The following is a 62,687-nucleotide window of genomic DNA, read 5'->3' on the forward strand; positions in this document are numbered from 1 at the left end:
AGCTAATTGGTCCAAGGTAGAAATATACTTGATAACCATGTCCCTATTCAAAACTTTCTCTCGGACAAAATGGTAATCCATTTCAATTTGTTTAGTTTTGGCATGAAAAATAGGATTAGAAGCTAAAGCAAGAGCTAAGACATTGTCACACCATAAAATGGGAGGATGATACAAATAAACCCTTAAGTCCTTGAGAAGCATTTTCAACCAATACAATTCAGCAGTGGTAAGAGCAAGGGATCTGTACTCAGCCTCAGTGGAGGATCTAAACACAATAAACTGCTTCTTGGCAGACCAAGTGATAGGAGAATTTCCTAAGAAAACAACCATACCTGTAATAGACCTCATATCAATAGGATCCCCAGCCCAATCAACATCACAATAAGCTGAAAGAGTGAGGGAACCATGCTTAGAATATATGCCCTTGTGAAGAGTACCCCTTAAGTATCTTAAAATCCTCTTAGCAACAACAAGATGAAGTTAAGAAGGCTTACTCATGAACTGACAGGCTTGCTGGACTGCATAAGATAAATCTGGCCTAGTGAAGGTCAAGTATTGTAAGGCACCAACAAGGCTTCTATAGGCAGTGGGATCAGAAAGAAGAGGACTGACAGAAAGGGCATGAGAATGAGAAGAAGCACATGGATTAGAACAAGGCTTACAATCCAACGTATGAAACTTAGATAATAAGTCCTTGGCATATTTGGACTGATGCATAAAAATACCACCACCAATATAGTCAATCTGCAGACCCAAGAAATAACTCAAAGGACACACCAAGCTTTTTAATAATCTTAGTAGCATCATGACTACCAGTAATGATAATGTCATCTACTTACAAAAGTAAGTAAACAACATGCCTGGAATGAATAAGAATAAACAAATTGCTGTCTACACAAGAAGCATGGAATCCTAGATGGAAAAGCTGAGTGGTAAAACTGTCAAACCATGCTCTAGGAGCCTATTTTAGACCATAAATGGCCTTGAGCAATAGACAGACATGATAATTCTTAGAGTGATCTTGATACCCAGGTGGCTGACTCATGTAGACCTCTTCTTGCAACACTCCATGAAGGAAGGCATTAGAAACATCTAATTGCCTTAGGGACCAACCAAACTGAATAGCTAAAGCAAGAATGATCCTCACAATAGTAGGCTTGACCACTGGACTAAAGGTCTCAGCATAGTCCAGACCATATTGCTGCAAGTAACCCTTGGCAACAAATCTTGCTTTAAACCTAGCAATACTGCCATAACTATTCCTCTTAACCTTGTACACCCATTTACATCCCACAACATTTTAATTAGGTGGCAAAGGAACTAGAGACCAAGTATGTTGCTGTTGCAAACTAGTAAATTCAGAATCCATTGCTTCAACCTAATGAGGATACTTAGATGCAATAGAATAGGAATGAGGCTCAGTACAACTATAATCAGTCTAAACAGCAAACACTTTAGGCTTGAAAATACCATTTTTGTACCTGGTAAGCATAGGATGTGCTTTTGTGGTCAAAGGAAGAGGATCTGGAGCTAAACTAGGAAGACTAGACACAACATTAGAATCAGACTCAATAGAACTAGCAGAAAGTCAGGTTGAATAAGATAATGACTCACAAAACTAGAAGTAGCATCAGATAAGGCAGAATCAGAAGTAGTATTAGAACTAGAATGAGAAATACCTAGGGAAGAAATTGGAAGTAAAGAAGAAAACCAGACATCATAGGAAGATGAAGAAGCAGAAATATTGGGAGAAGACTTAGCAGCAGAAACAGGAAAACAAGGAAAATAGATTCATTAAAAACACAATAACAGGAAATATAAATTCTTCCAATAAGAACATCTAAACAAATATAACCTTTGGACTGAGGAGGATAACCAAGAAATATGCATTTTCTAGACTTAGGATCAAACTTATGGGAAGCATAAGGTCTCAACAAAGGATAACAAGCACAACCAAAGGTTCTCAAAGCATGAAGTGGTGGTTTGTGACCATATAACTTTTCCCAAGGTGAGACAAAGTTCAAAACAGAAGAAGGAACTCTATTGAGAGGGTAAATAGTAGCATTAAAGGCATAAGACCAATAAGAAGAGGAGAGATTGGAATGATGAAGCATGGATAATCCACTTTCCACAATCTGCCTATGCTTCCTCTCAGCAACACCATTCTATTGAGGGGAATAAAGGCAAGAAAGTTGATGTAAAATACCATGCTCCAAGCAAAAGGATTTAAAATTGGAATTAACAAACTCACCACCACCATCAAACCTTAAGGTTTTGATTTTAGCATTAAATTAAGTCTGAACCAGTGACAATCAACCAATTTTGGTTCTGATTAGCACCTGAAGTTGCAGCCATTGATCTTGCAACCATGGAAGCAAGCTTAGCTAGACCATGTCTACCTTGGTAAGCAAAGTTCATGCGATGGTAACAATCCAAAGTAGAATGGCCATTCTTGCCACAGATTTGACATGCAACTTTCTGTCCTTGGGAAGAAGAGGACTTGGTCTGTGGAAAAGGAAGGAATTGATGATCTAGCACTTGATTATTGCTATTATGAAACTGACCACCACCAAAAAACTGATTACCACCTTTGCCATTGCCATGACCTTTGTTATTCCCATTCTTGCCTCTTCTTTTTGTGAAACCTTGATTGAATTGATTAGTTGCCATAGCAAAAGATGTAGAATCCCTGAGATCTGAAGTGTTTGACCTCTTCTTGATTGACCTTTCTTCATCATTCAAGAGTGTATTCAACTCTTCAAGTGTAAGGATGTCATTCCTAGTTCTGATTGCAGAATAGAATGCATCATACACTGAAGGGAGGGCTTCAAGAGCTAGATGGATTAGCTCTTCTTCATCAACACAAACTGCTACAGCCCCAAATTTATCTCTAATTTCTTTAATTCTTTGGAAGAAAGAATCCATTGATTTTGAGCCCTTCTTAATGCTCATTAGCTCATTAGCTCATTTCTTAAACTGAGTACATGAGATCGTGACACTGAAGCAAACCTTTTCTCAAGCATCTTCCAAACTCCTCGTCCAGATTTTTTGGCCTACAGTAAGAGCCAAGATTGATGGAGAGAGGGTTGAATTAAGGAAAGTAAACAAGGCATGTTCATGACTCTTCCATTGAAAATACTCTGGATTAGCTTCAGTTGTAAAATTCCCTGAGCTATTCTTAAGAAATGGATCTAGAGCATGATCATCATCACTGATGAAATTGATCATTGAATATGCTACCAAGATCACTTCAATCTGATGTCTCCACACCATATAATTGTTGCAGTCAAGCTTCACAGTAGCCATACTTGCCATATTTGACAAGAGTAGCAAAGATGGATTAATACCATAAGTGATTGAAGAACTCATGGTTGATCCTTTTGTTGTAGAGGATGAAGAACTTGCAGAAGACGCCATTAATGGCTCTGATACCATGAAAGAAAACTATGGGCTTGGAGAGAATGTTCTAGAAGAAGAAGTAAGAAAACTAAATCTTCTGTATATTCAATAGATTACATGAAATACATCTTATATACTAACCAATCATATCTGATTAGATGCCAAAATTACTATTCTAATAGAATTATCTAGTGTCCAATAGAACAGAGACACGTGGACATCAATGTAACTATTAGGACATATGTGATTTGATGTTAGGAACATATGTCAATATTTTATGTAATTGGCTAATCCTTTGACAAAACGCACTTTACTTGTAATTAGGTAGATCTAGAATGTGTTTAATACTTCAAAGAATAAGAGTTTAAGTCTAATATTGAAGCCATGCAAATCTGTCCAAGAAACAAGTGAAAAAGAGCTGTTCATTAAAGCTGGACAGATTCCTGACAGATAGCTATTTATCGAGGTCTCGATAGATAGTATTTATCAAGAATTACGAAAATCAATTTTTTAGATCTGATTTTTGGCCTATGATTATGTATTTGTGTAGGGTTTCTTTTCTCACAACCCTAGACATATACAAGACTTATTTTAAAGGCTGTCACATAAGAGAATATAAGGAGAACACATGCAAAAAGTCACCAGTGCCTTATTCTCTCTAAAAAAAGCTACTGCGTCTTTGTGCCTTAGGGTTTTGTGACCAAGTGCTTCTTGATCTTCATTGTTGATGAAGTGAAGAACTTTGCAGCTAACTTTTTCTTCAAGTTGGTGAATTAGTCATGTACCAGGAGCCATGCATCATTGGTTAGTCACGTACTGGGATTCGTGTAAAAAGGGTGGTGTTCATATATTGAAGAGTTTAGAGGTTCTGAAGCGGTAGAAGGTTTCTGCTGTAAGTTTATCTACGAGAATTTTAGAGTCTAGAGATAAAGGTTTTGTACTAAATCTAAAACTTCTCTTTACTATAGTGGATTGCTTTTCGGGAAGGTTTCTCCCCAGGTTTTTTACTATGAAACTAGTTTGTTTCATTGGTTTTCTTGGGTTATCATATCTTGTCTTATTTATTTTTCCGCTATGCATGATATTGACATGATAATGATGTTTTTTTTTTTTTTTTTTTTTTTGTTTTAACAAGATTTATTTATAATAAATCTAATTAACAACTTAGGTTTAAAACTTGTTAATTCTATCAACCGAGATCTAAATTTCTTAACAAGTGGTATCAGAGTGGGTATACTCTGATTGGATTAATTTCTTGAGTGTAATCCTTGACCCCCGTTGTCATGGATCGTGGACAATCTCTTTCTCCATTATTTGATGGAACTAAATATGCGTACTGGAAAGTTCATATGAAAGTTTTTTTGCAGGCTCTAGGTGAACAGGTATGGCAAGTTGTTGCAGTTGGTTGGATTAAGCTAAAAGAAGCGCCGGTGAATTGGGATGAAGCAACAATCATAGCAGAAAATTTCAACAGTAGGGCCTTGAATGCTTTGTTTTTATGGGGTGACCAATGAGAAATTCAAGAAAATATCATCCATGGAAGTTGTCAAGGAAGCATGGACCATTCTTGAGACCACCTATGAAGGTACCAAGGCAGTAAAGACTGTGATACTTCAAAGACTCACTAGTAGTTTTGAAAAAATAAGGATGGAAGAGGATGAGACCTTTGATAAGTTCTATGCTAAACTCAAGGATATTGTGAATTTTGTCTTCAACCTTGGAGAATCTATAGCAGAATCCAAAATTGTTAGGAAAATCCTTAGGTCCTTACCTGAAAGATTCCATGCCAAGATCACTACCATTGAAGAAGTGAAGGACATTGATCAAATTCCTTTGACTGAGCTTGTAGGGAATCTTCAAACCTATGAGATGGGATTAGGTTTAACGGGAAAAGGTGGAAAGAGTAGAAACTTGGCTTTTAAGGGTATAGAGGAAGAGATTGAGGACTCTAAAGATGAAGATGAAAATGAGGATGAGGATGAGGATCTAACTTTCATAACTGATGAGATTATCAAGCTTCTTCAATTTAGGAAGAAGGATAAGGGTAAACTTCCTAGGAAATATAAATCCTCAAAGAAGGGCAAGAATAAGAAACCCCTTACCTAGTGCCATGAGTGCAAAGGTTTTGATCATATGAGGATAGAGTGCCAAAACTACCTTATGAAGGAAAAAACCAAGAAGTCGAAAGATAAAGGGTTGGTTGCTACCTGGAGTGATACTGAGAATGACTCTTTTGATGAGTATATGGGTGAATGTGGTCATTTTATGGCTTTTGCCGCCACAACCGATAAGGTGATTGTGGAGAGTGCTAGTGACAGTGAGAATTCTTCTGATGATGAAGTACCTAAGAAGATGACCCTTCAGGAAGTGTATGATAAGCTATGCATTGAATTTATAAAATTTGAAAAGAGTTCTCATCTTTGTAGAAAAGAGCTTAATGAGGTAAAAACTGAAAAAATTGATATGTTAGTCAAACTAAATGAGACTACAAGGTTAGTTAGGACACTTGTTGTGGAGAACACCTCATTAGAAGAGAATGTCAAGAATCTTGAGGTTGAGCTTAGTCAAGCTAGAACTCAAATAGAGAGGATGTCTAGTACAAAGCTTGATGAGGTATTAAGTGTTTAAAAGCCTAGTTTTGATAAGACTAGCTTAGGATATGCTGTTTCCTCCGGCCCCTCCTCTTCCACGGCTTCAGGATCAAAGACTGTCTTTGTACCCCAATCTGAGAAAGGTGATAAAGGTATGAAATCTAAAACTGATTTGGCTAATTCTAAATCCTTTGTTAGACCTCATGTTTGTCACCATTGTGGTGTTTCTGGACATATTCATCCTAATTGCTTTAAATTGTATCCTCATAAATAATTGTCTAAACGGTCACAGGTTTTTTCTCAAGGACCTACACCTTTGTTTGGAGAGTTATTAAAAGTTTTGAGCTTTTTAACTCAATTTCAGGAGAATTCTAATTCTTTTATGTCCTTTAGTAGACATACTAGGACACGTGTCTTTTTATCTTCAAGGCCAAAGACTCGTGCTGTGTGGGTGAGAAAGGAGCCTAAAACTTAATTGTCTTTTCTGTTTGTCCTCTACTTTAATTCTTTCTATTTAAAGTAGGACTCTCTTTGCTTGATTTCTTATTTGCTTTTGGAATCATGCTTTCATGTTGTTTGTCTGTTTTTGTTTGGTTGTTTAGTTTTTATTTGTTTTTTTTTTTTTTTTTCAAAATAAAAAAGGGAAAAAACTAGAAAAATACAAAAACAGTGTCTATTTGTGTATATTGGTACTTGTGTACCTTGGATGGCCAATGAAATAAAGTTTTCTAAACTTTGTATCTTTTGTAACTTAGATGAGCATCTCTATGTACAACTAAGCAAGTGAGTTTTGTGACTCATGTTTGTAATGAGTAAGATTAAGTGATCTCTTGTACTTAACACTCATATCACTCTTTTTGACAAGAATGACTAGAAAATCCTAAGAGAAAGACATAAATAATCATCTCACTACTGTTCTCTGCCAATCATGAAATGACATCTGTATGTTTTGGCATAACAAAAGTGCAATGTCAAAAGCTTAACATTATTGGGTTTCTTTTCTCTCTCCTATATGCCCCTGTATGATATGCTTATTAAAAGAAAAATATGCAAAGAAAATAAAAGCAAAAAAAATAAATATGCTTTATATAAGATTACAAGCGTGTATTCTAGGAGATGTGGGAATTATAGGATGTACCTTGAAGGTGATAGTCCATATCAAACAATTATGATTGTGTGTGAGTTAAAGTGATTTTCTCATATCTCAAATTGTCATAACATGTAGACACTTATGCAATCTTATGATATTTTTCACACACAACACACAATATTCTTTACTACTTTTGATACATGTGTAGGTACAATGTGATTTAACTATCACAAGGAATACTTGTGTTAATGTATGCTCACTAAACTGTCTTGACTTATTTTTGAAATATAAAATTGGTTAGACTTGTTTAGTATGTGTGTGTGTGTGTGTGTGTTTTGGATCTAAATGCTTGACATTTTTCTTGATGAAAGATGTTTTTGAAAGCTTAATATATTGTTTGGATCTTTGGTTGAGTAGCTTGCTTGATTGCATTCTTTTTTGTGTGTTTTTCCTCTCTTTGAAAAACTGTTTTTTTAAGCTCAACAATTTCTTGACAGATTCTCAATCCATCGAGAAACTTTCTATCTGCTCAATAAATGCTTGATAGCTATTCGATCCATCGAGATTGGCTTCTACTTGATAGTTGCTCGACAGCTTCTCGATCTGTCGAGATCCTCTTGCATGCATTGTTTTTCACATGTTTTGCATCATTCTATTATCTTGTCATCCATAACATCTTGTTTCATTACATTCATGCATTTATATGGATTCCTTGTGCCCTCTTGATCATCCTTGATCATCTTTATGTTTCTTGGGTGAAGCTTTATAGTTTCTTGTACCATTTTTCAATCATGACAAAAATGGGGAGAAATTGTGGAGAATATGTGGTTTCTTTTTAAGATTCTATATGATTAGGGGGAGAAATACATGCCCTTGTAAGGGGGAGTGTTTACCTCCTTGTTTTTGTACACTAGTTTTGTGACCATTTTTACATACATTGTGCTTATCTTTGATATATATATATATATGATGTATGTCTTCTTCACCTACCTCTACATGTGTTGTTTCTTTTCTATCTTTATACACATGCTTCTTTATTGTATGCAATCTGTTATTTCTGTTTCACACTAAGATGCCGTGATGAGTTTTATTTAAAGTGTTTCAGAAATACAGGTTGTTAAAGTCTTCTTACCATAAACTCTCTTCTTGCAAAGTTTTTCAAGAGTTTGTGTTAGAATAGATTTTATTGTATTCAACAAGTGAGCATGAGTTGAGTGATTTATGACTTCTCTCATATGTTTATTTGTTTGTTGTGGTTTTGTCACGGATTGCCAAAGGAGAAGATTGTTAGGACATAAGTGATTTGATGTTAGGAACATATGTTAATATTTTATGTAATTGGCTAATCTTTTGACAAAACGTACTTTACTTATAATTGGGTAGATCTAGGATGTGTTTAATACTTTAAAGAATAAGAATTCAAGTCTAGTATTGAAACCATGCAAATCTATCCCAGAAACAAGTGAAGAAGGATTGTTTATTAAAGTTGGACAAATTCCTGACAGATAGCTATCTATCCAGGTATCGATAGTTGCTCGACAGATAGTATCTATCGAGAATTATGAAAATTAGTTTTTCAGATTTGATTTTTGACCCATACTTATGTATTTGTGTAAGGTTTCTTTTCTTACAACCCTAGACATATATAAGACTTATTTTAAAGGCCGTCACATAAGAGAATATAAGGAGAACACGTGCAAAAAGTGACCGGTGCCTTATTCTCTCTAAAAGAAGTTACTGCATCTTTGTGCCTTAGGGTTTTGTAACCAGGTGCTTCTTGATTTTCATTGTTGATGAAGTGAAGAACTTTGTAGCCAACTTCTTCTTCAAGTTGGTGAATTAGTGTACTGGGAGCCGTGCATCATTGGTTAGTCACGTACTGGGATCCGTGCAAAAAAGGTAGCGTTTATATATTGAAGAGTTCAGAGGTTCTGAAGCAGTGGAAAGTTTCTGCTGTAAGTTCATCTACGGGAATTGTAGAGTCTAGGGACAAATGTTTTGTACTAGATTTAAAACTTCTCTTTACTATAGTGGATTACTTTTTGGGAATGTTTCCTCCAGGTTTTTTACTGTGAAACTAGTTTGTTTTATTGGTTTTCCTAGGTCACCATATTTTGTTTTATTTACTTTTTCACTGTGCCTGATATTGACATGATATTGATGTTTTTTTTTTTTTTTTTTTTTTAAATAAGATTTATTTATAATAAATCTAATTAACAACTTGGGTTTAAAACTTGTTCATTCTATCAACTGGGGTCCAACAGTAACTAACTACACTCCAGGTCTTATCTTAAACTACACACAGGTATACAATATGATGAATAAACTACAAGTTGTTAAGCTATAATACAACACTGAGCTCTATAAACTGATGCTTTATTGACTGTACTTGAAGCAACACCACTGGAAACAGCACCACCATCCTTTACATTTACATCATGCCAGTTCCCATAAAAATGAGCATTGGAGCTAACCTTTATTCTCTAAAGTATGGATCTTACCCTTTTTACTTTTATTTTATATTTTTAGAGAAGGGTGCAACATTTTAACTTTAGAAAAAGTTACCCATCAAATATATGGTTCTTAATTGATATATTCTAATTTAATCACAGTTTACAGATGATCCTAAAAATTAAATGGTCTATAAATAAATATGCAAAATACTAGTCAATATTTTCAATTTGAACCTTTATACAGCAAAAAAAATGAAGGAAAAAAAAAACACCTTGCGTGATGATGAGTGCATTAATTATATCACTGACATGTAAAACTAGATATCACTGACACAATATTAATTATATTATTAATTAAAGGATGGTTAAGTAGATTCCCTGAAGAACATATATACGTTTTATGTGCGAGATGATGAGTATTCCTCAATCTACAAAATTATATTAACGTCGTTTTCTGAAGATTCTGTTGGACCTACCATCAATGTGCTGTCAATTTATTAGTATGTGCTGCATATTTGGTTGCTTAACAAAACAACAAGATAGCAACAATAAATAAAGCAATCTGATAATAATAATAATAATAATAATACAGACAGTCCATGCAATTAGTTTTAATTGATTAATTGTTTATTTCGGTTTTGGGGCCTCCTAAACCACCGGTGTTGTTGTGGAGTATTTGTAACGTATTAGAGCACTAGTATTGAGATATAAACATCCTTCAGTTGTTATTTTACAACTTAAAATAGCAAAAATTCACTTCATCCAAGTTTGTATACTTAAAAAAATTTGCAACATATAAATAGTAAGGTTATATATATATATATATATATTTATATATACAACCTTACTATTCATAGGTTGTAAAAAAAAAAAAAAAAAAAAATCTAGTGGTTGTGTATGAGGAGAAAAAGATAGTGGGAGGAAAGAGAAAAAGAAGAATACTTTTTATTATTTTATTAGGTAGTTTATATTATTTTATTGGGTTGTATGTAAAAATAAAAATTGGAATGTAGGGTGAGTTGTAAAATGAGTTGATAAAATAGATAAAATAGTGTTTGAGGATGCAAAACAGGTTTTTTTTTTTTTTTTTTTTTGCATCCCCAAATGCTAGTGCTCTAAATAGAGAGGTTGGGGTGTTTGGTACATGCACTTAAAAACATGTGTTTTTGTTGTTTGAAAACATGTGTGGAAATACGTGTAGGTGAAAAAGTATGTGAAAATATGTATAATGTTGTTTAAAAACTGAAAATTGTTGTTTGAAATGGTGTACCAAACACCCCCTAAATTGCATACCTTTAGTGTGATGGTCTCTTCACTTAGTATTCTTAAAAAAAAAAAAAAAGGTGATATATTGTAATTTAATCACAGTTTGTAGATGATCCAAGAAATTAAATGGTCTATAAATAAATAAGCAGAATACTAGTAAATATTTTCAATTTGAACCTTAATACAGCAAAAAAAAAAGAAGAAAAAAAAAAAACGCCTTAAGTAATGATGAGTGAATTCATTATATTATTGACATATATAATTAGGGGGTGTTTGGTAGAATAGTTTGAAAAAAGTTGTTTGTAGTTTTTTGAAATACGTGTGGGTGAAAAAGTATGTGAAAATGTGTGTAATGTTGTTTAAAATGTAAAAATGTGAGTTTGAAATGGGGTAACGGACAAGAAAAAATATACCATGTTTTGGTAATACCAACTTAATATCGGTTTTGGTATTTTTTACCTAATAAATGAGTGACATCTGTTTCAAAAAACTACATAAGACTACTCTAATAAATGATTAATTTACCTTCCTGATAATATAAAAGATTGTGATTAATTTATTGAAATAGTCTGATATAGTTTTTTGAAACAGATATCATCTATTTATTAGGTAAAAAATACTAAAATAAATATTGAATTGATATTTGCTAGATATCACTGACACTTTTCTAAAAAAAAGATATCACTGACACAATTAATTATATAGCCTATTGATTGTAAGTCCAACAGAATCTTCAGAAAACGACGTTAATATAATTTTATAGACTGAGGAATACTCATCATCTCGCACATAAAATGCAGTATATATGTTCTCCAGGGAATCTACTTATATATATATAGCCTATTGATGGTAAGTCCAACAGAATCTTCAGGAAAACGACGTTAATATAATTTTGTAGACTGAGGAATACTCATCATCTCGCACATATATAAAACGCAGTATATGTTCTCCAGGGAATCTACTTATATATAAAGCTAGATATCACTGACATAATTAATTATATTATTAATTGTGTTAGTGATATATAACTAGATATCACTGACATAATTAATTATATTATTAATTAAAAGATGGTTAAGTAGATTCCCTGGAGAACATATATACTGTGTTTTATGTGCGAGATGCTGAGTATTCCTCAGTCTACAAAATTATATTAACGTCGTTTTCCTGAAGATTTTGTTGGACTTACCATCAATAGGCTATATATATAAGTAGATTCCCTAGAGAACATATATATTGCGTTTTATGTGCGAAATGATGAGTATTCCTCAGTCTACAAAATTATATTAATCGAATCATTATTTGAGACCCAGGATTCTATTTGATCATCAATTCAATCACTGTTCAAGTTTTAAATTGTGAAAACGGACTTGTGGGAGAGCAATACAAGTGTTGTGCTCATTTTCCTGAAAATTTTGTTGGACTTACCGTCAATAGGCTATATATATATATATATATATATATATATATATATTTTGGGAACCCAGGCTATATATTTATTTAATAGTATGTGCTGCATATTTGGTTGCTTGACAAAACAATTAAACAACAAGATAGCAACAATAAATAAAGCAATCTGATAAAATAATAATAATACAGACAGTCCATGTAGTTAGTTTTAATTAATTAATTGTTTATTTCCAGTTTTGGGACCTCCTAATCCACCCGTGTTGTGGAGATTTTGTAACATATTAATAGAGAAGTTAAATTGCAACTTACATCCTAAAGTTTGGGGCATTTAAATTTTATATTTTGAAGTTTTAGAATTTAGATTTTATTTTTTGAAGTTTTATTTCGTTTGAATTAGCAGGTCTTCTATCTATATTTTCCGTTAAGTACTACATAAGCTTGTCACACGTGTTTAGTTCATCCAATAAAATGATGTCACACCATTTTTATTATGCCTTGTCATTTTTAATTTTTTTAGATTACAAATTAAAATGATGTGGCATCATTTAATTTTATTAGACAAACTAAATACGCATGACAAGTTTATGTGGCACATAACAGAAAATATGGATGGAGAAGTTGTTGATGCAAACCGAATAGAACTTTAGGGTATAAAATTTAAATTTTGAAATTTCAAGATGTAAAATTCAAATACCCCAAAGTTTGGGGGCGTAATTTGCAATTTAGATTAATAGGAAAATAAAATAACTTAGTCAAATTACTGCATGAGAGCTTTTTTTTACAAAATTGGGACTCCCTGCAATTCAGACGCTTCTGGAAAAATTAGTAATACAAAAAAAAAAAAAAAAAAAGTTTTTGGACCTAGTTTATTTGTCTACAAACAGTTTGGATCCTAGAGAAAATTCTAATGGCTATTTATGGTTGTTCTAGTTAATTTTGAGGCTTAGAATCCATTAATGTTGATTTTTATGTTTAGTATATATCTCAGAACAAAAGGGTTAAGCATAATTAACTTAGTTCTAGTTTTTTTCTATCAGGGCCAAATCCTTTGTTGATTTTTATGTTTAGTATAGCTAAAGCAATGGTTAAGCTATATTATACCTTATACTGTGTATCTCATATCTTTTTACACTTGAGCTACAGTAAGGTGTTGAGTTCCTTTGCCGTTAATTTAGATGTAGATTGAGTGTGCCCCACTTTTTAATTCATGGTTTTTTATTAACAGATATAGCAGTAGTGTGTATTTCCAATTGTTTGTTATTACTACTATTTTGTGTAAGCTACCATACAATTTATAGGGCTCTAAAGTATGGCTATCATGTGTCATCAATATTATCTGCCAATTTGGTATTCCCAAGCGTTAATAAAATGGCTATTTTTGTCTATGTTCAATAATTTATGCTTGAATATTGGATGACATCTCTTTGCAATGGCCTCATTGTTAATTGTTATGCAAAAGGACATTATTTTCTACAAGAGGAAAATGTCATGTTGCCTACTTGGCTTTATGTTCCTGCCCATCTCTATTTGACTATATGGAATTATTGCCAAATATATGGATATATCCTGCGATCTGTTAGAATTATTGCCAATTGTATTTTGACTATATGGAATACCTTGAGTACCATTGCTACACTAGTTATCACAAAAGGTCGAAGTATATATATGTTCAAAATGTCTAGAAATTTTAGAAAACAATTATGAAAGAGAAGATTTAGCTTGGGGAACACACAATCAACATGTTGAATAAGAGAAATCTATGATTCAAATCTTGCATACACAAAAAATTAGTTAGTGTTTTGATCTAATAATAAAAAACAATCATCATAGAGTGAATGTCATTTATTTAAATTTTATTGTGTATATTAAAAAGAAAATGAAAGAAAGATGAGAGATGCTAGTGAGGGATAGATGAGTTAAGTTGGGATGAATTGGTTGATCAAAAGGAACATGGTAGCTAAACCATTAATCCGAACCCCCCCCCCCCCCCCCTTCCATATATTTCAAATGACAAGCAATAATTAATGGCTAAAATTAACAAAAATCTCAATTTATGTATACACAAAATTGGTATTATTTATATAATATCTAAAAAATTGAAGCGTAGTATTTATTATTATTACACTTATGTTGAGCTACATCAATGTAGCATTTTTGTCCATTTAGGTCCAATTTGGGTCCTTCTCAAAAAAAAAAAAAGAAAAAAAAGTCCAATTCTGTTCACTTCGGTCCATTTGGTCTATTTTGATCCACTTAGGTTCATTCAATCTATTTGGTCTATTTGGTCCATTTCGGTCTAATTCGGTCCATTTTGGTCCACTCAATCTACTTTAGTACATCTGGTCCATCTAGGTGAAACTTTTGGAGGAGAGGTTTATGTAGAAAGAGAAGATACTTCATAGCCTACATTGAAAATTATGTCACATTTTGAATGTAATGTTGGTAGGTTTTTTTTTAAAAAAAAAAAAAAACGTTTTTCTTATGTTATTAAAGTTTTGTATCTTTTTTTTTTTTTTTTTTTCTTCAGATATAAGTGATGGATTTATTTATATATGCTTCATCTTTAGGTCATTCAAGACATATAGAAAATGAACCATTTGTAAGGTCTACTAGAAATAAATTTTAGCCATACATTATATTATCTACAACATATCACGTCTTATTTAATAATTGAATATAAAATACATTATGTTTCTTTGAAAAAAACTTTCAAAATTTAAAAATAATAAATATATAAATAGCTTCATTTAGAAAATCAATTATATTGTACAAACTATATTTTGTTAGAAAATAATCACATCATTTAATTTTAAAAAGGGTTTGAGATTAACACTTGTAAGGGCACAAACAGACCTACGGCCCAAGAATGACCAAACAGTGGTCCAATGAACCCACCACAATAAATTTGTTAGAGAATGGGTAGGGTATTGACTACTTAATGAGCTATAGTTAATCACAATGAGAAGAAATAACAAATAAGTGACTAGGATCACACAATTATGAAGAAAAAAGGGATCCTCAGTTCAACCCCAGGAAGATCTTTTATATATGAGTCTTGCTTTCGCTTTTTCACAAGTATTTTTCTTCTTCTTTCAAAAAGTCTCTCTCTCTCTCTCTCTCTCTCTCTCTCTCTCTCTCTCTCTCTCTCTCTCTCTCTCTCTCTCTCTCTCTCTCTCTCTCTCCATAAGGATCTTCATTTTTCCTTTTATATTTACACATAGATTATCTTAATCCTACACTTTGAGGGTTGAGATTGCTTTCCCAAGACTTCAATCTCATCCAGAACATACGAGTAAGTTTTTGCCTTGCAATTTGAGTTGTGCTACCACTATTCATGGTCATTTCCTCATTAATTCGGCCAGAGAAGTAGTTGTCTTGCATTTAATATAGAGGAGATAGCTTCCACACCCTTCTCCTTTCACTCTCCTTGTAACCCATGCCAAATCTACTTTCTTCCCTCTGTGATGTTTTAACTTTATGAGCCTCCTATGGTTACTGCTCGTCCCCAAGGTCAACAAGTGTTCGTCTTGTGGTTGTCCAGTGTTCATCCCTGAGGTCCGAGGTGCATCATCGAAAATCATCTTAGTAATCCACTTAAATGAGATTGGGGATCCTCGTCCACACAACACTCATAAGTTTCATTTACTATTTTCATTTTTCACTTAACAAACAAATAAATTTTTCGGTGCATTGTGCACGTTTGCGTCTAGTTCTTATAACTGCTAAATAAATTAGTATTTCCATAACTAACTTGCAACTATGTCACATTACTAAGAACCTCTTTGATCATGTTTATTCTTTGTATAAAGTAGTTATACGGCCCTTAATTTTGTTATTTCTGAAAAATATTTTTCCACTTTTGGTTCACTTTGGATATAATTAACACACAATTTTTAAACAATTACACTTCCAATTGATAATTTTGGATATTATTGGACTAAACTCACCAATTTTTCATAATTAATTAATATCAATGATACTTAAGATGTCAACCACATTACTGCCATGCCTTTTGGCGGGTTGGTACCTCTCAGGCACTTAAGAACATGTTTGGTGCACTATAATGTTTATTGCATAAAAATACGAATAAGTATTATAGAGAATACAATATGCCATAAAAAAAATAATTATTACTATTCATATGATTGGTAACAACATTTAAAATGAACCAAAATCTATATTCTATAGTTTGATATATATATATATATATATATATATATATATATATATATACACATATATAGCACCATAAGATTGTGGAATGAAAGCGTTTTTATAGCCATCTCAAAAAAAAAAAAAAAAAAAAATGTTAACCACATTCAAAACATGACTTATTCAAGTTACATATATTGATACTTTTGTGTTAGATTGGAGTTGTGGTATGCCTTTGTATTAGAACCCTTTCCCTCTCCCTTATGTGTGTGTTTGTTTCTAAAAAAAAAAAAAAAAAAAAAAAAAACTTATTCAAGATACATATATATTGATACTTTTGTTTAACATTCACGCTTAGATATTTTTACTTTCAATAAAAAATAATATATGAAAAATCTTAACCATACTGTCATGCATTGTACAAACTCATAACAATCCCAAATTAAACAACACAATAGGGCTCCTCAGTTTGTGGTATCCATTTTTTTTCTTTTTTCCAACCATACAAGTTCACCAAATGAAAGTTTTCGATCCCCACTCCCTTTACACATTAAAGTGATATTGTAGGATTGCTTTTCCATTGGTGCTGTCACTATGGCCTCATAAATTGCACCCCTTCCCCAACATTTGTTACAGTTCTCTGAAATTGCACATTTACAGGTATTGACCTTGAAACAGTATTTAGATAAAATCTAATAGATGAAGGGATAATTTAGATCCAAAGATCGATGGGTCTATAAGGGTTTCATGGACTTGGACTGCATGAATGGCTGATGTACGGCACCAAGATCTCAGGCCCATACAGGCCCCGGGCCCAGTCCCAATCGTCCAGCGCGAGGATCCCAGGCCCATACAGGCCCTGGGCCTAGTCCCATACCGGCTTTGGGCGCAGGCCCAGTAGAAAGGTCCAGTCATCCTGCGCCCTCCCTGGTGCTTCCATAAATACACAGACAAGTGTTGGGCATTAAGTTCCAAGAGATGATCGGTCAAACGTTCCCGGACAAGTATATGAATCTTTCCGGAGAAAATGTGGTGTGCACGGGAAACAGAGTTGCCGAGCATAATCGATCCAGCTGAAATCAAGTTCCAAGATCATAAATGCAGCACCGCCCTCTCACTTAAACATCCACTTAAATCAAATAATATTGGACCTTCAAAAGCACAAACGGTGGCTGTAATCATAATCTTCCCACTAACCTTGGCTATAAATAGAAGAAAGTTGGGAGAAGAAGGGGTTCAGAAAATTTGAGGGAAAAGAGTGAAGGAGTGAACATCAATTGGGCGTTGTTTTGAGTCTCTCTGCCGAGAATGACCCATAGTAGGAAATCTTCAAACCCACTACAAATAGATTGTGAGCCCAAAGTAATCCAAGGCCCATAGGTCTTATACTTGGTTAGGGGTTCAGAAAATTTGAGGGAAAAGAGTGAAGGAGTGAACATCAATTGGGCGTTGTTTTGAGTCTCTCTGCCGAGAACGACCCATAGTAGGAAATCTTCAAACCCACTACAAATAGATTGTGAGCCCAAAGTAATCCAAGGCCCATAGGTCTTATACTTGGTTAGGAGTTCAGAAAATTTGAGGGAAAAGAGTGAAGGAGTGAACATCAATTGGGCGTTATTTTGAGTCTCTCTGCCGAGAACGACCCATAGTAGGAAATCTTCAAATCCACTACAAATAGATTGTGAGCCCAAAATAATCCAAGGCCCATAGGTCTTATACTTGGTTCTTAACCACACCTTTAACTTACAGCTGATATGATTTTCAGGACAAATAGGCCTTTGACATTATAGATTGTGCAGTTGCCTGTGAAGAAAAAAAAATTCCGTATTATACTAGTTATGCAGATTGTTTGTTTCATTGTTACATAAAGCATGTCAGGATGCATTAAAATTCTCTTTATACACAGAATCCTAGGGCTACATCCAATTTTATATATATAGTTCCATCTCTCTATCCATGAAATTGGATGTAGCCCTAGGATTCTGTGTATAAATTGCATTTTAGTGCATTTTGACACGCTTTATGTAACAATGATCCAAACAATCTGCATAACTAATATAATACGGAATTTCTTTCTTCATAGGCAACTGCGCAATCTATAATGTCAAAAGCCGATTCGTCCTTAAAATCACATCTGCCATTCATGCAATCCATGAAACCCTTATAAACACAATTTACATGCTTTGAAAGTTCCGATCTATGTCGAAATTCTGCAGACTTTTCAATATTTTTTTGTGAGGCAATTATAAGAAGTGGAATTAAAATCTTGTTCACTTTGGCAATTGGCATGATCCAATTTCCACTTTGTTGGAGCTGCAGTAGTATTCATGCCATCATCTTTGAAGCTTGGACTTTCTGACCATATGCCAGAATCTATAACACCAGTGAAAACATCATTTTCATAATTTGTAGTTGGCCATAGACCAGTGGGAGCATGAAGCTAAGGAGAGGAATTCAGGGATATGAGTGTGGTAAGCAAGTGAAATAGTGTCATCACAATATGGCTAGCTAAGACAAAGCCTTCAGACTTTTTCAAAATCTAGCTCCAATTCATTTTGAGGTAGTATAGCAAAAAAACCATGAAAAAAAAAACATTATTATAAGTATATAAAAGCAAAGGTGCGGATTGATTGTCATCTAGAGATACAAAGCTTGCAAACTTTGAAGGATGAAGGAATCAATAATGGAGGAGTACCAATGGTGATGGCTACCAAGTACCTTGGGCATATGGGTGTTGTCCATGTGAACAATATATATGGACCTCTCCACAAAGATTGAGTTATTAGCAGAGAAAATTAATGCACCACATAGAAGAATGAAAAAATTGGAAGAGGACAACAATTTATAAACTGGATTGTTTCTTCTATCGCATTAATTTGCTTTGGCATGAAAGATGCTATATGAATTATATATAAGATTGTGAACAGTATGCCAAGAATATATATATTTATATATATTAATTTCATAATGTCAAGATTTTTTTTTTTAGAGAGTTTCAACTTATGGCGTCTACTCCTAATGATAACTCTTTATCATCAGACCAAAACACCAATCAGTTTTTGGTGTGGGTAGGGATTGAATCTTAGATCTCTTATTCAACCTACCAATTGAACTAATTGGAACCCACATAGTATCAAGAATCTTGAAACGGGAATTTCCCAAACCTTATTAAAAAAATAAATTCAGCCTTTAACGTCTACCAAGTAGAACCAAATCGCTAGCAACTAAAACATGTAGTCATTCTCTAAAATTAAAAAAAAAAAAAAAATTGGTTTACCTCTTCTCTAATTAAAAAGTGCATAAAAGATAATTATTAAACATACAATTGAAAATGTTGGAGGATAAAATACTGTGATTGCATATAAACTTATAGCCAAAGGTTAAGCTACTCGACTAATTTAAAAGTTTAAAAGGATACTTTGATTATTTTATTTATTTATTTATTTTTTTGAGAACTGGATACTTTGAAAGTTTTAGCTTAAACATTCCTTTATCGTTGTGCATCTTACAATGTAGAGTTTTAAATAATACAATAAATTTATCTCTGTTTTTTTTTTTTTTTTTTTAGAGAGGGAGAGTTTCAACTTATGTCGTTTGCTTCTAATGATAATTCTTTATTATCAGATCAAGATATTAATAATTTTTTGGATACTAATAATTTTTTGATGTAGGTAGGAATTCAACCCCAGATCTCTTATATAACTATCAGAGACTTTACTAATTGAGCTAATTGGAACCCATGATCTCTGGTTTATTTATTAATTGGTAAATCATACATTGTAGGACCTCAGGTTGGAAATAAAATTTTGAAAATAAATTCAATGAAACTTTGAAAAATACTCAGCTGCCAAAAAAAAAAGAAAAAGGTTTGAGTAAAATCGGCCCTTTAACAATTGAAACAGCTAAATTTAGCACCTGAAAATGAAACTTTCCAGTTTTGGGATGGGGTGGGGGATTGTTACAAGTCATTACATTTAGAGTTCTTCTAAGGTCACAAAAATATTTTTACATCAATTTCACAACACTCACTTTTAGGCTTCATTTTCCAATCTAAAAAAAGAAGAAATTGTTTTTAAAGTTACATTATTTCCCCCCTAGCTAGACACAACTGTATTTTTATAAATTTTTAATAGAATAATTTTAGGACCATGACCTTTACCGCACCATTTTTTATATTTATTGAATATGGTGGATTATGATTGATTGTCTATCATTTTTACAATGACCCATTACTTTTACACCCCCACTCACAACCTACCATATCATAGTTGTGGCATAAAAGAGTGTGAATCTACAATTAAAAAAAAAAAAAAGAATACAAATAGGTTGATTTTTTATTTTTTAAATACGTATCCAAGCATATATACTTTAGGTTAGACATTCCTCTTAAACTCTTTCATGCATATAAAGAAATATATATATATATATATATATATATAGTTGGGTTCATGCAAGGTACACTTAGTGAAACTTTAAGAAATTAATGTTTACTCAATATATAGTTTTTAATTAGATGCGAATTTTGATAAATCTATCGTAAGATTATACTATTTTCGTATGTTCATGCGCAATTAAGGAAATTCAATTATGAAAAAAAGAAAAGAAGAAAAAAAAGAAAAAAGAAACTATGGAATTCCAACCAAACATCATTATTTGAGAAAATCAATTTAAACAAAGAAATGTTGGAAAAGGATTGCCGTGGAAATCAAATATACGAGGCCTAGTGTAGGGAAGGCCATGTTACAAAACATACTAACATAGCCTCAAAGTATTAAAAATGCCATGTTTTGAGATTGGATCAACCTTATTTTTATTTTTATTTTTAAATATGGTAGAATTTAAACTTATGTTCATATTCAAAAAAAAAAAAAAAAAAAGCAATAATAAACCTATGATGTCTACTTTATGATAATTGTTCTTATTATCATATGACTAAAACACCAATTAGTTTTTAGTGTAAGCAAGATTTGAATCTCAAATCTTTTATTCAGTTACCAAAAAAAAAAAAAAAAACTATGCCAGTTGATGGGTTCTTATTCCTACTAGAACCCACTGGGCCAACCATATGTTGAGGTCTTAATTTTTGTTCTCTGCCATATGGTGGGTTCTTATTCCTATTCTTCAACCAAATGACAACTCAAGAACTATACTACAAGGTTTGGTATTGGGCTAAACCTATTCAAAGTCCAAGAGCCTAAACAATTTCGTTAATACTTGACCACACAGGTTGAGATTTTTTACCCAAATTCTTTGCCTGCAACAAGCCTCTTATGGAACCCAACAGCCCAACTGTATTACTTGACGGATTGAACCTTTGCAATCCATGAATTTTAATTTACGATCTGGGTTTTATGAAAAACCCAGACTTTGTTCATGATATGAGGCTTGCGACCCAAATTTTCTACTACTTCACAGATTGGGCTTATGGCTTCTGAACACTTTCCTCTCATGAATTGGGTCTGTAACCGATCTTTGTTTTTGCTTTACGAGGTGGGCTTCACAATTCATGAACTTTTGCTACATAAAATGGGCCAATTAGGTAACAGCCTACGAGAGCCCAACACCATTACAAGGTCAACTGTTTAATGAGCATGAACAATACCTTTGTAACGTTCTTGGATGACATGATTTGAGCATTTGAATTTGGGTAATTAAAATCCAAATAACATGTTTGGGATGTTTAAAAAAGTCAAGGATTTGAATTTGACAAATTCACCAAAAAATTTAAACCTTTAAAATCCTTAAATTTGAAATAACTCCTAAAATCTATATATTTAAAATCAAAGTATTTCAAATCTATTAATTAAAAATTTAAATCCAAGTTTCCAAACATGACCTTGATCTAACCCATTTACTCTAAAGTAGCAAGTTCCATATTAGTTCTTTATTAGGTCAATTAATATTGGGTTTATAAAATGATTATGAAGATTCTCAAATGTAATTTTTTTTTTTTTGAGAATCAAAAATATTTCTCAAATGTAATTTAACTGGTCCTTTTTTTTAACTACTCTTCTATGTTTCACTTTACAAAGTATAAAGTATACAAATTTTCTCATGAATACAAGTTTTTTTAAAATTTTTTTTTTTTTATAAAAATAATTGATTGAATAAGATCTGGTTTATGAGTAAAGCAAAGACTGAAGTTTAAAAGGTATTCAAGTTAGAATTATGCTAATATCATCTTTTGAAGTGATCCCAAGACAGGTCTAAATTCAATCCGAGGTAAGTTGATCTAGCATAAGAATAAAGACTTCTGAAAATTTTAATGTGCATAATTAACCTTATATTTTTCATAATTTTTTTTTTTATAATTATTTTTGGAGAAGAGAGAGGGCAGTAGTGAAAATGGCGACTTTATTGTACTTATGTTTACGGGTAAATTGCATTTTAGTATGTTGTATGTTCAATTTTGATAATTTCATTTTAAAACGTTTTATTTGGTTACTGAAAATTGAAAAATGGATTAATTTGGTCCCCCTGTTTACCTAACTAACGTGATGCTAAAGCACCCAATTGAGGGATGAAATCGATCCAATCACAATTTAAGGGACAAGAATCTAACCAACCTATATTGAAAGGACCAAAATTGAAGCAATCACATATTTATAAGGGAAAAAATTACACTTGCTACAAATTTTAAGGTTGAAATTATTTTCTTTTTGAAATTTTAAGAACCAAATCCAAACTTTTATATTCGAAGGACCAAAATCAATTAATGGACTAAACAAACATACAATTTATTCTATTTTTATTACACTTTTTATCTCCTCCCATCTTTATTATCCAAAAAGGGCCATGAACACCAAAAGCTAGTTGGCAAATCAGGCCATAGTCAGGGTTCTACGAATTGATGTTCTAACAAATTCAGCTGTACAAATTGGGAGACAATGACCGATAAAAACACTACTGCTTTAAGGTCATGCATATAGCGTATTACGTTTCATATAGAGTTTGGCTTACGTGTCCGTTTGAAAAAGATTATTTTTGTTAACTTATTTTACTATTCAGTTTATTTTTGCTACTATTTATAGGTCTCACTGCACTTTTTGATACTATTCAGGGACGGATTTACGTTGGGGCAAAGGGGGGCCATTGCCCCCCCCCCCCCCACACCCACCCCCAATATTAAAAAAAAAAAACTAGTATAAAAAAAATTAAGATTTGCCCTTATATATATATATTTGTCTCTCCTCCTCTAAAATATTTAGATATTGACCTACAAGAAAATAAATAAATAAATAAAATTCATGCCCTTTTAACTACAAAAACAAAATAAAAAAATAAATATGAACTAAATAAAAATCGCGCACAAAATAAGAAACACTTATTTTGTATGTTATACTTTGTAGATGTGTTTTATAATATGAAATGTTTAAGAAATACTTATTTTGTATGTAGTATTTTGTTGAATATGAAATAGATATTAGTTTTTATTTTCATAATTTTTTTTTTGGTTTTAAGCTTTGCCCCCCCCAGGTATGAATCCTGGTTCCGTCCCTGATACTATTCATAGGTCTCATTGTACTATTTTAACTAATTTTTATCTTTATCTATAATACTTTCAGTAAAAAATTTTTAGTTTCAGTAAAATAAGTAGATCTCAAACCGACCTATACTTCCAGCACTTTTTTAACTTGAATTTTCTTATGTTTTAATGAGAAACTGCCACATTACTCACTAACTAAATAAAATGTGGAGATTAAAACCCACTAACACTTATCATTATATATTTAAAATAAAAAGAAACTTCCAGTTAAAAAAGTACTAGAGGTAAGCTAAATCCTTTCATACAATAAGTGTGCATTATAAATAGACTTTTGAGGAGTCCAACCTTATGAAATACTACTTGTAGTTTGGCTTAGAGTCTATTTGGTTGGAGTTGTGGAAAAGTGGGAAGATAGAAGATGATTGGAGGATGAAAAAGTAGAAGAATAGAAAAGATTTTAATTTCTCTTTTTTTTTTTTTTTTTTTTGGTTGGAAGTAGAAAAGTAGATGGATAGAAAAAATGAGTTTGTATATAGAAATTTACTCACATGCCCTTGTTAAAAAATAATGCCCAATTAAAACAAAAAAGTGACAAACAAGCAAAAAAAAAAAAAAAAATAGCAATCACCAAAATTTATTAAAAAATAAAAATCATTTCAAGAAAAAAAAAATCACGTCTAATTAAACAAGAAAAAAAAAAGAACAAAAACAAAACAAATCACTGTCACCCCACGCCCTAGGAAATCAAAAAAAAAAAAAAGAAAAAGAAAAAGGAAGAAACAAATATCCCAAGGAAAGCAAAAAAAGAAAAAAAAGGAAAAAAAAAGCCAACGTTTGCCAAAAAAAGAAAAAAAAGAGATTCAACGTTTGTCCAAAAAAAGAAAAAGAAAAGAAAACCAAGAGCCAACGTTGCCCAAAAAAGAGAGGGCAAAGTGTCCCAGGAAAGCAAAAGAAAAAAAATTAAAAAAAGAAAAAAAAGAGCTAATGTTGCCTAAGAAAGCAACTGGCGCATTTTTGTCCATATAACAAATGATACTTGCTTTTCCAATTTTCTTTACATTTTGCTGAGCCGGGGATAAAATACTCGGGCCTCATCACATTTTTTTTTTCTTCTCCTCTCAACCAAACACCTTTTAAAAAAAAAATTCTCTTCATTTTCTCTCTAAAATTTTCCATTCATCCTATTTTACCTCTAAACAAACACACCCTTAGATTTCCACAATACATAAATCTTTTCTTCTTCATATTGTAGTTTGTAGATGATACGCAGCAAAATAACTAAGCTTGAGAGAACAAATGTTTAATTTATGCTCCCAAACCACATGTAATTGGCTTTTTGTGGTGTAAAATGTGAGAAGAATGTTTAGGGAGACAATAAAATTTTGTAACATTCTCATAATTTTCTTATTTTCAATGGTGATAAGTTCCTATAAAATTGTATTTAATTTCATTTTGACTAACAGTGAGTTGACCCCTCACTTATTTTGAAAATATTTAGGACATTTTGTTGTGTATAAAAGAATAAACCAATGCTCTTATAACATTCATTAATTTTTTCTTTATTCAAATTTCACAATCAAATTATTTAACTATTTATTAAATATACTATTTTCTACATGCATTTTTTTTTTCTTTTTTTGTTGAGAATAAAAACTTTTGACATAATCAATAATCTATGACAAAGGTTGTATTGTCTCTTTAGTTCCTATCACTATCCTTTCTCCGATTTTAAACGTGCAGCAGTGCAACTCTACAAATCTGGCAGTAGCTTCTGCAGACCTTTGCTCTATAGATCCCCATTCCTCATTTGGTGACTAGTTCTTTGCGAAAATAATGATATAATTGTTTTTGAGCGAAGAATTTAGGAGTGGAACCTAGCTACTAGCTATACTTTCGCATCAAAAACCTTACCTAACACATTTATCAAACCCTAAACCACTGAGCCATCTTTGACCTCTACTTTTCTTATTGCCATAGTTTATTTTCCGAATTCATATTTGATAAATAAAAATAAATGTATAAAGAAAAAAATAGTTCAAATAATTTTATGAACATGAATATTCTATATCAAAAAACAAAAAGTTCCAAAAATTTTCCCAAAAAAAAAAAAAAAAAAAAAAAAAAAAAACCAATCATTTTGAAACCATTTTTTATTTATAAACATTAAAAAACTAATCTAGTTCTAAAAGTTTTATAACTCAACTAGCACCTCTTGTTATTTTTAACAAAGTTCAAATCCTCCTACTACATTGTAATTATTGAATTATTAAAAAAAAAGAAAAGTATGTTATGGTTTATGGAATTTGTTGCATTCTAAAATTTGTGTCCGACTGTTGGACTTTTTACTTTGCCCTAGGTGGGTAGCAATTCCATACAAACTTTGAATTTTGCGAGATAAAGCATTAAATTAGGAGTATATGACCTTTAGGTCAAATGCCATTGGTATTTTATAGAGATATACTATATTATATTTAGGGTATAGGTTTAGGCAAAATTCAAACTGAGACTTATCAATTGAGCTTAGTGAAACACCACATATTGAAAGCTAAAAGAATATAAAATCATTTAAATACAACATATATATTATTTCTAATCCTTAATTCAGGTGCCATTACGATGAAGTTTGACTGATCAGAGCCAACCAATTTGGCAGTACAAATGGACCTAATACGTATGTAAGCATTAATTGGGTGGTTAAGAGTGATTTATATGGTCATTATGGCCTATACTGATTTTTTACTGATGCAAATGCATGGATCTTAAATATCTAGCTGCTCTGTAGGAAAACATTTAAAGGGCTATTAATTATTATTAAAGAGTTGGCATATTTCTTCAAGGTGCAGCAAATTCAATTAAGGCAGGCACAAACAAGCATAAATCTCCTAACCTTCTCATTTAAAAGTCTATTATTGTAGTGACAAAGGATCAATTTTAAGAATAATTTGAATTGCCACGGCTTACTCTTGGTGTGGTGATCACTCCACAAGTATAAGTGCTTGTAGGGTGCGGGGAGTAAGGGCCGGGGTTTAACTCTCCAGGAGGGAGTGTCACACATATATATACTTAGATTAATTTAGAGTAGAAATTCTATTTTGTATTAAAAAAAAAGAATAATTTGAATTAATTCCGTATCATGTTTCCGCATGAAGTTATTAGTAATTTATTTATTATACATCTAATAATTATCACTCCTGCATACCTATATTTGAGAAATGAGCAATTTAATTTATTTACTGCTTATTAAGTGACTTTATTCAATGCAGTTAGAATATTGACATTGATCTTGTTAAGCTCGATTTGTAAATTTTTAAAAGGCGCTTTTCCAAACAAAAATTAAAAGATATTCACAGTTTTTTTTTTTTTTTGACAGAAAACACACAGATTTTTGTGATTCTAAGGATATTCACACAGCAGTTTTAGGTGTAATTTGGTCATTTTTGGAAGTTTTTGGGGGCATTTTGATCACTTACTTCTTTCTCTTATAAGAAAAGGAAAATTGTTGTCAATTCCCTGAAAAATGTTTTGCATCTAAAAACATTTTCCGTCAAAATCATTTAATGCAACCTTAATTTTAAAATTTGACTCATGGTCACTTTTCACTTTTAGCACCATATTATAAGTTGTGAATTTCTTGCCGTCTTTCTAACACCACCTTTATTATTACAACAAGTAATGTTATGAGGTTTGAAAATAATGGGTTTAGCTTGAGTCCAATGTCCTGTGCACTAGACCTGATAGTATGCTTTCATACATTTAAAAATTGCTATGTGTTAGCATCCTATTGAGTCCAGTACACAGGACGCACTAGACCTAAGCCACTCCTAAAAATAATTGTCTTACAAGTTTGTCCCTAAACTTATGAATATATATTTTTTCTTTATAACGCGACAATTACAACAGAAAATTCAAACTCTCATCATCTTGTAACGTAACAAGTTTTCTTTGACAAAACTCATTGATTCTATTAAAGAGTTACAAATGGAGCAAAAAAATAGTGTCAGAAAAAGCAATTTTAACGTTTGGGAGTTGGGATATGTAAGTCACCTAATTTGCACAATATTTCGATTTTGATGATGCAATTTGATTGTAGTAAGTGACAAAATATGGACCCCGACCAACTAAAATGGATGTGATTTGATCCATATTCGACAACAAAGGTGTGAACGGTACAATTGTGCTTGGACACAGCTGTGTTGGATCTTAACCCGTGATTGCATGCCATAACCCAATGCCATGAGTTTTTTTTGTCTGTCGTAAAGTATTATGCTATTATTACATCAAGTGATCAAACTTTTAGCATGTTTTCTCAAAATAACTACCTCATGTTACTTTCAAAATTCAACCTTAGATGAAGTTGAATTTTCTTCACTAAAGATCATACAAATGAAAACAAAAAATTTCATCTACGAATTCCCAAATTAATTACATAACAAATTCAACTCTATAATTAAACAAGTAATCATAGCCTATAACTGTATTACACAAAGTGATTTACTAGATAATTCTCCATCTAGGAGATAGGGTTAGGCGGATCGACTCATATAGGATCCGCATGAGGAAAAAAACTGGCCATTCCTGTACCTTTTTCTTATTAACCACATAGGTTGAGTGATTCACAGTTGGTTTGGTTGGGATTAGTGGCTCAAGTTCTAAGCTTTGAGGTTATGATATTGGTTCACCCAGAATGCCAATGCCCGCTAACTGATGTTATAGGGAACTAGGTGGACCTGAGATTAGGTTATGGCTAAACTCATGAGACAGTGTTTATAGTCCTTTTACCATTTTGGTTTCTCAAACATTGGTTTTTTAGTTGGTATAGGTCCCCCTACCTTCTTTAATTTCTTGAACCAAAATGAAAAGTTACAGTTTTCTTAATATATTTATTGATGTCTCAATTTTATGTTCAACTTAATTAAGCTGGCCACTAATTAGGCTAGATTGCACGAGTGAAACACATTTGTTGTGCAATTCTTGTCCATTCATATATGAATCCTCTAGTACAGGGGATCATGAGTGCCCCCCAACTAGGTTCAGTTATAAAGTAAATTTAGACCCACCGGGCAATTAAGAGCATCACTAGAACAAGTAATAATCCTGGGTAAACCAATCTTGTCTTCTCTGAGAATTTGAACTCATGGCCTATTCCTCCCAAATCATGTGGAAGTTGTTAATATAACATAATTCGGTCCAAATCTGTAAAGTTAAACTTTTTTTGAGTTAGATAATGTCTTAATATGTTTTATGAAACCCTCACAAAGAGACTCATTATGGTGTTAATGTTCAGCTCTCATAACCTCAAAATCCTAGGAGGTGGTATTAGATCCAACTGTTATACAAGGAAAGTGTTCATTAACGAGTCTCACTAAGTGTGCGTTTGGATACAATTTATTTTGCTGAAAACTAAAAATTGAAAACAATAAAAAAATAATTTTTTTTACTGTTTATTACTGTTTGACACTGTTTATTGGCCTAAATACATTGTTCATGGCCAATAAACAGTGCATAACACGCTGGTTTAAAAAAAAAAAAAAAAAGGCTTGAAATGCGGACGCGCAAATGCGGACGCCCAATACAAACAGACCTTAAGCAGATTGGGAAAAACTCTCATGTTTAGCTCTATGCATTGTTGAGTAATGGCAATTTGCGTTCAAGGGGGACATTAGAAGGCTCACAAGTGAAGGGGTAGACTTATTGGCAAGGCCAGCCTTAGGCCTAGGGCCCCTTAATAGAGAAAGGCCCCCGCAAGGTAGAGAAAGTGATTTTTTTATTTTTTTTAGTTTTTTTATATATAAAAAAGAATTAAAAATAAGTTGTACATTTTTTCCTCCATTTTTAATGCCCAAAAAAATTGAATGATCATAGAAATACTACAAATTTTATTACATAGATCTTATAAATTGTTATTAATTTATTATTGTAGTTGTAGAAGTGTCACCAATCACATTATTTTCCAAATCAGTTTCTAAGTTCTTTATAGTAACTTTAACATTTTCCACCAAAAAAAAAAAAGATTAATAGTAATCTAACCAAATCACCATTAAGTAAATGAAAAATATTGAAGTTATGGCAAAATTTACTACAAAAAACATTATAAACTAATGTAGCAAAAATATGATTGGTACCTCTTAAATAATATAATAAATAAATGTTTGAATCAATTTTTTCTACTTGTAATACGTTAGTTGTAAGGCCTATGCAGTAAAGGTAGTAGTATTACTAGTATTGCTCAAGTGAATTAGTCGTATTAGACTGTGAGAATAATGGATTTTTAAATAAAAATAAAAATATAGAACATTAACTAAATTGATGCTTAATAAACTAAGTATTATTTAAGTGATATTTAAATAAAATAAATGCCCATTTAAAATTTTTTCCTTGAGTCTCAAATTGTCTCCCATTTAATATTCTTTTTTATTTAGAGTGATGCATTCAAAAAAAAAAAAGAAAAAGTCAATAATTATATATAGGGAAATTATCGTATACTCCCAGAGTACTATAAATGCATACTCCCTCATCTCACATGAATGGTGGGTCCCACTAATTAAATTTATGGTAAGTGGGACCCACTATTCATGTGAGAGGGAGGACTACGCATTTATGGTACTCCAGGAGTATTTAATAATTTTCCTCATATATATATATATATATATATATACACACTTTTATTTCAATATAATAAGTGACAAACCACTCTAACTGCCCACATCAAGAGTCCTTGATTTATAAGCTATCATATTTCCACCAGGGAACAACCATCACCAGATCATCACCTACCAGTTAACCAACTAAAATAGATTGGTTCATCCCAAATAAATAAATAAATAAAAACGATTATATATTTGGGAGATCTACAATATGGTACGTGGAACCCCATCTAACTATAATATTGTACAAATTCACATAAACAGAACCTGTGTGAATGAACCTTTTACACTATGTCAAACTTCTCATGGTCCTTAAAGTAAGAAGTTGGTAACAGCTTACTTTTCTGTCAGGGAAGAGAGAGAATCAAAAATCCTATGCGGCAAGGCAATTCTCATTTATCACGTATAAAAAATAAACATACATATAAAAGAGAGCCAATGTAGGTGTCATGTGTATGATCTAATATGAATAATTTTCTAACCATTTTTCTATAAAATCTTAGTTATAGGCTCGCTTTCCATGTCCCACAAGTCCCTATCTTTTCTATCTCTCTCACGCATATATAAAGTGGTAAGGTTTTCTCTCAACCTCTTGTCTTTTACATATATAGGAGAGAAGGAGCAGGGAGCAACAATGGCAAGAAAAGCTCTGCTATGGTCCATGTTTATGGGATTGGCTAGTTTTAGTTTCTTGTTAATTCATGTTTATGGAGAGCAACCTCAGGTGGGTCAATTTTCTGGTGGTCATTATCATGACCAAATGCGCAAAATGCAAGCCATCAAGGCCTCCTTTGTCCGGCATGACTCGATTGCTCTTTCACCATCAATCTCACCCTCTCCTAGTGCTGCTCAGCAACCACCGGTACCGATACGTTTCTCTTAAAACTCTCAGCTAATTTTGGTTCTTTCTTGGTTGATATAGTTTGTTCATCAATATTTAAATTTTACATATGCGCGATTTGACGAGCTTATTTGTTAAAAGGTGAAATAAAAAGTGACTTTAGCCAATAAATTGGTCTATTAATTTCACATGACATTATTAATTCTTTGTCATTTCTTGGCTAAATATTTCATAGTCCTGACTAATATTCTTGCTTGTGATGATGGTGGAGCAGGTTGTATCAAGTTCACGTGTGTATCATGCGACATCATACGGTGCAGATCCAACAGGGAAAATGGACAGCACAGAAGCAATCCTTAAAGCAATATCAGATGCAGTTCAAGGTCCAAGTGAAGGGTCATTGATAGAGGGAATACAGAATCTTGGTGGTGCAAAGCTTAGTCTTGAAGGTGGCAATTACCTTATTAGCCGACCACTAAGATTGCCGGCCACCGGTTTGGGAAACTTCATGGTATAGATTCTCACAAACGTATACTATAAACTACTTAACTTTGTCTTCATTAAGCGTTGATTTTCTCGTATAAAAGATAATTTTATATACTTTTGTGTACCAATAATATCTAACAAGGTCCTCTATAAAAGTGGTAGGTACCACTTGTCACATCACCATAGGCCTATGTGGCAAGACCGAGTGCCTTGTTTGACACAGAGGTCTTTATGACTTTATGTTCCTGCGGTCTCGATCAGTTAAGCCTGCAAAGTGCGAATTGTTTATGTTTTAAACGGTTGGTCTAACATGACTTAGAATACTTGACTTTAGATAATAAAAAAACAGAAAGAGAGAGAGAATAAAGTCTCATTCTTCTTGGGTTCTAATTGAAGTTATGAAAAGGATTTTTAGATCACACATATTCCGTGACTCCTAGATGCCATGAGAAAGAAAATTCTCCTTGGCGGCAGCTTTTGGAAATACTTTTCTTTAATCTAAAGGAAAATATTGCTACATGATTTTGACTGAATCGCAATAAACTTGTCTTTTGGATGGTTCAATCTAAAAGTTTTGGATCTATGTAAAGTAAAATGCACCAAATCCATATTATATGCACAAAACCAAAAAAGAGACTGCTTTTTTATAAGACACCAAAATATTCCTTAGCTATAAATTGTATGAATGCTAAGAATTGAAGACTTATTTTATCCTACACTTTAATGATGCTGTGTTAATTTTGTATTTGATGAAACAGATACATGGAGGAACACTACGTGCCTCGGATGATTTTCCAACTGATGGGTATCTGATTGACTTGTCATCTTCATCGAATAGCAAGAATGAAGTGAACGGAAAGAGTTCGATGGATGCACAGCTATCCTCATCATCATCCTACAATTATGAGTACATAACCCTCAAAGACCTCATGTTAGATTCAAACTACAGGGGTGGAGGCATTGCAGTCATAAATTCACTTAGAACTAGCATAGACAACTGTTACATTGTCCATTTCACTACTAATGGGATTTTAGTCCAAAGTGGCCATGAGACCTACATACGAAACTCCTTTCTCGGCCAACACATCACTGCCGGTGGAGATCAAGGTGAAAGGAACTTCTCTGGTACTGCAATAACCCTAATGGGCAATGATAATGCTGTCACAGATGTGGTAATTTTTTCAGCTGCTACAGGAATAATAATTTCAGGTCAAGCCAACATACTCACTGGGGTACATTGCTACAATAAGGCCACTGGCTTTGGTGGCACTGGGATTTATCTGAAATTGCCCGGTTTGACACAAACCCGGATTGTGAATTCTTACTTGGATTACACTGGTATAGTGGCTGAAGACCCTGTGCAACTTGATATCTCTAATTGCTTTTTCCTTGGTGATGCATACATTGTCCTAAAATCAATAAATGGGGTTGCAAATGGGGTCAATATTGTTGATAACATGTTTGGTGGCTCTGACAAAGGAATTGAAATTGTTCAATTGGACCAATCCAATGGACCTTTCAAAGATATCAAACAAGTTGTGATTGATAGGAACAATGTCAAAGGGATGAATTTAAAGGCCACTGTTGCAAGGGGGTCTGCTAATGGGGAAGGAAACTCATGGGTTGTGGATTTTAATAATGTTCTACTTTTTCCTAACCTTATTAGGCATGTTCAATACTCGTTAAGTTCTACTAGCAGCCAGTTCCCCAACCATGCCTTGAGGAATATATCCGGTAACCGGGTTCAGATTCAGACAAATTTGAATGTTTCAGCAAGTGTATTCGTTACAGTGGATCAATCGGTAGCAAATTAAGCTGGCCAAAATTTAGGAACAAGAAGTCCTTATTGGCAACTGTGAATAGCTTGGAAGAGTGATACATTTGTCAGAGTCTTTTACTATCTACAAAGAAATCAATGTTACTAAAATTTTAAATTATGTCATTAGAAAAATTGAACCAGAGAAAAAGTTGTTCTGGTGGATAGTCTAATAGAAAATACAGAATTATTTTCATCAAGTTCACCTTTTGGAATTGGAATGTCAGAGGTTTGAAACAAAATACTCGATTTTTTGTACAAGTTCAGTCCAAGCTTCAATTTTTCAGATGGAAATTACTGTTGTATTGAAACATCAAACAAGACATTTAAAAATTCCAGTGAATGTTGGGAATTTTTGCACTGAAAAACGACTAAATTGGTCAACAACAAGAATTTCTGTGCATATTTTAAATTCCACATGGCAAATGAACCAAGATTCTTTGATTTCAGGTTTGCCTTCAAATCATATGTGAAATAAATAGAGTCACTTCAATCACCCTCTTAGTTTATACTTGGCAAGATTTGAGCTTTAAGACCCCCCTCAACTCTATCCCTATTTTTATCACTTAAGCTAAAATATAAGAGTCTTAAAATTGAACAGGATGTAGAAGTTTCAATTCCAACTAACAAAAGTCAAATCAAAACCTGAATTGAACAACTGCCTATTCTCTATTCAACATAATTTAGTGCATATCTAGAAGGTCTATGTTGTCATTAGTTCATCAATTTCAAAACATTTTAAAATTGATACTCTAGTGAAGAAAAAACTCTTATGTTGATGTTTAATACATTGACAAACCTGAATATTGGTTTATTTAACGGATGTGAAGATGAGCACCAAAGTGAAATTAGTTGAACAAATAAATATCAGGTAGAAATTATAAACTTGGGGTAGGAGAAATGTCCAAAGGTCCAAAGGTTGAAATTGAAAGTTTAACTAATCTTGCCCTATTGGGTGTTGTAGTTGGGCATTAGTCATCATCCATGCGGTTAGAGTTGGTAAGCTTACTCAATTTGAAAACCAAGATAGAGGAGTAATTACTTTGTCTAGCTCAATTATTTTATTTTTGGATAGGTGTCTAACTATACTGATAAAAGCTTGGTTATTCATGTCATTATTCATTAGTTATTCCCAAGTCAAAATTCTGGGTTTAACTGAAATCAAATTTTTAAATGATATATTCTTCTTAATTCTCAACAAATATAATAATCCTACTTAGTCACCCCAATAAAACTTGAAAAAAGAAAAGAAAACGAACAACTGTTGGACTAAAGAGGAATATTAGTTAAGGCCCAAATTTGAGTTTGGATTGAAAATGGAGAGTTTTTAGGAATGAGCTCCAATGGGCCTGAACTTGAGCACCTATATATCGTCATCCTGTAATGCCGTGTCCAACTCCATTGTATTTGATACTTTTTTCTACCCAAAAAAACTAAAAAAGGAGAATAATAATTTTATACTATCTTATGCTCTTGGAAATTTAAAATATTAGAATCGTTTATAGTTTCTTTCTGGGTAGGGGAGAGGGGAGGTGGGTTGAACACGTTACACAATAAAAGTACAATTTAAAACTATTATTTTAATAAGTTATTTTGTTTATAAAATTTAGTTGGACCTGATGTGTTATAAAAATAGTTATTGAGAAAATACTTTTAGGGCCTATTTCGATTAAGGAGGAAAGGGAGTAGTGGGGAGTAAAATAGAATTGGTCGACCACTCGCCCTCCCTCCCCCCTCAATCCAAACCGACCCTTAATATATTTAGGTGTTTGTTGTTAAAATCTTGGTTAAACCAAAAAATAATTTTGGTTGACTAGGAAAATGCAGTTTTAAGAGGTGTGTAATATATTTTTTTTGTCCAAACAGGAGTAAAACATTTTCCCCTTTTCGTATAGCCTTCAGCCTCTCCACACACAACCCCCAATCAGACCAGCCAACACCTTCTCCCAAAGCCACACACCATTGATACCACTCTTTCTCCCCCCGAAGCTTTGCCTATAACCTTGAGTCCAGTGACAATTTTTATTTATATTCTCATATGTTATTATTGATGTTGGTTCGTCTTTGGACATGTTTGTCGCCCTCTCCTTGTTAAAAAAGGACTTCTTTCCTGAGTTTCCTCCCGCTCCAAGATCCTGCTAATTTGGTGTTATTCTGTTTTCTTTACCCTTTCCTTGTTTATTATTGGACTTCTATATGCTGCTCTGAGGGTGTGTGTGAGCTTATTTTTTCAATCCATTTGGATTTTTTCTGATTTGTTGTAGTAATTATTTTGTAACTGTGATATAATTATTTTATAAGAATATAATGTAAAATTTGTATTTAAAAGTATGTGCTATTTTTATAAGTTTTAGGTAATGAAACATATAATATATTTAGCATTCAACAACAATACATAGTGAGACATATATATATATATATATATATATATATAGAAAATCTTAATTTAATAAAAAAAAGATTTAAATTACATAATTATAATATTGTTTTATATAAATGGAGAAGATGTTATAAAAAAGAATTTTTCTAATGTACCACAATCGGTTTACTAATTTGAACATATCCAAGATTTTTTTTTTTAAATGTACACCCCCCATTCCATAGAACACATTTAACATGTTACATTCAATTTAAGATATTATATAAGTGTAGAATTGTAGATTTTTTTTTTCTTTCCAAATATAATTATAATGTCTATGTTAGTGAAAATTGAATTTTAAGGTAATCTTGTAAATATTGATCATTTTTCTTGACTTTTTAGGGCCCATATCTCTAATTTCTGATACCTATTTTAATTGTATTTTTTAGCCCAAAATTAAAGGGTTTGGGTAAAATAGAATAAAATTTAATACTTTTCATCCAAAAAAAAATTGAGCTTAAAATTGATAAGACAAACCTACAAAATAATCAATTTAAGGCCCAATTAGTCCAAATTGGATCAAAGTAAACCAAATTGGACCAAAATTAACCAAAGTATATTGAAATGGACCTAATGGACCAAAATGAACCAAAGTCGACAAAAATAGATCAAATGGATCAAAGTAGACCAAATGAACCCAAGTGGTTTGAAATGAACTAAATTGGACCTAAATGCTAATGTAGCTTAACATGAACATGACAACAATAAATGTTACTATTCAGCTTTTAGATATTATATAGATATAAATGGTAGATATCAAATAAAGAATTTGATAGATAACACAAAACATGACCATAATATATGTGATTATCCTTTTCATAATCCAAAGAAACTGTAGAAAAGACATGTTATAAGGAATATTAAGCAAGTACACAGTCAAGAAACGTAAACAAAACATAGTTCACACAAATTGAATCCAAATAAAAAAGCAAATGCTCAGACCATCTTTTGTAGTGATTTTCACCAAAAATCTCAAATTTCAACATATTTAACTAATAAATTACTGATTCTTTAAAAAACTTAAACACCTCTCACACATGGGCTTAAATTCCCCCTTAATAAGTGGAGCTCAATGCCAGAAATTTTTAATATTTTAAATGGGAGTTTTATTAATTAAAAAGTGGCTAAATCTCTTCTAAAGATTGTTGGAAACAATGGAAGAGTATTCAAACTAATTAACAAAATTATAAAGTAAAATTAGGATATAGTAGTATATAGAATAGATCAAAAACATATTTGACGGAGTTATAAAGAAAAAAAAAAGATTGAAACAAAATTATAAAGAAAAAGAACATGCTGATATGCTCATCACAAGTTTCCGAGCAGTTCTGAATATTCTTCATACCAAATTGCTGAGAAAAAGAGAAATTGTAGGCCACTAAGGTCACTGGGAACAATCCAAACCAAATTTTCATACACGTAATTTAATTACATATGAAAGCACTAAATGATAATACATGGCAACACCTTGTAATATTCTTCATGCCAAATTGCTGAGAAAAAGAGAAATTGTAGGAAACTAAAGGTCACTGGGAACAATCCAGTAAACCAAATTTTCATACACGTAATTTAATTTCATATGAAAGCACTAAATGATAATACATGGCAACACCTTGTAATAATAATACAAGAGCTTGACCTGCCACATTATTAGACAAGCACAAACACGAGTCATTCATGTGATGAAATGACCATTATTATATTCTCGATCACCCATATATAAAATCTTAATCATCCTATCTTTGTAATAGAAATGGTCACATTGATAAATTGACAATTCTCTTTAGAAATGCGATCAGCAATAATTTTCCTGTACCTTAGAAAAACTTCATCAATTATTGCATCTCCAAAATGACTAACAAGCATGGATTCAGCCACAGCTCTCATGTACTTTGCAACTTTGTATCCATCGTCACTAAATGCATTTGATGCATTGAATTCATCATCAAAACCATTCCATTTGATTGCAGAAACCTCCAAGTGATCAATTGAGAAATATCCTTCTTTTGAAACTTCGGTTTTCACTTCTAATGGGGATGGTGTGTATTGAGGGATATTGAAGGAATTCATTTTGTCTTCATCTATGAGTCCCTAGAATATACATCATATGGTTTAGCACAAAAGATTTTATGCAAATTTGAGAACAATTATTCTTTCCTAGTACAAATTGCTATAAATATATATATATATATATTTATATATATATATAATTATAATATATCAAAATCTAAAAATAAGAAGCACAAAGATACTTGTTAGTTGTTAGTTGTTATATTAGTACATGATCAAGAAACTCCTACAGGTCAACATCAACATATTTGGAGCCCCTTGATTTTTCAAAATTGCATGAACTAATTCAAAAATAAATAAATAAAATGTTCGTACAACAACACACCATACCGGACACACACACACATATAAACAAGTGGTGTCCAATTATTGACCAAACTACTCTCTACCTATGAAACACCTTAGGCACTCTATGGATTGATAGTGTGGTGGATGGAAGGGGAGAACTCTTGGTTTATCACACATCCTTTAAGTCCATTAAATCCACCACTTGAGTGTCCTCAAGGGACCCTAGGCAAGTATCTTAAATGCACAATATCACATACATGATTGAAAAACAAAAGAAAAAAAAAACACCTAACAATCAAATAATGTTACCATTTAAGAAGATTAATCATAAGTTAAGTTATTTATGAGCATATTTTTTGAAAATAAGTAGAAGAATCTCATTCAGTTATTAAATTTCCAGTAGTTTAAAAAATTTGGATTAAGCAATCAAAAATTTGGAATTCATTAATTAATTAGGAGTATACTAATCATAATTAAGTGAAACTAATAGAAACTTTCCATCATTTATTACCCAAAGTTTAATTTGTAGTAGCCAATGTTACCTCAGAGACCATGTCATTGAGTGCCATTGCCAAAAGCTCCCAAATATAACAACACTCTCTGCTAGACGGATCTTCACTTCTTCTCCCTAAAAAGGTTAATACCATTCCCCCTCCTGCCACCAACTCCTCTGCACGACACTTCAAAAACATTGAAAAATCTCTTTGATATTGCTCATAGTATGCCCTAAGAACATCTGGCGGGCTTGTACATGCCATGTATATGTTCCCTTTATTATTATCCAACCCTTCTGGAACCTATTGCACAATAAAATTCATATTATTAATGTATTTTTCATTGTCATGCTAGTAAAGTGAGAACTATATTAGGCAATTTACCATTATCAGATCTTGAATGGTTCTTTATTATTATTTATAATTCAATAGAAATAATGGGGGAGTGGTACGTGATTTAAGTCCTGAATGTCTTTGTTGTAAATATTAGGAGGTCGTGCCAATTGAGCTAGACCCTAAGCATATATATTTTGAATAGTTATATTGAAAGAGAATGCTAAAGCATGTATATTACCAAAAGCATATCTTAATTGACTCTGTTAACTTAGCAATACCAATCAACCTTAAGAATCCCCTCAAAAAAAAAAAAAAAGACCTTAAGAATATGGATAACTATGTCTTTATCTTCTGTATTTAAGATCAATTGAATGCTAGGGTTATTTAAGATCAATTGATAAGCATAGTTAGATTAAAGGAAAATGCTAAAGTGTATTACCAAAAACATATCTTACTATGACTTTGTTAACTTAGCAATACCAATTGGCCTAAAGAGTATGAATAGCAGAGTCTTTCTATTTAGTATTTAAGATTAATTAAATGCTAAGGTTATTGTTGAGTGATTGAAATATAAATTACTCATTACATAACTGCTCAATTTGACGTGATAGTTGGTGTAATAGTTGCATATAACATCTCTCTCATACCTGATATGAGAGGTATTTAAAAAATATAAAATAATAGAGGGATGTTGTATGCAATCATTACACAAAATAATAAATCATCACTTCGCAATAATAATGAGGTTTGAATTTCTTGCTTAAATTTCAAGATAAAGAATGCGAATTTCTTTTAGTATCAAAGCGAATTTCTTTGAATTTGAATCTTGTTTTCAGTCTACCTCTCATTTAAAAAGTTAAAAATCACATCAGTTGGCATTTAGATAAAGTGGTAGTTTATCAATCACATGATTATGGATATTATTAATTATGTTAATCTTTTTTCCCGATTTAACGAATATGTTACCTGAGATAACCATTGGAGACTATAAGAAGAGTGGACAAAATGCAGACTCTTGCTTGGAAAAAGCCTGCCATAGAAGGAACCAGGAGTTCCTGAGAACAAACATGGACCAATACCAGGCCCCATTTGATAACTCATTTGTTTTTGGAAGTTTGGCAATGACTTGAAAATGGTATTAAAGTCATTCCCTGGAAGGTCGTTCAAAAATACTTGATATTCAGGTGATTCATGACCTAGTTTTTGGCGAAGCTTGTCCACTACCTTGATAAGTTCAGAAACCAAAAACAAAGTGTTCGGTCCAGAAGAACAACCCAAGTCAGCGATGACTAGGCTCCTTGGCAAGGTGCTGCAGTAGAGATTGGTTATAGCTTCCTCTGAGATGTGTTTGGTCAAAGATATTACTTTTTTCTGTCCAAACCAATTAATAGTTTGAATGAGTTATGATCTACATTATTATGCACATAAACTTTTCAAATGACCGTCCTTTATCTATGATTTTGATTATAAGATACAAACATGCTAATTGCAATTTAACAATAAAGATAGAGATGAACTTAGTGTAAAACTATTTTAAACTGTTTTTTTTATGAAGTGCCAAGAACTTGTAATGCAACTGTCTTGGCACTTTCAAAGACTATATATATAAATATATATATATATATATATATTATTTTTCTTTTTAATAATCAATGACATAGCATGTTATAATTGGAGTAGTATTCCTCAAAAAATAAAATTTGAAACAAATCTTGGAGTAGCATTACTTTTTGGATTCATTGCTGACACAATTTTTATTGTGCACTAGATTATAGCAATCATATCAACCCTTGTTTTAAAAAGTATGAAAAAAAATGTTATGTATTGTAAAATCGTAATGAGCTGACATGTGCTCTTATTTTATTTTTTAAATGCTGAGTAAGCTAGCATGTATCTTATATTCAAACTATCTTAATTTTTCCTCCTCTTTGCATGCATAAGTCAATCAAACCAGGGCAGCAAAGTTTTGTTTTGTTTTGCATATTAATTAGAACACGATGTTTTCTCAAAAAAAAATTAGAACACAATGTGGCACACAGAATTGCCCATTTGGTACACTTGAGCAATCAATCAATTGGGAAATGGAAAAGTATGTACCCCACCTGTATGTACTTTGAAAAAACTGGTGGGAGGGGGTTGGTAATTAAGTTTACCTGAATCAGGGAGTTGCTTGCATAACTTGTTTCATCTATTCCACCATTCATGTGGAGCACTTGAACAACTTCCATCTCTTTCTCTGTCTCACTTTCTTTCGTATAGATGAGTGATTCTAAGAGTTTAAGCTGCAATTTTGTCATTGGAGTGGAACCCAATTTATAACCATTGGTACCTCTCTTTTCTCAAGAACTAGCGGTCATGATTTCGCTTTGGTTTCTTGGGCTACATTCACTGTACCAATGCTACTGAGTACTGACACAACCACTCTTACACTTTTTTGAGAAAAGAACCACTCTTACACTTAATTTCACAAATTGTGAAACTTGTAAAGTGGTCGGCGAAAAGTGGTGGGGCCGCATTCACAAGTTAGTAATGTGAAAAAAATATCGACTACTCACAATCATATAAATGAACAAGTCGTGAATTTAAGTATATAATTGGACGTGTTGCTAGAATTATTCAATCACGTACACTAGTCGAAGTTGGTTTCTTGGGCTACATTCATTGTATCAATGCTGATGAGTACTGACACAACCACTCTTACACTTTTTTCTTTTTTGGAGAAAAGAACCACTCTTACACTTAATTTCACAAATTGTGAAATTTGTACAATTATGAGTGGTCAACGGAAAGTGGCGGGTTGCATTCACAAGTTAGTAATGTGAAAAAAATATCGACTACTCACAATCATATAAATGAACAAGTTATGAATTTAAGTATATAATTGGATGTGTCGCTAGAATTATTCAATCACATACACTAGTCGAAGTTAGGTTTGTCTCAAATTCCTAAATTACAATAATGATAGATATCAACCAAGGAATTTGATAGATAACTAATTTATAAAGAGTATCCACAGAAGTGGAGCCAAATTTTTAGCTTTTTATCATTACAAAAAGTCACTTTATCTATTTTACATTTTCACATCCAACAACGGTGGTTTTATTTTAACTTTTAACACAATAAAATAATATAAACACTACAACAAAATAATATTTCATTCAACCACCAAAACACAACCACAACTAAAAGTAGTGTGACCGCATGGTGGACATTGGGAGAGACACAGAGAGGTAGTAAGGAGAGAGACAAAAGCAGTGTGAACACAATTTTTTTATTTATTTATTTTTTACCTTTTAGCTACAGTGCACAGCAAAAAGTAGCTGTGCACTATAGCTGTGGAGCCAAAAAATATAGGTTTGGCTCTACTATTGCAGGGTACATTTTGATATAGAGCATTACCATTAGGTGTGCTAAATGTGTTAAATGCTATAATATTTGACATTTGGCACACCAAACACTAAAAATAGAGCATCATCAGGTGTGTTATATGTGCCAAAATTTTGAGAAATGCTACAGTATGCTCTCAAATATGAGAGTGTACGGACAAGAATGCCAAAATTTTTATGCTTATTTTGTTCAGTTTTCTTCTCTCCTCCCAACACATCTCTTCTCGGACAACAACTTCAGAGTCTCCCAAGGTGCGCTTCAAGCTTTGGTCTCCGCTGCTGTGCTCTCCGGTGACCACTTCAACACCGCCCTCGTCCCCTCCGTTGTCGAGCGCCTCGGCGACGCCAAACAGCTCGTCCGCGACGCCACCTGGTGGTTCCTCCTCACGCTCATGCAGGTCTCTTCTCCATCCGTGACTCCTCACTTATGCTTAGAGTCACAAGAGCTGGGTTTGATGGATCTCCCACCTCTGACGCTTTTGGATTCTTTGATTTGGGATGGGTTTGATGGGTTTCCCACTTCGACGCATCACTCCCACAAGAACTGGGTTTTACGCTTTTGGGTTTTTTTTTTTAATGATATTTTAATGTGATGTATATATTATTTTAATGTATGAGATTGAAGAATATAACATTTGATAAATGAGATATTGTGAAATGATGTGCTAAAATGATAAAGTAGGTTTTTGACGTGTCAAAATGGCATTTTTCATGAGAGAGTTGATGAGAATGCTCTTAGTGGTGCTAAAAATAGCTATATATGATATAACTATTTAGCACCACTATTGCTAGTGCTCTTAGAATAAAAGTAGTGGTCTTGAATTTTTTTTGGACTTATTCCTGTATACTTGTTATATATTTATGTGGACGTTATCTCCTTATTACTATGCTTAATTTGTATAATTAAGCCATGATTTGCATTAGTTCCTATTATTTATCATTACATAATTTCTTGAATAAGATGCTATTCATTATGTGTAATTTTCTACTTTTAGGAAATCATGTGAGAAATATGAGTTTATAGGAATTTGTGAGAGAATGGAGGCCAAACTAGAATTAAAGTGGAGCTAAAGGACCATGCTTAAATGTCTAAGGAGGTGCAGCTGGAGTGCTTGGATCGTCTACCATGATTGGAAGCTTCAAATAAGGAAAGAAATTAAAGATGTAGAATCTGAGAAGGAAAAATCTAATTTGAGCACTGATCAGTATTTTGGGCGTATCTCTCTTCTCAAAAATCCAATTGACATAAGACTGGATGGGTTGGAACCGTGACTTAAATATCTACAACTTTTCAGTTTTGAGTTTTTCGAAATTATTAATTTTTGAAGGCCGAAATTCTCACAAGTTACTGCTGTAAATCTGGACGGAAATTAAAATAGTAAAAGTTTTATTTACTTTGGACTTTTGACGTTAGGGTTTTGAAGGGAGGCTGTGCAGAACGAATTTTGGCAGAGAAAAATTTGTATTTTTCTTTCTCTAATGGCAGCCTAAACTCTTTGCTAGGGCTAGGGTTATGTTTCTTCTATACTGTATGAATTTTCAATGTGATTCTTTCTAGGATTTTATCAACAACATATGTGATTGTTCAATTAGATTTCTTTTGATGTATTCTTCCATGCTTTCAATAAGTTCAATCATTTTTTTCTTATTGCTTAGATGAATTTCTAATAGTTTCAAATAGAAATTAGGTTTTAAAGTGAATGGGTTTTTCTGAAAACTTTTCTAGCTGCATTATTAATCTAGGTTATCATACATTCTTGAATTGTCTTAGTTCAACTGAATCATAAGTATTTAATTGTATAAGAACAATCAATTATGAAATATATAATTTCTTAGATCACAAAGAATTTCATATCGATATAGGGAAACACCTCGATGCCCTAGTATTTACATTATTTATTTAAATTAGTTTTTATTATTATTCTTGTTAACAATCACCAAGCAAAATTATTTTCTTCTTTACCCAAAATTTTGTTTAATTATATTGTCTTTAAATCTATCCTGCTCCTTGTGGTTCGACCTCGGCACTTCGAGAATTATATTGCTATGGTCTCCTAAACTTAGGAGTGAGCAAGCAAGAGTTTACCTGCATCATTAGTCATATGAGAGGTGGCACCTGAGTCAGGAATCCATTTAGGATCGTTGGGATTTGATATAGAGAGTGCTGCTAAGGCTTGTGGTATCTCTTCATCTTGATAGGCATGGTCGTATCAATTTCTACAATTGAAAGTGTGCGCACCAAAAATGTGGTTAATGGGCCAACCCCCACTTGGGCTCACAATCTACTTGTAGTGTGGGTTTTGAGTTTCCTACTCTGGGTAGTTCATGACACAGAGACTCCATAAAGCAACCTTACACTACGAATTCCCCTACTCTTCTGATGCTTCTCTTGCTCCCTCTATTCTTAGTTTCTTATGGAACCTTTCAACCACCCCCTAGCTTGAGATTAGTGGAGGGTTTATAATTACTTTCTTGTTATCCTTAAGTGGGTGTTTAGTTAGGAGTGGGGTGTGGTAGAAGTGGCATCGGAACTGATTCCCATATCAGAAGATTTGCCCAGCAAATTGCCAGCAAATTGCACTCCCCGGCTAGGTTAGAGTTGATTGGCAAGGTCTCACCTTTGCCGTTCATGCCATAATGGCTCCATTGTGGTTTTTGGGCTTTGGATGGGTGTTTAGGCCTGTTTGGGCCAAGGTTGTGGGCCCAACAAAATACACAACCGCACATGGTGTCTCGAGGTCTAAGGCTCAAGGCCTAATAAGTTCAAGGAATCGTACACGTGGCATCATCGTAATGGATTCTATGAACAAAGGGCCTGAGGGGGAATAATGCCCCATATAGAAAGCCTTATGTCTAGGCTTGTTGCAGATTTGACAAATGATGGAGGGTCATTGGTGTTGGCTAATAAGTGTAATTTTTACATGATTTTTATTATCCTCTTATTTATTAAAATTGTTAGTTTTCCTTTATTTCTTTTGATTTGATTTGATTTTAAATTATATTTATCTATTCGTTGCAGATTTGACAAATGATGGAGGGTCATTGGTGTTGGCTGATAAGTGTAATTTTTACATGATTTTTATTATCCTCTTATTTATTAAAATTGTTAGTTTTCCTTTATTTCTTTTGATTTGATTTGATTTTAAATTATATTTATCTATTCATTTGTGTTTTGAAGGAATGAGAAGATTTCAGATTAATCTACAAGGGCTTTACATACAAAGTGGGGCTAGGCCAATTGAATCAAGTCAACTTACATCTAGCCAAGCATGAATTCAAGAGAAGACCGACCCAATTAAATTTAAGTCCAATTGGAGCAAGGAATCAAAGGAAATTTGCACCAAATCCAAGTCCAATTCGGATTAGGATTCCAGGCTGCACATCAGTTAGTATTTTCAGCATAAATTTGGGCTCAGATGTCCAATCGAGATTATTCAAGTTGTGCTGGAAATTTAATTTAAAGGGCCTACAACTTTGTAGTTTACCAAAAGCCCGAATTCTGAAGTTAAATGGGCCAAAATAGTCGGTTAAGTGAAGCCTAAAAATCTGGGATTTTCTCCAAACGGGAATTCAACTTGTAATAGGATTCCTTGACCTATTTAAAGGCTCTTTAGGGAAAAATTCAGGGAGGCCAGTGCTAGGGCTGCAGGTGCCGCATTTGAAGAATTTTCTTTGGAATCTTTCTGAGGACAAAGGGGCGTCGCTTCATGTTGATCAACCAATTCCCATGAAACACATAAGTTTTATTTGTTTTCTTTTCAATTTTATTATGAACTAAATTTTATTTTCTAGAGCGTTGATGTAGTCTAGCAATGAACACACAATTTATATTCTGAGTTATTTTATTTTTAATATTTCCATGATCGAGTGTTTAATTCTTATTCTTAATGCTTAATATTTCTTTTTACGAATTATTGATTGATCAAGTGAATGACAATGAGACTGAGAGGTGATTTGTAATTTTAGTTCTAGAATTAAACACCATTAGTTGAGCGAAAGTAGAGATGCTTTACTGCGATTAGTGTGATTTTTCAGAAAATTCAAAGTACGTAATGAGTCTCCAATTAATTAAATTCACATAGAGATATGAAATTGTTATTTGAAGATATTTTTGATATTATTCGAGAGAAGATATTGAATACTAAAGGAATTTTTAATCATCAACGGGAGATTATTAGAATTTAATAATTAGGAAGAATAAATTGTGTGGGATTTGTTAGGTAAAATCAACTGCTCTAGATCCATTCTTATTATATTTCTACACTGTTAGATTTATACGCTTTGTTAAATCTTTTTATTCGTAGATTTATTTTTATTAAATAGTTTAATTTAATTCAGATAATAGAATATTCCATTTATTTTCGATTTTCCAAATAGTAATTAATTTATTGAATTTCGGTATTCAATAACATAGTTAATCCCTGTGAGTTTGACATTCGTTTTCTAAAAACACTTTACTACTTGTTACGATTCTATGCGCTTGTAGATTATTTTTCACGAACAAGTTTTTTGGTGCCGTTGCCAAGGATTAACTATTTGTTATTGATATTGATACTAGCTAGATATTTACTACTTTGGATTTTATTTTATTTATTCAATTTTTTTTATTATAAATTAGGTGCATCTGAGTTTGTTTTCTTTCTTTTCAGGAATTAGAAGTATATGCCCCGATTTAAATTAGAGTAGACACTCTTTGATCCGAAATTGAAAGAACCTTACGTCAGCTCAAGAAAGAAAAGAAGGAGGCCAACACATCTTTATCTAATATGGCTGATCAAGAGCAAAAGGCGTTAAGAGATTATGCTATGTCCTCGGTAAATGGAGCTACATCGAGCATAAGGAGGCCAGCCATACAAGTCAATAATTTTGAGATCAAGCCGGCCATCATTCAGATGATACAGCAGACTGTCCAGTTCAGGGGGCTGTCACAAGAGGATCCTAATGTCCATATTGCAAATTTCTTGGAGATTTGTGATTCTTTTAAACATAATGGAGTGACAGATGATGCGATTCGACTAAGGCTTTTTCCCTTCTCACTTTGGGATAAAGCAAAAGTTTGGTTGAATTCTTTGCCACATGGCATCATTACTACGTGGGAGGAGTTGGCACAAAAATTTTTAGCAAAATATTTCCCTCCCGCAAAGACAGCAAGTTAAGGAATGATATCACCACCTTCATCCAATTTGAGGGTGAATCATTATATGAAGCATGGGAGAGGTACAAAGATTTATTGCGAAGGTGTCCTCATCATGACCTTCCAGCATGGCTTCAACTGCAAACATTCTACAATGGTCTAGGAGCTACAAACAAATCTATGGTTGATGCAGAAGCCGGTGGAGCTTTAATGAGTAAAACTCATGAGGCAGTCTATGAACTTTTGGAAGAATTGGCATCCAACAACTATCAATGGCCTACAGAAAGAGCAATGCCAAGAAGGACAGCTGGAGTTTTAGAACTTGATTCTATTACCTCATTGGCAGACAAATGGCAACTTTGTCTCAACAACTAGGTAAAATTAATGTTAATGCTATTCAAACTAATGTTGTTTGTGATCATTGTGCAGGAAATCATTCAAGTTTCGACTGCCAAATGGGAAATCCTTTTGCCCAATCGAGTTATGGACAAGCAAATTACGTGTCAAATTTTCAACGTCAAAATAATCCATACTCAAACACATACAATCCTGGATGGAGGAATCACCCCAACTTCTCATGGAGCAATAACCAAGGGCTGGCTAAACCACCTCAGCAATTTCCACAGCAAGAGAAGAAGCCGACACTTGAGGACATGTTCATGCAGTACATACAGAAGACAGACGTGGCGATCCAAAACAACTCAGCTTCAATTCGTAATCTTGAGGTGCAGATCGGCCAGCTCTTAAGCATGCTCACAGAAAGAACTGCAGGAACTTTGCCAAGCAACACTGTCACCAATCCGAAAGAACATGTAAAGGCAATATCATTGAGAAGTGGACAAACATATGAGGAGCCAAAAGTAACAAATGCCAAAGAAAATGAAGCTGTGGATAAGTTAAATGGGCCAAAATAGTCGGTTAAGTGAAGCCTAAAAATCTGGGATTTTCTCCAAAATGGAATTCAACTTGTAATAGGATTCCTTGACCTATTTAAAGGCTCTTTAGGGTAAAATTCAGGGAGGCCAGTGCTAGGGTTGCAGGTGCCGCATTTGAAGAATTTTCTTTGGAGTCTTTCTAAGGACAAAGGGGCGCCGCTTCATGTTGATCAACCAATTCCCATGAAACACATAAGTTTTATTTGTTTTCTTTTCAATTTCATTATGAACTAAATTTTATTTTCTAGAGCGTTGATGTAGTCTAGCAATGAACACACAATTTATATTTTGAGTTATTTTATTTTCAATATTTCCATGATTGAGTGTTTAATTCTTATTCTTAATGCTTAATATTTCTTTTCACAAATTATTGATTGATCAATTGAACGACAATGAGACTGAGAGCTGATTTGTTATTTTAGTTCTAGAATTAAACACCATTAGTTGAGCGAAAGTAGAGATGCTTTACCACGATTAGTGTGATTTTTCAGAAAATTCAAAGTACGTAATGAGTCTCCAATTAATTAAATTCACATAGAGATATGGAATTGTTATTTGAAGATATTTTTGATATTATTCGAGAGAAGATATTGAATACTTAAGGAATTTTTAATCATCAACGGGAGATTATTAGAATTTAATAATTAGGAAGAATAAATTATGTGGGATTTGTTAGGTGAAATCAACTGCTCTAGATCCATTCTTATTATATTTTTACACTACTAGATTTTTACGCTTTGTTAATTCTTTTTATTCGTAGATTTATTTTTATTAAATAGTTTAATTTAATTCAGATAGTAGAGCATTCCATTTATTTTCGATTTTCCAAATAGTAATTAATTTAGTGAATTTCGGTGTTCAGTAACATAGTTAATCCCTGTGGGTTCGACATTCGTTTTCTAAAAACACTTTACTACTTGTTACAATTCTGTGCGCTTGCAGATTATTTTTTCGCGAACAAGTTTTTGGCGCCGTTGCCGGGGATTAACTATTTGTTATTGATATTGATACTAGCTAGATATTTACTACTTTGGATTTTATTTTATTTAATCAATTTTTTTTTTAATTAGGTGCATTTGAGTTTGTTTTCTTTCTTTTCAGGAATTAGAAGTGCATGCCCCGATTTAAATTAGAGCAGACACTCTTTGATCCTGAAATTGAAAGAACCCTAAGTCAGCTCAATAAAGAAAAGAAGAAAGAGGCCAACACATCTTTATCTAATATGGCTGATCAAGAGCAAAAGGCGTTAAGAGATTATGCTATGCCCTCGGTAAATGGAGCTACATCGAGCATAAGGAGGCCAGCCATACAAGCCAATAATTTTGAGATCAAGCCGGCCATCATTCAGATGATACAGCAGACTGTCCAGTTCGGGGGGCTGTCACAAGAGGATCCTAATGTCCATATTGCAAATTTCTTGGAGATTTGTGATACTTTTAAACATAACGGAGTGACAGATGATGCGATTCGACTGAGGCTTTTTCCCTTCTCACTTAGGGATAAAGCAAAAGTTTGGTTGAATTCTTTGCCACATGGCATCATTACTACGTGGGAGGAGTTGGCACAAAAATTTTTAGCAAAATATTTCCCTCCCGCAAAGTCAGCAAAGCTAAGGAATGATATCACCACGTTCATCCAATTTGAGGGTGAATCATTATACGAAGCATGGGAAAGGTACAAAGAATTATTACGAATGTGTCCTCATCATGACCTTCTAGCATGGCTTCAAGTGCAAACATTCTACAATGGTCTAGGAGCTACAAACAGATCTATAGTTGATGTAGCAGCCAGTGGAGCTTTAATGAGTAAAACTCATGAGGCAGCCTATGAACTTCTGGAAGAATTGGCATCCAACAACTATAAATGGCCTATAGAAAGAGCAATGCCAAGAAAGACAGCTGGAGTTTTAGAACTTGATTCTATTACCTCATTGGTGGCACAAATGGAAACTTTGTCTCAACAACTAGGTAAAATGAATGTTAATGCTATTCAAACTAATGTTGTTTGTGATCATTGTGCAAGAAATCATTCAAGTGTTGACTGCCAAGTGGGAAATCCTTTTGCCCAATCGAGTTATGGACAAGCAAATTACGTGTCAAATTTTCAACGTCAAAATAATCCATACTCGAACACATACAATCCTGGATGGAGGAATCACCCCAACTTCTCTTGGAGGAATAACCAAGGGTAGGCTAAACCACCTCAACAATTTCCACAGCAAGAGAAGAAGCCGACACTTGAGGACATGTTCATGCAGTACATACAGAAGACAAACGTGGCGATCCAAAACAACTCAGCTTCAATCCATAATCTTGAGGTGCAGATCGGTCAGCTCTCAAGCATGCTCACAGAGAGGACTGCAGGAACTTTGCCGAGCAATACTGTCACCAATCCGAAAGAACATGTAAAGGCAATATCATTGAGAAGTGGACGAACATATGAGGAGCCAAAAGTAACAAATGCCAAACAAGATGAAGCTATAGATAATGAGGAGTGAAAGATGATGGAAGCCGAGTCAAAGATGAAAGAAGTGGAGCAAGCTAAGAAGATTAAGGAGAATGGAAAAAGCTTCAAAATCCAAAAGATCCAGGGAAGTTACTTTTGAGACTTATTCTCCTTCAATTTATGATCCACCAATTCCTTTTCCGCAAAGATTAAGAAAAAATAATGTGGATGATCAGTTTTCTAAATTTCTAAGTATATTTAAGCAATTGCATATTAATATTCCTCTCATTGAAGCTTTGGAACAAATGCCTAAGTATGCTAAATTTTTGAAGGATATTATATCAAAGAAGCGGAAATTGGAGGAGCATGAAACAGTAATGCTGACAGAGGAGAGTAGTGCAATCTTACAAAAGAAGCTGCCACCTAAGCTAAAAGATCCAGGGAGTTTCACTATCCCTTGCACTATAGGAAAATCTTATTTTGATAGAGCTTTATGTGATTTACGGGCAAGTATTAATCTAATGCCTCTCTCTGTTTTCATGAAATTGGGTCTTGGAGAAGTAAAGCCGACCACTATCTCTTTACAATTGGCGGATAGATCTATTAAATATCCAAGAGGAGTCATTGAGGATGCATTAGTAAAAGTTGACAAGTTCATCTTCCCGGCTGACTTCATTGTCCTTGATATGGATGAGGACGAGGATACCCCTTTGATATTGGGTCGACCTTTCCTTGCGACGGGGAGAACCTTAATTGATGTCCAGCAAGGAAAACTTGTTTTGAGGGTTGGAGAGGATGAGGTCACTTTTGATGTATTTAAGCCTATGAAATTTCCTTCCGAGAGACATTCTTGTTTTCAAATAAGTGACCGAGACATGATCATGGCCAATGAGACTTGTGCAATTGATTTTCTAAAGTTACCACTTGAGGTATGTCTTACTCGCTCTACACCTGTAAAATTCAATGATGAAGAGGTTAAAGAGTGTGAAAGATATTTGGAGGCTACACCACTCTTTCCTCCTTCAATGCAACCAAAAGTGGAAGACTTAAAATCATGTCAGCCAACATCTCCACCAGAGGAACCACCTAAACTTGAGCTCAAACCACTTCCATCAAATTTAAGGTACACTTCCTTAGGCCAAGACTCTATTTTTCCAGTTATTTTTAACAGTTCTTTGAGTGATGTAGAGGAGGAAAAGTTGCTGAGAATCTTGTGGGAACACAAAATGGCTTTGGGTTGGACCATCTCTGACAACAAAGGAATTAGTCCTTCAATTTGTACATACAAGATTTTAATGGAGGATAAATATAAGCCGATTGTCCAACCCTAGAGAAGATTGAACCCATCAATGCAAGAAGTGGTGCATAAAGGAGAGCTGAAGCGTATATTGGAAAAGACCGCGAATATCTCTCGTACAAACTGGGCGAGAAAATTAGATGATGCTTTATGCATTCAAAACACCGATCGGGATGTCACCATACCGGCTCGTTTATGGAAAAGCATGCCATCTCCCGGTGGAACTAGAACACAAAGCCTATTGGGCGACAAGGATATAAGCAGTTGGCGAGAAGAGAATATTGCAAATCAATGAGATGGATGAGTTCCGCAATGATGCTTATGAGAATGCTTGAATTTACAAAGATAAAACTAAGAGATGGCATGATAAGCATATTCTAAGTAGGGAATTCGAAGTCAGGCAAAAAGTTCTATTATTTAACTCAAGACTTCAACTCTTTCTAGGAAAGCTGCGCTCTCGGTGGTCAGGACCGTTTGTGGTAACCCAAGTTTTTCCCTATGGGGCGGTTGAAGTCCATCATGAAGAAAAAGGGACATTTAAAGTAAATGGACAGAGATTCAAAACCCTATATGGATGGAGACTTTAACTCAGAAAAATGCTCCATTGATCTCATCAGTAAATAAGGATGAGAGAATAACGTCTAGCTATAGACATTAAATAAAGTGCTTTTGGGAGGCAACCCAAGTTTTTTTTTTTTTTTTTTTTTTTTTTTTTTTTTTTTTTTTTTTTTTTTTTTCTTTATTTTTTATTTCTTTATCTTATTGTTTTTATTTCATTTTGTAGGAATAAAGAGACCAAAGAAATCTTCAATGGGTACACGGTTGCACCTTAAGGAAAAATATTCAATAAAAATCAGGGGAGCCTCTCTTCTCCTTTCTCATTCTTTTATTTAGTTTTTCTTCCTTTTTCCCATTGAGGACAATGTGAAATTTAAGTTTGGGGAAAGGGATTTTATTTTTAATATTTCAAAAAAAAAAAAAATTGCCTATGATAAGAATATGGTTGAAAATTCTTATAATTTTTAGGAATCATTCTCATTGCTTAAGTCCATTTGTTAATTCTTTACTTGATCTTGTTTAATTTGATATGATCATTAATCATTGTGCATACCTAGAGAAATTTTATGTGAATTTTGTAAATTTGGATGGTCTCTACTTATTCTAGAACTTGTTAAATTATACATAATATTACTTGGGAAGTGATTTAGGAATTCTTTGAATCGATTGAGCCTTTCAAGCTTACCTCTTTATTATCTTTATCCCTAGTTATCCAACTGATCTATTCTTACACTTGGTTGAAGAAAAGAGAAGATATATGAGTGTTTAAAAAAAAAAAAAAAAAAAAGAAGAAGAAGAAAATTGTACAAAGTTCCATTTACTTCAATGTTTTGAGTTGCTTAGTAACTAGGGGTATTCATTACCAATGTTTACTCTTACGTCAAATCGTAACTTGAAATATGATTATGCAAAAGCACTTTAAGTTTGTGACTTGTTGAGTAACTAGGTGCATCCATCACAAATGCCTACATTCACGTCAAAAGATAAGTGAAGACTAGAAGTAAGTAAAATATATATATATATATATATATATATTTGATGAAGAGAGGTATTTTGAGATATTTGGCAAGGTCTCACCTTTGCCGTTCATGCCATAATGGCTCCATTGTGGTTTTTGGGCTTTGGACGAGCGTCTAGGCCTGTCTGGGCCAAGGTTGTGGGCCCAACAAAATACACAACTGCACATGGTGTCTCGAGGTCCAAGGCTCAAGGCCCAACAAGTTCAAGGTCTTGTACACGTGGCATCATCGTAATGGATTCTATGAACAATGGGCCTGAAGGGGAATAATGCCCCATATAGAAAGCCTTATGTCTAGGCTTGGTGCAGATTTGACAAATGATGGAGGGTCGTTGGTGTTGGCTTTGTTGATTCATAGATTGTGATGGTCGTTGTGATTGACCAGAGGATCTACTTGGAGTGCTTCCAGAATGTGAACCACAACTGTGTTGTGATGGAGTAAATCCTTGCCCTCTTGAACTAAAATGATTGCCTCCACGGTGCCCTGGATTTCGATTATGTGAATTTCCTCTGCCTCTATTTTGGCTTTGAGAGAAGAAGGCTTGATTTTCATTCAAGCTACTATCTTGATGTCTGTGTTCATAGATGGATAAAGAAGTAACAAATTTTTCAAAAGAGGGGAGGGGTGATCTTACTTGCATTGCAGTGACAAAGTTGTCATATTTGTTGTTAAGACCATTGAGATTTGAGAACCCAATAAACCTTATCCTCATCATCCACAGAGTTGTGTATTGCTGCTAGTTCATCACAAATTACCTTTAACTCATAAAGGTATTCATCTAGCGATCGATGATTCTCTTTGCGAATTTCTTGAAGTCTCCGTGTAAGGTCGCGTGTCCTCTCCTTTGAGGAGTTAGCAAACCAATCTTCAAGACACTTCCACACCTCTTGTGCGATGGTCAAGCCAACAGTAAGACTTCGAACTTCTGAAGTCAAAGTCGCTATGATAAGGCTTTTTATGAGTTGGTCATCTTTCTTCCATGTGGCATATTATGGGTTTGGCTCTTCTTTTCCATCTGAGGAGATTTGCAATGCCTTAGGTTGGTTTGGGTTTTCCACAATGTGGTCCACCATTTGAATGCTCTCAATTAATGGTGGCAGTTGGTCTCTCCACATGACAAAATTTTTCGTAGATAATTTTTCCCCAACCATTGCAACAATTTGTGCAATGGTGGTGATATTGAGAGAGGATGATGATGTAGACAAAGCCATAAGCAAGATAAAGAAAAAAAAAAAGAAAAAGAAGAGAGATAGAAGGTTTTACACTACCACAACAAATGTGGTTTGCTTTGATACCATAAAGAAGAAACTGAGTAATTGTATTATTCAAAGGGCCTCCTCTCAATGTCAATGAGAGAAGTTATACATATGTATTTATATACAAATGATGAGTGTTTGTACAGAGAAGAATTTCAAAATGATTCAAGGTGTATAATTATGAGTGGAGTGATTTTCTCTTGGAGCCAAATCATTTGCTGATCTTCAGTAACGGTAAGAGAGCCAAATATGGTGTTGATTGAGTGATGGCAAAGGATTTTGTGTGATTTGTCTAGGAATGAATGATTTCCAAATTTGTTGCTCTGTTAGTCTTTCCTTTTGTGTATTGCTGATTTTTCTTCTTCTTTAACCATTCCCCCTGTAAGGTTGAATTTATTCAACCATCTTATTGGCTTTATTCCGTGCCAAATTTGCTTGTAATTCAGCATTTAGTAACCCTGTATTTAGGTGGGTTTGATGTAAGGGTAGTGAGTGAGATAGAGTGAAGTTTGCTCAAGAGTGTGCAAGAAAACAGAGTGTCGCGGCTGGGTCTCGCTGGTGACTCGCGGCTTCAAGCCGCCAGAAGCAACCTCACGTGCCAAGCATGCTGGAAGGTGAACAGTCTGCTAGCTGGAGCACTACAGGACAAAACAAGACAACTGGCCATACGGTTATCTCGCGACTGGATCTCGCGACTTAGTCAAGCCGCGAGGTCAAGCCGCGAGCCACCCCTGTTTTGTAGAATTCTGACGTTTCACATTCCTCTCCACTCCAGTATAAATACCCCTATTACCCACGATTAAAAGAGAGCTTCCAGAGAGAATTTTGAGAGAGAAACCCTAAAGAAAAACCAGATTGTTTCACCCACAATCTCTACCTTAGAATCTCTTCAAATTCCTCAACTCTCTTCCTCTCCATTGTCAAATCCTTGAGAGGCATTATACCAAACCAGGTTCTCACCATCATCATCATTATGAGTCTGTTGTTTGGATTTCTGGGAAGCAGTTAGGAAGGAACCAATCTTCATTGGTTGATGCTACGGTCTAGTAGCGGAATCCGGAAAGCTAGAAAAGAAAAAGGTTCGGCGCAACCTCGTTGGAGCAAGAAGCTTGGAGGGCTTAGGTGCACTGGGTAGATTAGGCTTGGAGGGTCTATTGCTGTCCTTGTATCCCAACTATATTTTCTAGTGGATTGATTACCGCTTGGAGGGCGGCGGAGAGGTTTTTCGCCGAGGACTTCGGTTTCCTCTTCGATAACACATCGCGTGTTGTCTTTGTGTTTGCATCTTCCTTCCTCTATCTTTGCCTTTAAATTATCTGCTGTGGATTTTATTTTGTTATGGCTTAGATAGTATTTAATCAATTTCGTATGATAGCATATGTTAAGTTTCCGCACACTAGTTGTTTGACATATTGCTTGAATTGATTAAGTTGTTATTTGGGGGTCTAAACGTTCAAAGGTGTTTTTACACGTTTTTGAACTTTCAATTGGTATCAGAGCGGGTACACTGATATTGGTTTCATTACCATTGTGTGATCCTTGACTCCCTTTTGAGATGGATAGGTCTCAATCCCTAAATGCACCTCCATATTTTGATGGTAGTAATTATGCTTTTTGGAAGGTTCGAATGAGAGCTTTTCTGTGTTCTATTGATGAATCCGTTTGGGATGCTGTTGAGATTGGTTGGACCAAACCAGAGGCACCCAAATCCACATGGGATAAGGCAGCACTTGCTGCATCTAATGCTAACAGTAAAGCACTCAATGCTATTTTCTGTGGTGTGTCTCCAGATGAATTTCACAGGATTTCTCATATTACCGTGGCCAAGGAAGCATGGGAGATTTTGGAAACTACCTATGAAGGCACGAAGAAAGTGAAAGACACCAAGTTACAAATGCTGACCACTCGGTTTGAGGAGCTCAAAATGAGTGAGGATGAGTCTTTTGACTCTTTTTATGGGAAGTTAAATGAAGTGGTTGTCAGCAAGTTCAACTTGGGGGAGAAAACGGAGGACTCGAAGATTGTAAGGAAGATCCTTCGATCATTGCCGGAAAGCTTCCGAGCTAAAGTGACAGCAATTGAAGAGAGCAAGGACCTCGATGACATCAAAGTGCAAGAGCTGGTTGGTTCTCTGCAGACTTATGAGATGTCACTGCCCAATCAACGGAAGAGTAAATCTCTTGCTCTAAAGACCATTAATGAGAAGGTAGAAGATCAAGACTCATCGGGAGAAGATGTGATTGACAAAGATGTTGCATACCTTGTCAAAAATTTCAAAAAGTTTTTGAAATTCAAAAATAATGGCAAATTTGATGATAAAAGAAAATTCCAAAGTTCTGGAAGGGAGAAAAGGGAATTCAAAAGGAAAGATGGAAAAGAATCCCAACCTACACAAGGTGTCACTTGTTTCGAATGTAATGGGCATGGACACTTCAAGAAGGAATGTCCGAATTATTTGAAATCGAAAGGTAAAGTGTATGCCACAACCTTGAGTGACTCGGATTCGTCTGACTCAGAGTCTGAAGAGAGCTGTGATGGAGAGGGGAAATATTCGGCTTTTATGACTATAGCTCATGTTGAGTCTTCAGATGAGCTGAACCTGCTTGTGCGAGACCTTGGAGAACATAGTGATGATGAATCACTAGGACTTATTGAAGAATCGGATGCTGAAGAAGATGGAAGTACAGCGAATCTTCAGGAGAAGTATAACTCTCTCTTGGAGAAGTCCGGGGAATACACAAGGGTGGCCAAGGCTGCTGTGAGAAAAATGAAGAAGGCTGAGGAGGACTACAAAAGTCTCCTAATCCGATATAAGGAGGCCAAATGTGAGATAGAAACTCTAAATGGAGAGTTGTCCGAAGCTTACACAAAAGTAAGATTTCTTGAGAGTGAGGTTGTGCAAGCAAATGCTAGAGTCGAGAGGGTCACCACCAAGAAGCTAGATGATGTAATCTCATCTCAAAAGAGCTTCTCAGACAAATCCGGATTGGGATATACCGGAGGAGGTAGTTCGTCTGGAAATGTTAGTAAAGGAGTGAAGTTTGTAAAGGCTGAAGCTCCAGTTGTAGCTAACCTTACTGGTGAGAAGCTCGAGGTGGAGGAGAAGAAGAATTTGGTGAACCAACGGATGTTAAATCCTCGCAATCAGTTTGCAGACAGATCTGAATCTCGTGCCAAGTCACGTCCTCGACCACAAAGAGGTCCTAGAGGAACCTATGTGTGCCACTATTGCGGACTTCAAGGGCATACTCGACCGAATTGCCAAAAGTTGAGAGCAAAGAATAGTGCAACTCCTCAAAGGTCAGGAGGACCTAGAAATGATAGGAGAATTTGGGCTGGAGATCAATCTAGAGATCAGAATGGTGATCTCGGAATGATGAACGTGATGAAGATGATTGGTGCATTCACCAACTGCTTGGAGAGCTTCTTACGAAGGTTTGAAAGCCCTAACTCCCGTACCCAATCCTATAAGGAAATCACCCCAAACGCAAGTGACGTGAGGGTGAATAAGGGTACTCATGCATAAGCATTACAACATGTCCATGCATTAATACTTCCTATGCTTTGTGACTATGTTTGTTTGTTTTGCTTGCTATTTTTGCTGTTTTGATTGTTTGCTTGTCTACTTGTGAATTTGTTTAATTTTGTCGTATCAATCCTTTTGTTTATTGTGTCAAAAATCCAAAAACCACATAAAAATTAGAAAATCAAAAAGCTTGATTGACTTTGTTGAGCTTTTGTCTCAAAACTTGTTTTGCCTTGTACCTTTGTGCTAATGGCTTTGTGCATTTTCGAACATTACTTGTTTTCATGCACATATATCTCTGTGGGAAAAATCTTGAAATCTTTGTGATTGTTGTAAATAGATCTTCAAACTTGTCATGAATGATTAGTGAATGGTTTTGTTGATCTTGAGACTTGCATAGACTTGTGTCTATATATCTTCCCACTCTTTATTTTTGTTTTGTTAAAAAGAGCTCACCAAATGTAAATCTCCAAATGAAAAGAGATATTGAGCTGCAAAAGCCTGTCGCACATTCTAGTATTTGACTAGGAAAAAGGGTAAGCGACCTTATATTGAAATGAATGTTTATTCAAAAAGCCAAAGGCTTATTCCTTAAAGTGAAATATCATATATCACTCTCACAATGAGAGGTGATTGTCTCAAAAAGATCAATTGTTTTGATTGAAAGTGGAGTCAAATGTAAAGCTCCAAATCATGTTATCAAGTTTATGTGGGAGGTCATATATACATATTTCTATAATTGAAATGGGTCACATGATCTAGTGCTAATTGTGTATGCCTTGGTTGAATTGATCATTGAAGCTTCACATTAGACGAAGGACTATCTCATTGTTGATATCCACACACAACACACAAGTTTATGTTCAATAAATGCCATATTCATTTGTGTGATTGTACTTGTTGAAATGTGTTTTCACATGCTCAATCTTTGTTAATTCAAGCACAAAAAGATTTTTGAGTATTTTAGGTGTGTTTGGAAAGTATTTTGTTTGAAAAATCTGAAAATTTCAAAAATCCAGTTTTTGCCCTGTTTTGGCGGCTCTGTCGTGGGTATGTCAAGTCGCGAGCCTCAGTCGCACCTTCCCTGGTCATTTTTGGCGACTTGTTCGCGAGTGGAAGGTCCAGTCGCGAGGTTCACTCAGAGATTTTCGCGGCTCAGCTCGCGACTTACTCGCGGGTAGACCTTCCAGTCGCGAAAAACACTTAGAAAAATTTTTCAAAATTTTGTTCTTGAGTGCTTTGGCGGCTTGAGCTGGCGACTGTGTGGCGACTTAATCCAGTCGCGAAAATTGCGTGTTTGGCAGAAATAGGAGCAATTTTAAAACTTGTTTCAGTTTTTCCCTCTAATATTTGTGACTGTTCATCTTCTCCCTCCCAAACACTCCGTGCTCCCATTTCCAATCTCCATTGTTGCATACTTGTAGCTCAAAATCTTCAAGTCACAGGTATGGGGTTTCTGTTCTGCCACTCTTTTATACTTGATTTTGTGCTTTTCCCCTTGATCTTTCGCATATATTTGTGTTTCAGAAATGGGTTTGTGTTTCGGAATTTGCTCCTTGTTCACGCTTAGATTGCGAATGTTGCTGCTAGAATATGATTTGTTCTTAGTTGTTTCTCTATTACTTTTCATTCTGTGCTTAGCTATGTGATTCTTTGATTTTCACTGATCTTTGAGCTGTTGAGTTGTTTCATTTTTTTTTGGGGTTGTGAGTTTAATGTGCTAAATATGCCTGCTCTTTTGTGTTAATCTTTTGGGAGCATACTGATTATGTGTCATATCATTTTCCAGTTTTTGTCTCATTGACATATAATTGCCTTTAAGTTTGTCTCTATATCTGATGCTGTTATGTGTATTTCCTATCTTAGGCTTGCTTTTCCATGTGATTGATCTAAGTAGCCTGTGTTTAAATGCTTCAAGTTCAGTTGTATGGATGATATCTCTTTGATAATTACATGTGACTAACTTGTTTTACACGTATATTACTCTGTATTGTTGTGGCCTCTTCTGATTGATCACAGATGGCTCCCTCACCTCCTAAGAAGAAAACTACTACGAAGAAGGCTGACAAAAGGTTGAAAATGGATTCTAAGCTTTTTAGGTCAGTTCATCACTTTGAGAGATACAGGGATAACTTCTTGAGTGCAGGAATTATTCAAGAGAGATTTGTTGATTTGGAGGATTTAAGACAAACCTTTATCCCCAGTTGTTTTGAAGGTAGAGGATGGGAAAAACTTTTGAGTGATCTCCCTGTAGTTTGTGAACCCCTGATTAGGGAATTTTACTCAAATGCTGTGATAAAGGAGAATGAGTTAAGCTGCTGGGTTAGAGGGAAAGAATTCATTTTAGATGCTCATGTCATAGATGAGGCACTAGGACTTGAAGGATTAGATGATGAGGAGTTTATCAACTACAAGGATAGGAGTGTATCCATTGAAACAGTTCAACAAAGGTTAGGTGGGCAGAGAGAAGGAAAATGTTTGAATACCACTGCCTTTCCAGTGGACATGAGGTGTCTAACAATCATCATGATGTTTAACCTCTATCCCATTAAGAAGTTGACTACCATCAATTGTGCTAGAGCAATCTTTCTGATGGATCTCAAAGAAAAAAACTTCATAGACATAAGTTCACACATATATGACATCATTGTGGATGAGACAAGAACAACCTCTAGGCCAAAACTGATCTTTCCCAGTTTGCTAATGAGGATTTTTAGAAGGAAGGGTGTTCCTATCCCACAAGACATCAGTCCCATGTCCACACCTTCTGCAATTAACAGGCTTACCTGCAAAAGGATAAGTGTTAGACTTTCAGGAGAAGAAGATGAAGGTGATGAAGGAGAAGGTGTCCCAATGGAGACTGAAGCAGAGGCAGCAGGGCATCCATCAACCTCAACACCCAGGAGGAGTGGCAAAAGACCCAGAGCATCAACTTCTTCAGATACTCCTCCAGATGCTTTCCAAATCATTCTGGAAAGACTTGATGGGATCAGAGAAGTCCAGACTGAGCACTCTGAGAGAATGAAAGCTATGCAAGATCAGATTGATGTTTTGACTGCAAAACTTGACAGCTTCACCACTCAGCCTGAACACTGACCATTTGGCCATTCCTGACAAAAAGGGGGAGATGTTTCTGTTAGGGATGGACTGAGAAGCAGAAGAGCAGCCCTTAAGGGGGAGTAATGTGTTGAGGGGGAGTCATGTCAAACTCTAAAACTTTGGTTATATATTTATGTTTTTTAAGTACTTTTATGGGTTTTATGGGTTTGTTACACTATGTTTTTGGTGTATTGTTTCTAACTCTTAACTTATACTCTTGGTTTAAAGTTTAATATATTTTGATGATGTTATTCAGGATGCTTGGTTTTGTACCCATGTGCTTATGTAAGCTTTTAGGGTTTGTCTTTTGCATAGTTTGTAGGCTTTATGGTTTGTACCTTGCCTAGTGCAGCCTTTATACTATGTTGAAATCAGTACTTTAATCTAAATGTTATGCATTTTGGTTTATGTACTGTCACTCTTGTGCCCTTGTAGGATTGTTCCTAGAAGCATATGCCTTGTGTGATATGCATTGGTTGAGTGTTGAGCATACAAGTGTCTTGCCTTGTGCTTGTTAACTTGTATGTCCTTGTGTTCATTTGTGTTCATTCCAAGTATGAATGAGCACTGTGATCACTACATTGTGGTGTTCACTTGGTTGATCAAGCCATGGTTTGTTTCATAACTCCATCTTTGCTTGATCACATATTGCCTGTTTCATATGCATTTTATAATTTTCTGCTTACAATGATCATGGTGTATTGTTGTGTTTCAGGAGTATTATGTTCATATGATTCAAGTGCTTCACAGCTTCTAGAGTTAGGTGTGAGTGAGTTTTGTTCAACTGTTCC

The 62,687-nt window shown here is 34.0% G+C and overlaps 5 protein-coding genes and 2 non-coding genes across 7 annotated transcripts; 4 read left to right on the top strand and 3 right to left on the bottom strand.

Moving 5' to 3' along the window:
* Positions 1 to 30,987: 30,987 nt before the first annotated feature.
* On the top strand, positions 30,988 to 33,876 carry LOC115969371 (polygalacturonase QRT3-like). The gene is made up of 3 exons (XM_031089004.1): positions 30,988 to 31,353; positions 31,607 to 31,843; positions 32,577 to 33,876. Exons 1-3 carry the CDS (start codon positions 31,012 to 31,014, stop codon positions 33,630 to 33,632), a joined length of 1,635 nt encoding a protein of 544 aa, XP_030944864.1. The 5' UTR covers positions 30,988 to 31,011; the 3' UTR covers positions 33,633 to 33,876.
* Positions 33,877 to 37,562: 3,686 nt separating this feature from the next.
* Positions 37,563 to 41,597, bottom strand: LOC115967561 (salicylate carboxymethyltransferase-like). The gene is made up of 4 exons (XM_031086679.1): positions 41,395 to 41,597; positions 40,208 to 40,612; positions 38,954 to 39,208; positions 37,563 to 38,144 (listed from the first exon to the last, which is right to left on the bottom strand). The coding sequence occupies exons 1-4, from the start codon at positions 41,536 to 41,538 to the stop codon at positions 37,785 to 37,787; spliced, it is 1,164 nt and encodes a 387-aa protein (XP_030942539.1). The 5' UTR covers positions 41,539 to 41,597; the 3' UTR covers positions 37,563 to 37,784.
* Positions 41,598 to 47,393: 5,796 nt separating this feature from the next.
* LOC115966405 lies at positions 47,394 to 48,136 on the top strand. The gene is made up of 2 exons (XM_031085646.1): positions 47,394 to 47,686; positions 47,776 to 48,136. Exons 1-2 carry the CDS (start codon positions 47,394 to 47,396, stop codon positions 48,134 to 48,136), a joined length of 654 nt encoding a protein of 217 aa, XP_030941506.1.
* On the bottom strand, positions 47,777 to 47,883 carry LOC115969703. The gene has a single exon (XR_004087051.1). It is a non-coding gene; the product is annotated as a small nucleolar RNA R71 (small nucleolar RNA).
* Positions 48,137 to 49,918: 1,782 nt separating the features above from the next.
* LOC115966406 lies at positions 49,919 to 50,887 on the top strand. The gene has a single exon (XM_031085647.1). The coding sequence runs from the start codon at positions 49,919 to 49,921 to the stop codon at positions 50,885 to 50,887; it is 969 nt and encodes a 322-aa protein (XP_030941507.1).
* On the bottom strand, positions 50,303 to 50,409 carry LOC115969707. The gene has a single exon (XR_004087056.1). It is a non-coding gene; the product is annotated as a small nucleolar RNA R71 (small nucleolar RNA).
* A 367-nt stretch (positions 50,888 to 51,254) lies between the features above and the next one.
* LOC115966407 lies at positions 51,255 to 52,472 on the top strand. Its single transcript, XM_031085648.1, has one exon. The coding sequence runs from the start codon at positions 51,255 to 51,257 to the stop codon at positions 52,470 to 52,472; it is 1,218 nt and encodes a 405-aa protein (XP_030941508.1).
* Positions 52,473 to 62,687: the final 10,215 nt, after the last annotated feature.

Source organism: Quercus lobata, chromosome 11, assembly GCF_001633185.2.
Source record: "Quercus lobata isolate SW786 chromosome 11, ValleyOak3.0 Primary Assembly, whole genome shotgun sequence".
NCBI lineage: Eukaryota > Viridiplantae > Streptophyta > Magnoliopsida > Fagales > Fagaceae > Quercus > Quercus lobata.

Coding starts and splice junctions, on each gene's coding strand:
- LOC115969371 (XM_031089004.1), top strand. CDS start 31,012: ATGTCCCACAAGTCCCTATCTTTTCTATCTCTCTCACGCATATATAAA. Junction 31,354..31,606: donor GTGCTGCTCAGCAACCACCG/GTACCGATACGT, acceptor ATGGTGGAGCAG/GTTGTATCAAGTTCACGTGT. Junction 31,844..32,576: donor CCGGTTTGGGAAACTTCATG/GTATAGATTCTC, acceptor TTGATGAAACAG/ATACATGGAGGAACACTACG.
- LOC115967561 (XM_031086679.1), bottom strand. CDS start 41,538: ATGACAAAATTGCAGCTTAAACTCTTAGAATCACTCATCTATACGAAA. Junction 39,209..40,207: donor GTCTCCAATGGTTATCTCAG/GTAACATATTCG, acceptor ATTGTGCAATAG/GTTCCAGAAGGGTTGGATAA. Junction 38,145..38,953: donor TCAATGACATGGTCTCTGAG/GTAACATTGGCT, acceptor TGTATATTCTAG/GGACTCATAGATGAAGACAA.
- LOC115966405 (XM_031085646.1), top strand. CDS start 47,394: ATGGCTGATCAAGAGCAAAAGGCGTTAAGAGATTATGCTATGTCCTCG. Junction 47,687..47,775: donor TGGGATAAAGCAAAAGTTTG/GTTGAATTCTTT, acceptor CCGCAAAGACAG/CAAGTTAAGGAATGATATCA.
- LOC115966406 (XM_031085647.1), top strand. CDS start 49,919: ATGGCTGATCAAGAGCAAAAGGCGTTAAGAGATTATGCTATGCCCTCG.
- LOC115966407 (XM_031085648.1), top strand. CDS start 51,255: ATGGAAAAAGCTTCAAAATCCAAAAGATCCAGGGAAGTTACTTTTGAG.